The following is a 72089-nucleotide window of genomic DNA, read 5'->3' on the forward strand; positions in this document are numbered from 1 at the left end:
CTAACTTTCCCTTAACTCCAAATAGTTTAACTCCTCGCAGGGGGAACACACGAAGACATGCTCTGTCTCCAATTTCATAAACTACCTCCTTTACACCCAATAATACTCCATACCCTCATATTCTTGGGGTATCCAACATATCGAGATAAAACTCATACTTATTTTGTTCGAAATCCACTTCGTGGAATATCATTACCTTTTTCCAAGGGTCAAGTTTCCTCACGGGGTACTACCACCTTTAAAATGCACAATCTTCCATAGACCATATTTCTCATATCCTCGAAAATGGTCAAAATCTTTCTTCATAAAGTAACAACTCATAAAATCCAAATCAGTATCAATGATGCTAACTTTATTGATTCTCAAATTATTACAATCTCCTGCATTCCATTACATGCCTCAATCCGACACTTCACTAATAAAAGAAATGTCCACACTACTACTACATTTCTCGTTGCACTCAACTATTTATCATAAGTCTTCGTCTCCTTGGGGCATTCTCTGGCAAAGTGCCCTGCTTCATCACAACGGAAACATATTACTTCTGACATATCTCGGGGTTTCCTTGTGATTATATAGCCTCCTGGGGTCCTCATCTTCCCTTTTGGGCAATCATTGTGGTAGTGTCCTGAATTTTTGCACTTGAAACATGTGATATGACTCAGGTCTCTCTTTGTAGAAATTGGGTTGTTCCTGGGATCCAATCTACTTCTCTTCCTGGACTTTTCCGTTCCAATCAGGGCTTCTATTTCCTGTGGGTCATACTCTACTTCCTCTGTCGGGAATTCTACTAAATCCCCATTCAGACAATTTTGGGAGATGTGTCCTTCTTCTCCACATGAATAGCATGACTTGGTGCAGGGTTTAATTGGTTCTTCTTTGGGTGTGTCCTCCACCTCTTCCTTCATCACAGATTCCTCTAAAATTTCCATGTGGGCTCTTTTCATTGCTTCTTTCTTCTGCTGGACGGTACTTTGTACCATGGGGTAGATGTGACACTGAGCAGGGTAGTGGGTAGTCCCTTCACACAAGAAACAAGTGATCTGCCGAGTTGGGCATTCTTCAGCTGGGTGACTTCCTTCACAATTTGGGCATTCATCCTTGTGTTCCTTATGGTTGTGTCGTATTTCTCCACAAGGCTTGTATGCACAAGGTTTCTTCATATCCTTTCCATAAGGCTTCAATTTCTGGGACACAAGACGAGATCTTTGTAGAGTCCACTTAAATTCTTTCCAAGTGATTACTTCTTGCCATCCACTGATGGTTTGGTACATCCTCCACCAAGTAGTAGCACCTCTTTCAAAACATTGAAGAGCATGCCGGGTCATATCCTTTCCGACTATAGGGTTATTCTTCATGTGATCCTCCATGTTCTGAATCCATCGGTCCGTCTCCAATTGACTCATCGGTCCAGAAAATACAAGCTCATCTCCATTCATCCTCTATTGGGTCCAAGGGTTTGGGGTGAGATAAGAGAGGTTGAGAGGGATACACACAATACAAACAATAGTTTTGAAGAGACTGATTTTTATTGTGGCTGTCGGAAAAACAACAAACAAATGACAGCTCACAAACGTCGCATCTAACATAGGTATAACAGGGGTTTGGTCTTCTAAAGGTCAATAAATCTTCAACGTCGCCAAACTCTTCAAGTCTTGTTAATGTCTCCGATGGCTTCTTCCCATCATGCTTGTCCTTCTCAAGTTCTTTTGCCAGATCATCTCGGTTGACGCGAAGTCTCTCATGACGTCCTTTAATATTTCTGGAGTTGCGCTCCAACTTCTGGGTCTCAACATCCTTGACATGAACCATGATCCTACTGTCCTTCAGTTCCTGACGAGTCTCCGTTATCTCGAGGCTTTGCTTTCCCAGGTTGGCTACTTTCAGTTTCTGGGTTCTGAGTTCTTCACGAAACGCTTACTTGTCGAATACAGCTTCCTGCAGGTCCATCCTAAACTTCTTGATGTAATACTCCGGATCCTGGTGATACACCGGTCTAAAGTTAAAACTTCATCTTGCTGATAGGTGCTCCATCAGCCTTCTACCATTCAATCCTTCCATGCATATGCATACTTAACTCAACACGGTGACAATATCATAAGCGGGCGATAACCTCATGGGTATCCGTGTTTCTGCTCTTTTCACTACCATGAGCTATCATGCCATAGTTGATATCTCCTGCCTTAGGGTTTCCTTGACAAAACTTTGAGTTTCTAACTCTCCAGGTTTCGGTCTTTCTCCGATACACCTTGATCTCGGGCATTGACGGCTTCCATAGTCTGCCAAGTTCCCTAAGGGTAACCTTACTAGGTCAAATCTGGGAATTCTTCAGAGCCTTCAAATTCTCCTAGTCTTCGGAGTCTTCAACTGTTGTAGTTTCCATTATTGAGATGCACAGTAGAATCTCCATCATTCCGTAGTGGTCTTGGTTGTTCGATATCTTGTACTTCTTGAAGTGGTCTCATCAGTCGAATCTTCGTGTGGTCAAAAGGGGAAAGGGGTATGGTCTCACTAAAAGGGAATATTTGAATAAGACTCAGAAAAGGAGAGAGGTAAAAGATCTTTTTGAAAAGGAAAGTTTTTAGAGAAAATCCTTCCTATGGGCTTGCCAGTTTCTAGGGTCACGTACTACAGTCAACATGTGCTCTGATACCATCTTGTAGCGACCCGACCCGAATGGATCAAGTCTCTGTGCTTAAGTGTCATCCCTGGATCGGTATGCTGACACACACAGTACTCGAGGATTTATAACAGAGGTAAATCACATGTATAAAGTAACGTAAATACTATTACCTCAATCCAAATAGCGGAAGTAACAAGGTTGTGGATTCCCATCAACACCAACAGCAAAGTTGAGTGTAGAAATCGTAACCCTAACGAATCACTTACTCGTCGTAAGATATCCTGCAACATGAAACGTTGCAGCCCGAAAACGGGTCAGCACATGGAATATGCTGGCAAATTCACACCATAGAGAAATGATGAACAAAGGCTATCACTACATGCATATATGGCTGGTGGAAAAGCTCTATGGTTATAATGTTTTTGCGAAAAGCCAATTTTTTCCTACTGCAAAGGAATAAATTTCATTTAACTACCATTGTGGTTGTGAAACATTGAGATGGTTGACAGCATCTCAATCCCAATTAAGTATCATCATTAACCCAACAATATTAATTAAAGTAACATGATGAGATCAACGGGATAATCCAAGAACTAGATACTCAAGATGTCCATAACCGGGGACACGGCTAATCATGATTAGTTTGTACACTCTGCAGAGGTTTGCGCACTTTTCCCCACAAGACTCGATTGCCTCCGCTTGATTCTCGCACTGCATGATGTTTGAGAAACGGATGACCGAGACACAGTCTTTCAGGAACAACCACTCTTTACTCTGGATGGACCGGTACACCTACTTTCCCCTACATCTGCTAGCCCACCTCTTCAAGAGATCCTGTAACCTACTCAACTATGCTAGAGCCCATAATAGCTTGTGGCTGCACACGGAAGTTTCTAGCATGAATAATTTTATGATCCCTTTGAGCCTGGGTGGCGGTCCTTATACAAACAGGCAACACTGGGTTCTCCAGGTGCCTCAATCCACCCAGATGTGAGTTTTAGTTGCCACCTTAGGTAAACCATTATTAACAATCTCACATCTTGTCATGAATATCTCTCAAAACCCAATCCACGTCTACGAGCATAGCATGGCAATATAATAACAACGTAGAAGTAACTCCCAAGGGTTTGATAAATAAAACAAGTAATAGGTACTACCTCAACTACTTCCCAATACCCTCAATTTAAATTAGATCCTAACCATGCAATGTTTGAGGGTTGAATCTAATGCACAAAAACTGGGTATGAACGGGATATGATCAAAGTGTGAACTTGCCTGCAATGTTGATGAAGATGATTCGCACTCAAAACTCTTGATAGTTCTACTCGTCACACTCCGGTCAATCTATCGTAAGCAAGCAATAGTAACCACACATAAGCAATCACTCAAAAGATCGAGAAGAACGAAGAAAACAATTCGGAAAACATCAAAACCAAGAAAATAACTCTTGCAACATAAAACAATTTCTAACAGTACCAAAATTATATGAATTTGGCCTTATCAGAAAGTTTAGGTCAAGAGCTTCGATTTGCAAAAAGAATCAACTAAATCGGAGCTACGAAACTTAAGTTATGAACAAAAGAAGTTCAAATACAAATCTGTTTGAAATCAAATTTTAAAACTTTCAAAAACATGTTTAAGTTGTTTAACTGGATAGAGGGGATCGTAACGAAAAAGTGGGCGTTGGTTTCATCAAAAACGGAGGTACGGATAAAAAGATATGATCAAAAGAAATTTGACTATGAAACAAATTTTGAAATTTGAAAATTAAAAAAATTGATGTGACAGGTTCACCGGATAGATGAAAACAAGACGAAACTATAGACGCTGGTTTCATCTAATTTGGATGAACGAGTAAAAAGTTATGGCTATTTGAAAAATCAGGGCCAAGCTGTTTTGCAGAAAAAAATAGCTATGAATAAAAAAATCTAGATCTAACATATAAATACAGAGAACGAATAAATATACCTTTATAAGGTATAAAAAAGACGACTTCGGAGTGTGGAGACAACTTCCAAAAGTCCCGCCGGAGAGGAGAAATATATTTTTAGCTAGTCAAACCAAAATATTGATTTAACCCACAATGGATAATTTTTGGAGACTCTATGGGTCTATATTTATAGGTGGAAAAGAGGTTTAGGGGTTAAAGGCTAGGCAATGTGGAAACGTAGACGAACAAATAAAATAAACTGGAACGCATGGGCTAAAAGCACCACGGGCCGCACGCGTACACTGCAGTTTTTTTTTTAACAAAAATCGGCCTAAGTAAAAAATAAAAAGGATGGCTGGGCCCTGGCTCATTTAGGAGAGGGAAAAACAAATGAGGCGCCCGCTGCCACTATGTTACGCGTGTGGGCGGTAAATAACTATGGGCCGCATGTACAGTTTTTTTAAATTGAAACAGAAGGAAAATTGGATAAAAAAAATAAATTAAAATTTTATATAGGCATATTATATATCAAAATTTTCAGAAAAAGATTTTCTACAACATAAACATTTTTGTAAAGTCAAATAAAATCCTCACAAATTCAAATAAAGCAAAAAGTGCTACTGCCTTAATAAAATCCAATAAAAATCATTTTTAAAATACCAAAATGATTTCAAATTTATTTTTCTCCAATTTTCTGATGTAGGGAATCATGTTACCCTATTTTTGTGTATTTTTATTTTGAAGAAAAATAATTTGAATAAAACTCAAATAAGTCCAATATTGGAAAAATAATTTCAATGGGACTTTGAATTTAATCCTTTGAAACTCCCAACTCCTATTTCATATGTTTTGAAGAAGTCATTTTATCTTCTCTCGTGAAAATCGTTGAGTTGCATAAAGTTTCAGAATTGGAAAATATTTTCAAATGAAATTCAAATATTTTTCAACACCCCTTGTCATTTAAATAAATGGAAGAAGTCATGTCATCTTCTCTCCAGGGTTTTGTGATGAAAAAAATTTGAATCCATGGAGATCATAAAAGCAAAAATGAAAGTTTGGGAAAGTCCTTTTATTCCCTCTCATTTAACTTTCAAAAAGTTTCGAATTCACTCACTTTCAGTCAATCAATCAAACAATCAATCCAATCTATCTGTTTATCATAACATTCCAAAATTTAGAATTTTGGGGTGTTACATTGCTGGATCAAGAATGAGGAGACGTCGCTGCTCCGTACGTGTGTTGAACGCGGAGGTGCCGTCCGTTCGGCGCTCGGTCATCGGTGATTTGGATCACGACGAGTACGACTCCATCAACCCCGTTCACTTGAACGCTTCTGCTCGCGATCTACAAGGGTATGTAGATGCACTCCTCTCTCTCATTGCTACTAAACTCCATAGATGGATCTTGGTGATGCGTAGAAAATTTTAAATTTCTGCAACGATCTCCAACATTATCACATTCTGACTTTTCTAGGGAATAGTCTGTAAAGAATGCAAGAAGATTCATACTTCTCTAACTTCAAAAATTCTGAAAAAATACCAAACTGTAGAAAAATTATCATGGCTTATTGTGCAAAAGGTTTCAACATTTTATCACATTCTGACTTTTCTAGAGAATTCACGCACTAGCGTGCAACTTTCTGTTTTCAAACAACAACATATAGACTTGCAAAATAAGCATGGTAAAGGCTATACTTGACATTTTTATTGAAATGAAAGATGCAAAAAATTATTATAAATATCAGAAAGCAAATACAAAAAATAAAATGACGCTCCAAGCAAAACATATATCATGTGACAAAACAAATATAGCTCCAAGTGAGGTTACCCATAATGTTGAAGACGAAAAAGGGGGTGCCTTCCGGGGCATCCCCAAGCTTAGTTGCTTGGGTCTTCTTTGAATATTACCTTGGGGTGCCTTGGGAATATCCAGTCGTAGGGTCTTGTCACTCTTTATTCTCCTCATATCGATATCTCACCCAAAACATGAAAACTTCAATCACACAAAACTTAATGAAACTTCATGAGGTAGGCTAGTATGATAAAGACAAATCATTCACTTGGGTACTATAAAAGACAAGATTCATAATTGTTCTCACACAATACCTACTGTACCTTATCATTTCCACAATTTATATTGACCAATATAATCCATAGAAACTAAAAAAGACAAGCAAACTATGCATTGAAAACAGAATCTGTCAAAAAACAGAACAGTTTGCAGTAATCTGAACTTTAACCATACTTCTGTAACTTCAAAAATACTGAAAAGTTAGAACAACGTAGGTAATTTGTCTATAAATCATATGTAAAAAATTCAGATCAAAAGCACGTTCCAGTGAATTTTCAAAATTCCCGGACTGAGCGCAAAAGTTTCTGTTTTTGCACAGAATCAAGTCAACTATCATCCATACTATCCCAAAGGCTTTACTTGGTACTTTAATGAAACAAAAGCTATAAAACATGATTACTGCAGTAGCTTAATCATGTGAACACACAAAAATAGTAGGGGTAAATGTTGGGTTGTCTCCCAACAAGCGCTTTTCTTTAATGCCTTTTTAGCTAGGCATGATGATTTCAATGATGCTCGCATAAAAGATAAGAATTGAAACATAAGGGGAGCATCATGAATCACATGACAAGAACATTTAATACTAACCCACTTCCTATGCATAGGGATTTTGTGAGCAAACAAGTTATGGGAACAAGAATCAACTAGCATAGGAAGGCAAAACAAGTGCAACTTCAAAACTTTCAACATAAAGAGAGGAAACTTGATATTATTGAAATATGTCGAAGCATATACTCCTCTCTCATAATAATTTCCAGTATAATCGTGAATGAATTAAACAATATAGCTATCACATAAAGCATTATTTTATTGATCCACATGCATAAAAAATTTATTACTCTCCAGATAAGCAAATTTATTCTCGTTCATAGTAGTGGGAGCAAACTCAACAAAATAATTATCATGTGATTGAAAATTAAAATCATGATGACAAGTTTCATGATCATCATTATTCTTTATAGCATACATGTCATCACCATAATCTTCATAGATAGCAACTTCATTGTCAAGATCAATTGAAACATCTTCCAAGATAGCGGAATCATAATTAAATAAAGTCATGACCTCTCCAAATCCACTTTCATCAATATAATCATCATAAATAGGAGGCATGCTTTCATCATAATAAAATTTCTCATCAAAATTTGGGGGACTAAAAATATCATCTTCATCAAACATAGCATACCCAAGCTTATGGCTTCGCATATCGTTAGCATCATGGATATTAAAAGAATTCATACTAGCAACATTGCAATCATGCTCATCATCCAAAGATTTTATGCCAAACATTTTATTGCATTCTTCTTCTATCAATTGTGCACAATTTTCTGATCCATCATTTTCAAGAAAGACATTATAAAGATGAACAATATGAGACCACCTCAATTCCATTTTTTGTAATTTTCTTTTTATAAACCAAACTAGTGATAAACAAGAAACTAAAAGATTCAATTGCAAGACCCAAAGATATACCTTCAAGCACTCACCTCCCCCGCAAACGGCGCCAGAAAAGAGCTTGATGTCTACTACACAACTTGTTCTTGTAGACTCGTGTTGGCCTCCAAGCGCAGAGTTTTGTAGGACAGTAGCAAATTTCCCTCAAGTGGATGACCTAAGGTTTATCAATCTGTGGGAGTTGTAGGATGAAGATGGTCTCTCTCAAACAACCCTGCAACCAAATAACAAAGAGTCTCTCTTGTATCCCCAACACACCAAATACAGTGGTAAATTGTATAGGTGCACTAGTTCGACGAAGAGATGGTGATACACGTGTAGTAATGATAGTAGATATTGATTTTTATAATAGTAAAAATAAAAACCAGCAAGGTAACAAGTAACAAAAGTGAGCACAAACGGTATTGCAATGCTTGAAAATGAGGCATAGGGTCCGTACTTTCGCTAGTGCAATCTCTCAACAATGCTAATATAATTGGATCATATAACCATCCCTCAACGTGCAACGAAGAATCACTCCAAATTTTTTATCTAGCGGAGAACATAAGAAGAAATTGTTGGTAGGGTACGAAACCACCTCGAAGCTATTCTTTCCGATCGATCTATCCAAGAGTTTGTACTAAAATAACACCAAGTTATCCTTTCCGATCGATCTATCCAGTGTTCGTTCTAAAATAACACCAAGTTATCCTTTCTGATCGATCTATCAAGAGTTCGTACTAAGATAGCACCAAATAATTTCAGATTCATAATACTCAATCCAACACAAAGAACCTCAAAGAGTGCCCCAAGATTCCTACCGGAGAAACAAAGACAAGAACGTGCATCAACCCCTATGCATAGATTACCCCAATGTCACCTCGGGAATCCACGAGTTGAGTGCCAAAACATATATCAAGGGAATCAATATGATACCCCATTGTCACCACAGGTATTCATAGCAAGACAGACATAAAGTGTTCTCAAATCCATAAAAGTATTCAATCCGATAAGAACAAAATCTCAAAGGGAAAACTCAATTCACAACAAGATAGAGAGGGGGAAACACCATATGACCCAACTATATTAACAAAGCCCGTGATACATCAAGATCGTGACATCTCAAGAACACGAGAGAGAGAGAGAGATTAAACACATAGCTACTGGTACAAACCGTCGGCCCCGAGGGTGGACTAGTCCCTCCTCATCATGGTGTCCGCCAGGATGATGAAGATGGCCACCGGTGTCGATTTCCCCCTCCGACGGGGTGCCGAAACGGGTTCTAGATTGGTTTTTTGTGGCTACAGAGGCTTGCGGCGGCGAAACTTCTGATCTAGGGTTATTTCTGGGGGGTTTCTGTATTTATAGGATTTTTTGGCGTTGGTTTCACGCGAAGATGGGCCTCGAGGTGAGCATAACCCACCTGTACACGGGTTGGGCTCCAGGCGCGCCCTGGTGGGTTGTGCCCTCCTTGTGGCTCTTCTGGCCCTCCCACGAAGCTTCTAATGCCTCTTTTGTTCCAAAAAAATCATCAAAAAGTTTCAGCTCCTTTGGAGAACTTTCATTTCTACACAAAAAACAACACCACGGTAGTTCTCCTGAAAACAGCGTCAGTCCGGGTTAGTTCCATGCAAATCATACCAAAACCATATAAAATTGTTGTAAACATGGCATGAATATTTCATAAATTATAGATACGTTGGAGACGTATCAAAGAGCCACGATCTCACAGGGCACGCCCTGGGGGGTAGGGCGCGCCCCCTGAGCTCATGGGCCCCATGCAACTCTGTTTGACCTAATTCCACCTCTATAAATTCACATATATTCCCAAACCAACTGGGAGCCACCCAAAACCCGTTTTCCGCCGCCGCAAGCTTCTGTTCTTCTGCAATCCCATGTGGAGACCTTTTCTAGTATTCTGTCGGACGGGGAATCAATTACGGAGGGCTTGTACATCATCCTTATTGCCTTTCGATGATGCATGAGTAGTTCACCACAGACCTATGGGTCCATAGCTAGTAGCTAGATGGCTTCTTCTCTCTCATTGATCTTCAATACAATGTTCTCCTTAATCTTCTTGGAGTTCTATCTGATGTAATCTTCTTTTGCAGTGTGTTTGTTGGGATCCGATGAATTGTGGGTTTATGATCAGATTATTCATTGAAAGTTGAGTCTTTTATGAACTTTATTATGCATGATTGTTATAGCTTTGTATTTTTCTCCGACCTATCTATTTGGTTTGGCCAACTAGATTGATTATTTTTATCTATCTATCCCTATTAGAATTAATCCTTGCAAGTAACGAGTTAAAGGGATTGACAACCCTCTTGCCCCCGTTGGGTGCAAGTATTTTCTTTTTGTGTGTGTAGGTGTTGTCGAAGGGTATTTGCTTGGTTCTTCTATTGGTTTAATAACCTTGGTTCTCACTAAGGGAAATACTTATCTCTACTGTACTGCTTCACCCTCCTCTTCGGGAAAAATCCCAACATAGTATACAAGTAGTAGGAAGAATTTCTAGCGCTGTTACATCATCAAATTCTTGTCAGGTTCCTACATACAAACTATCATCTACTTGCTCTACTTTTTATTTGCCTGTCTTTTTCATCTCCACTTCTCTATAAAAAGAAAAACACAAAAATATTTTACTTTCTTAGTTTGCTTGTTTTGCTTGAAGTTGCTATCATGTCTAAATTTGAGAAAGTTATTGCCGAAAGTGCTAGTGAAGATAGCACTAGTGATTCTCCTGAGGATAAGCCCAATATGTTTGATCCTAATCATGATCCTCCGGGAAATAAAACTCCCACTATTTTTAAAATTAAAACTTATCATGTGGGTAGTGGGAATATTATTGGGAGGAACAGCATTCAAGAATTATGTAATTGCACTGGAGTCATAATTAAAGAATATATTATTGACAAGACCAATTGCTATGTGGATGCTATTGCTTTGCTTGTGGTTAAATTAGAAAGAAAATTCTTGCATATTCATCCCTCTTTACAAAATATATTCTTTGAACTTCCAATATTCATAATCCTAAGGCTAAAAAGATTGCCACTATTATCCTTATGTGTGAATTTGACTATATGATTCGAGAAGCTAGGGATATATTTTCCTTCTATAAAATTGATTTTGAGCGTCCTCCAATAGAAGAGATCCTTCATCATAAAGACACCATACGTAGGTTGGAATCTAATGATTATTTTGCTTATGGTGAAAATATTAGAAAGAAAGTTCCCTATGCTGAATTAATAAAAACCATGTACCACAATACTTGTGATAAATTTGAGTGGATCACTAAGGGAATTGATGAAGGGTTTAGTGAAGAGTGGTTTGAAAGTACGGCTAGTGATCCTATTGATGATGAAATACATGTGGATCATGAAGATAATGTTTTGCATGCTAGTTATATTATTGAGTTTGATTATGATCGTACATGTAATTATAATGAGATAGGAAAATATGGTTGTAGAAATTTTCATGTTACTAAATTACCCCTTGTTATGTTGAGATTGTCAATGTCTTATTCTTCTCCCTTGCATATGCTAGATATCTCTTGTGTAATTTGTTTTCTATAAAATTCCTATGCATAGGAAGAAGGTTAGACTTAAATGTATTTGTCACATGTTATATGATGCTCTCTTTGTGCTTCAATTCTTGTCAATTATGTGAGCATCATTGAAATCTTGAGCCTATCTTAATGGCTATAAAGAAAGAGCTTGTTGGGTGACAACCAAATATTTATCTTTATGATTTATTTCATTTTCTTGATTGACACAATTATTGCTACTTTTATGATTGTGTTTTTTGTTTTAATTAGTGTTTGTACCAAGTAAAGTCTTTGGGATGATTTGGTTGATAGTTGACTTGATTCTGTGAAAAAACAAAAACTTTTGCACCAAGTGCTGGAATTACTATGATTCACTGGAACATGATAAAGTTCTGATTTTTTAAACATGATTGATATACAAATTTCCCATGGTGTCCTATTTTTTCACAATTTCTAGAGTTACAGAAGTATGATTTTAGTTCTGATCATTACACATTGTTCTATTTAGATAGATTCTATTTTCAATTGCATAGTTTGCTTGTTTTAATGATGTTATGGATTATATCGGGGGGTAGAAGTCATGGAGAAGTTAGAATACAGTAGGTATTATTCAAGAATAAAATATGAATGGGTTCATAACAGTACCTAAAGTTTATGATTTGTCTGTTATATTAACGGATCTCACGAGGTTTCTGTTGAGTTTTGTGTGCTAAAGTTTTCAAGTTTTGGGTGAGATCACGATGGACAAAGGAATAAAGAGTGGCAAGACCCTAATCTTGGGGATGCCCAAGTCAAGCCAAGGTAATATTAAATGAAGGCCCAAGCGTCTAAGCTTAGTGATGCCCCAGATGGCATCCCCTCTTTTGTCTATAATCTATCGGTATGTTACTTGGAGCTACATTTTATTCATCACATGATATGAGTTTTGCTTGGAGCATCTTATGCCATAGTTTTGCTTTGTTTGATTTTTATTTTGCCACAATCATCATTTGTTGGACACCCCTTTTGAGAGGGACACACATTTATCGTGATTTATTAGAATACTCTATGTGCTTCACTTATATCTTTTAGAGCACGGCAGTGGTTATATTTTATAGAAATGATTGCACTCTCATGCTTCACTTAAATCTTTTTGAGAGTCAATATAGCAAGTAGTAATGTGCATGTGTTATAAGACTAGTCCGAGAAGGATAGGTATTCAAGGGGGATATAATAAAAACTTTCATGTAGATCAGTAAATATGAAATGCATGGTTTAATGATAATGTCGTAATATAAAGGATATTGGTTCATGATCATTAGTTAGTAGAAATATCGGCATTAAAGCTTTTTATTATCTGCTCATCTAAGTGTTGGTCATGGCATGGTGGAGAGGCTTGAGCATTTGTATTTCTGATTGAAATCCTTGAGTGTTGTTATAATCGGATGCGTGTGATGGTTAACTCCTACCAACCAATTCCCTACGGGCATGCGAGTAGTACTTTGCTTCAAGGGCTAATAGGCTTTCACAATAAGTATATGAGTTCTTTACGACTAATGTGAGTCCATGGATTATATGCACTCCTACCTTTCCGCAACTTGCTAGCCTCTTCGGTACCGTGCATTGCCCTTTCTCACCTCGAGAGTTGGTGCAAACTTCGCCGGTGCATCCAAACCCCGTGATATGCACTCTATCACACATAAGCCTTCTTATATCTTCCTCAAAACAGGCACCATACCTATCTATTATGGCATTTCCATAGCCATTCCGAGATATATTACCATGCAACTTCCATCGTTCCATTTTCATGACATATGTGTTCATTGTCATATTGCTTTCCATGGTCATATGGAGCTGACATGATATTTGTGGCACGACCACCGTTCATCATTATTATACATGTTACGCTAGATCATTGCACATCCTAGTACACTACCAGAGGCATTCATATAGAGTCAAATTGTTCTAGTTGTCGAGTTGTAATTTTGAGTTGCAACTAAATAGAAGTGTGATGATCATCATTATTAGAGCATTGTCCTAGTGAGGAAAGGATGATGGAGACTATGATTTCCCCACAAGTCAGGATGAGACTCTGGATGAAAAATAAAAAAATAAAAAAATAGGCCAAAGAACCCACCAAAAATGAGATAAAAAGAGAAGGGGCAATGTTACTATCCTTATCCACACTTGTGCTTCAGAGTAGCACCATGTTCTTAATATAGAGTCTCCTGAGTTGTCACTTTCATATATACTAGTGGGAATTTTTCATTATAGAACTTGGCTTGTATATTCCAACGATGGGCTTCCTCAAATGCCCGAGGTCTTCATGAGCAAGCAAGTTGGATCTGCACCCACTTAATTTCCGTTGAGCTTTCATACACTTATAGCTCTTAGTGTATTCGTTGCATGGCAATCCCTACTCCTCGCATTGATATCGATTGGTGAGCATCTCCATATCCCATTGATTAGTCGTGTTGATGCGGGACTTTCTTCCTTTTTTGACTTCCCTTATTAATCTCTATCACCGCATTATATTCCACCTATAGTTCCATATTCATGGCTCACGCTCATGTATTGCATGAGGTTGAAAATGCTGAAGCGCGTTAGAAGTACGATCCAATTGTCTGGTTTGACACCGGGGTGCTCATGATTTATATTTATGCGGTGAAGTCAGAGTCATGCCATGCTAACATGATAAAATGAGTGGGATAACATTCATTAAGGATCGTATATTTTGAAAAAGTAACGATTATGTTTCTTATATTCATGGATATCATTATGTTCATATTGTTACTTCATTGTTTCTCAATGATTATACCTTAAAGATATTACATGATACACATGTTAGGTAGCATTTCACATAAAAAAATTATGTTTTTATCATTTACCTACTCGAGGACGAGCAGGAATTAAGCTTGGGGATGCTGATACGTCTCCAACGTGTCTGTATTTTTTTATTGTTTCATGCTATTATATTATCAATCTTGGATGCTTTATATTCATTTTTATGCTATATTAAATCATTTTCTTGGACTAACCTATTAACCCAGTGCCCAGTGCCAGTTGTTGTTTTCTGCTTGTTTTGGCTTTTCAGAAAATCAATACAAATGAAGTCCAAACACGACGAAACTTTACAGTGATTTTTTCTAGAGAAGGGACCCTGCAAGGTTTGGGAGGAGGCCAGAAGAGCTACGAGAGAGCCACGAGCTCGCAGGGCACTCCCTGAGCTCATGGGCCCCACACAACTCCGTTTGACCTAATTCCACCTCTATAAATTAACATATATTCCCAAACCAACATAGAGCCACCTGAAACACTTTTTCCGCCGTCGCAAGCTTCTGTTCTTCCGTGATCCCATCTGGATGCCTTTTCCGTTACTCTGTCAGAGGAGGAATTGATCACGGAGGGCTTCTACATCATCCTTGCTGCCTTTCGATGATGTGTGAGTAGTTCACCATAGACCTACAGGTCAATAGCTAGTAGCTAGATAGCTTCTTCTCTCTCTTTGATCTTCAATACATTATTCTCCTCGATCTTCTTGGAGTTCTATCCGATGTAAAATCTTCTTTTGCGGTGTGTTTGTTGGGATCCGATGAATTGTGAGTTTATGATCAGATTATTCATTGTAAGTAATTGAGTCTTTTCTAAACTTTATTATGCATGATTGTTATAGCTTTGTATTTCTCTCCGATCTATCTGTTTGGTTTGGCCAATTAGATTGATTTATCTTCAATGGGAGAGGTGCTTTGTAATGGGTTCAATCTTGCGGTGTCCTCATACAATGATAGAAGGGGTAGTGAGGCACGTATAGTGTTGTTACCATTAAGGGTAAAACGATGGGGTTTAACCATATTGCTTGAGCTTACTTTGTCTACATCATGTCATCTTGCTTAAGACACTACTCTGTTTGTCATGAACTTAATACCATAGATGCATGCTGGATAGCGGTCGATTGGTGGAGTAATAGTAGTAGATGTAGGCAGGAGTTGGTCTAATTGTCACAGACGTGATGCCTATATACATGATCATTGCCATGAATACGTCATAACTATGCGCTTTTCTATCAATTTCTCAACGGTAATTTGTTTACCAATCGTATGCTATGTGTTCGAGAGAGATGCCTCTAGTGAAAACTATGGCCCCAGGGTCTAATTTTATCATATTGCTAAAACCAAAAATACTTTGCTGAAATTTTACTATTTTTATTTTACTTTTCTTTTTATCTATCTATCTTATCAGAATTAATCCTTGCAAGTAATGAGTACAAGGGGATTGACAACCCTCTTGTCCGCATTGGGTGCAAGTATTTGCTTTTGTGTGTGTAGGTGTTGTCGAATGGAATTTGCTTGGTTCTCATATTGGTTCAGTAACCTTGGTTCTCACTGGGGGAAATACTTATCTCTAATGTACTGCTTCACCCCTCCTCTTCTAGGAAAATCCTAACGCAGCTTACAAGTAGCAGTACCCCTAAAAAACTAGTCAAGAGGTAATGGTCAAAGGCTTTGACCGGACGGCACTGCAACGTTCGGGCTTTTGTGAGCACGTGGTGGATGGGGGTGGCAAAAATGAGAAAAGTTAGTTGGCTTGGGCAACAATGACCACAACTAAGGAACTAGGGGCATGAAGATAGAAATCCCTATAATTATATCCAAGCAATTTAACTAACAGCTTGTGTTGAATGCCCTCAATTCATCTTTTTCTTGTATATATTTCAGTCCTCATAATAACATATGTTGCTGCAAAGTAATGCTTCCATTTTTCTAAAGCCTCCAAATGGTCAGGGCTTCCTTGTCATATATGGACCAAGTATTTACCTTAGGCCGTATAGTTTTGCTCATGAAAGCAATATGTTGTCCTTGTTGCATTAAGAACTACCCTATACCATAACCAGATGCATCGGTTTCTAGGATAAATGGCTTGGAGAAGTCAAGCATTGCGAGTGGCCCTTTATGTCCGTTAACCTTGTCATACAACTATTCATGAAATAATCATCTGGTATAACATGACTATCCCTTGTCATGATATTCATTGGGCCTCAAATTGCTGAATATATTGAGCCACAGAGAAAGTTTGCACTAAGGCATGGAATGTCTTACAATTTTACAACAGAAGATTCAGAGAATCTAACACCTAAAAACATGCACAACCTATGTCATTGCCTAGTGTGTGTAGTATATCAAGTACCTCTCCACCATTGTACTGCATTGCCCGTGAACTACTCCCTCCGTCCTGAAATAAGTGTCTCAGTTTTAGTACAACTTTGTACTGAAGTTAGTACAAAGTTGAGACACTTAATTTAGGACAGAGGGGGTATGTAATATCCACTTCAGTTCTATGGTCTAATGGAATTCTAACACTTTCAAAATATTGTTCCATAGCCTGTATCCAAGAATTAGGGCTAGTTCCATTGAATTCAGGGATATTCAGCTTGACAGGTTTGAAAGGTATGGCTTGGATCTTGTTGTGGTTGTGCTCTTTGTCAACTAGCATGTTTGGCTTGGTCCAAGTCCACTTGATCACTTGCTAGGAACACCCTTGCACGTGAATAGCCTGAACCCCAACTTTCCTGTTGTTCCTGCAAGTTTTGTTGCTTAAGTCTGTTCTCGATTTGTGCTGATTATCATAGTTGGGATGTCTATATGGTATTTTTAGGGTTCCATCCAAGTTCAGTTCTCTACCTTGATTGTCCTGCAACCTAGCATTTCCCAGTGAGGTATGGTACTACCGATCATAGGTTGATAAAGTGCAATCACATGGAAGTTATTCAGAGGAAGTGTTCATGTTAACACTGCTCTGTCCATTGCTAGGGGAAGGTAGACTTTCTCAGTAGGTTTCTCCTTTGCAGATAAACTCTCAACAAGAATAACCATGGAAAACAATTTTGCAAAATTGTCTGCAATGTTTGTGAGATGGGTTTGGATGCTCTGGGAATTTTGTTGTACCTTGGAGCTAAATTCTTGGAATTCTTTCTTGTCTTCCACTCGCTAGTTTTGCAAGGTCTGAACATCCAATTGCAGGAACTGCACCTCCAGATCAGTGTTTTCCAACATCGTCACCAAGGGATTTTAATTTTATCACACACCTGAGATCTGGTGTGAAACCTTAGTGGTTGATCTATTTGTGAAAGAGGGGGAGTGGTACCAGAGACTAGACCCCGACTCTCTTGAAAGATTTCACCGGAGATTCGAACTTCACCCTCTCTTAAGTCTCAAATGTCCACAAGAACTGATTGCTCTCAATGCCAATTATTAGGATTTGCTCACCGAAGAGTGACTAGAACAGCAGATTCAGAAGGAAAATGGAAAGTAGTGCACTTCACTCGATGATTGAGATGAAACTATGGCGAATTTAAGATAGGCCTCTACGACAACTAGACCATGACTACTAGGATTTATACCCAAGAACATGATGGCTAGGATTTATACCCAATTGCAAGATAGATGTCTCTTCCCATTGGGTTCATGAGCTATAGCCTTACATTATGGAAAACGTAAAGCAAAATAGAAGACTGGAAAAAGGAGCTACAATGCCCTTGTCGGAATTCAAATAGGGACAGGTAGATCATCTTCGATCATTGGATGCGCGATGAAGGACTACAATGCTCCGCGGCAGCTCGACGAAGCGGTATGTTGCTCTTAGATGCAGATCGGACGATCAAAACAGAGTCTAAGATGGAGGGAACATGAAGTTTGTTGTGTTTCTTCAGTGAAACAAACACAACAGGTTCGATTTCGACGGAGATCATTAGGAATGGGGCTTGACACCGGCGTCCTATGACGTATAACAACCCCCCCACCCCTTCCTAAAAAGGAGAATCTGAATTTGAAATGAAATTTGAATGTTAGCTTTGAGTGCGAAGATGCTAGGATGTCTCAATATATACATCTGTTTAGGCTTGGAGCGGGAGCGCAACTCTTTCATCTTAAAGGAGCTTACATATTTTCATTCTTTCGTAGTTATTATCCTGATGCATAGGTGAATTCATTTTTCTCCTTTGCAAGCCAGAAATGAAGATATCCTGATGCATAGGTCAATTCATTTTTCTACTTCGCAAGCCATATATGAAGATACTCCCTCCGTTTCTAAATATAAGGCCCTGTTTGGTTACAGAGACAAGATTAGAAAAGGTCTCTTTTAATCCCTATGTAATCAAACAGGAGGGACTTTTACTTTAGGGATTAGAAAAAGACTCTACTCAAGGGTATTTTTTCTTTAGTCCCTGGGACTAAAAAAAGTTCATAGTCCCGTGCAACCGAACACCCCCTAAGTCTATGAAGATACTCCCTCCATTCCTAAATATAAGTCTTTTTAGAGATTCCAATAAGAGACTACATAGAGAGCAAAATCAGTGAATCTACACTCTAAAATATGTCTTTATACATCCATATGTAGTTTGTATTGAAATCTCAAAAAAGATTTATATTTAGAAACGGAGGGAGTAATATTTTTCATATACATATTTGCATAATGTATATGACTGGTTTTCTCAACACTTGTTATGAAGTTTGCAACGGCACTTACGCATTGTCCAGATCAAGAATCCCAACTCTAAATTGCTTGAAACCAACCTACTTGAATTCAAATCTCAGAAGTTAAGCAAGCATGAACCCTCTATTACACAAAATACAGAAAATTATTTAGCATCCATGGTTCAGTCAAAGACTACAGAGACAACAAACACACACCATGTCAGCATGGTACATTTTGAGGCCTACGGCATTGACATAAATCCAACAACTGAGACAACACAATCCCGCTTGATCCATGCATCCACGAAAATGCTCACACCAGAAACCAAATTCAGCAGAAATCTAGACGAAAACTGGAACACCTGTCGATTTACCAAATATGTTAGCAAGCCATTCCTAGCTAAAAATAAAATAAGAGCGCAATATGGTCCACTGCAATCCATGTAAACATAGGAAGCAAATGATTGGTAAAGGTCAGCACTAACAGGAAAAGGGGGCACTCCCAACGAAAATGTCTCGGGTGACAAATCGATGACCATGAAAAGTGGCATGCAATTAGCAGGAGCAACAATCTATCTACACCACGTGAGAAATGTTAAATCGTCGTGCTCAGATTCATCAGACCAATTCGGACCTCTCAGCAATTAACAATGCCTCGAGTTCCTCTCTCCGCTTCTCCAGCTCCTGGAATACCAACAGAAATTAAGGAATGGTTAGCAGATGACATCATGGTAGCGACCAGTACTATTGTTGTAAACTGTAGCCTTGACACATGTTAAGAAGAAACTTCAGCAGTTCACAAAGGCAGTGGATATAGCAGTGTGCAGTAGACAGTTGCTTGACTCAGACCAAAGGATTACAACAATGTGTATCCTCTTCTATAAATGGGTAATAATGATTCTCCTGTGAACAGATATTTTGTTTCAATCTCAAGGTATGGCTCGGAAAACCTTCATACCAAACTTGCCAATCATAGTGGAAGAATTGTATGAAATATGTATGCATTAAATGTACAGTAACCAATGATCAAAACAAGAGAAAAACACTATCAGGCAGGAACCACGGAAAGAATAAATTCTCCAGGGTCAAATAAGAGAAACTACGAGTATACACTCTGTTAAGCTTCATGCACTAGCCAACACAATCAAAAGTCCAAACTGATGGAAAGGGCTAAGCAATCCACATATACACTTCAACACCCCCTCTCACGTGTGACGCGGGAAGTCAACACGTGGATAGACTCAGAGGTATGGCTCAAGAGGCCTATACGTGGACAAAGGGGGCAACAGCAAATTTTTGGATAAATTGCAAAAGCCAAGACTTAAACTCAAGAGCTTAGGCTCCGATATCATGTAAAGCTTCATGCACTAGCCAACGCAACCAAAAGTCCGAACTGAAGGTAGCTAGGCAATCCACATATACACTTCAACACACTCAAGCTTAATTAAAATGCATTCATTACTCTTAAGAAAAATAGGGGCTGAGTACTTGCATGCAGATCTTTGGCTGCTTGCTCTCGTGATGTTGCTTTCTGCTGCCTAGAACGCTTTAGTACACCAAGACATAATACCCCCTACACATTCAAAGTTGTTAGTGCAAGTAAAAACATGGTGGTACAACATAAACGAACTCCAATACTGATCATTTGTTCCACTGCACATTGCAGGATAATGCTTTGCTATAATAGGAATGCCTGGTTGCCAATATCTGATACTAGTGCTTGTGAGAAGCTGAATTCAACTGGTCCATAATGCTATCTATATAGTCATTTAAATAGGCTCAGATAGTTGTCAGGCTAATTTTCTGGAACAGGAAATGATTCAAAAATTACATGGCATCAATTTTTGCTAACAAAATTAATTTTTAGCTTTTGTGTTGACTTTTAACTTTTAGGATAGAAAGGCATCATAGTTTATAACAGAACACAGACTTAACACCCAAAGTTCTCTAGACTCACCGAGATTACATAGATTAGTCCACATGCAAGGAGCAGATAGCTGGCAATGTCCTGAAGCAAAATCAGATCGCTCCTTTCAACGTTTGGGTATGCCTTCGTCATGACAGCAACACTGCCAGGAACGAAAGAAAAAATGAATAACAATAGTAACAGACATGGTTACATTTTAAGACTGGCAAGACATAATCAATAGCACTTCCCATTCCTGTTTCCGTGATCATGACACTGCTCATAGTGTCCCAGGAAACAAATGAAAATTAAGAAGGTTCAGGATCCCAGAATTTTTACAGTGGCTGGTGCATGCAATTGTGATAGTTCTTGTTGCATGTGCTGTGAATGCAAAGAGGTCAATATGGTGAAACCCCCCATGATGATGACTTGATAAGAGCTTTACTCTCAACTCATGCCTAAGTTCACAAGTTTTATCGTCCTAGTAAATTCAAGTATTCACTAAAGTGTGCACACTTAATACTGTACTTGCATTTCTAGTCACCCTGGTTGAAACTATGTCGATGAATTGATAACATGAAACCTAGATAAAGACACAAGAGATATTTCTAGCAGAACTAAGGTGGCCTCCTGTGCTCCATAAGCTACAAAGTATTCCTCTGCCATGATGTATGCTAACATACGCAATCTTGGGCTCATGCATGCAGACGTCTCTGAGCATGTGAGGACCACAATCCACTGAGAGGGGGGGGGGGGGGGGGGGGGATGATTGCATGGGATAAGAAAATATCGATAAAATGAAGTCCAGAGTTGCTCATAGCTGTCCTTTCTGTTGTAATAGTACAGCCAATTTGCTGATGAAGGTTAAGGTTGCTGAATACAAGAAAGGTTTGTGTTTGTCATGCTTCTCTATATGTCATAGCTATGCTTAAGGGTAGTGTTCGTGAAATTAGCAATTTATCGTATCTTATAATATATATCGAGTAACAGCCACTTTATGAAGCCACACCTCCCACAATTTTCAAGAACCATTCAGTTAGAAAATTATGAAGCCACACCTCTCGCAATTTTCTTTTGAGGTTTATTTTGTCCATTACTTCCAAAAATGAAGGAACCAAAACCAATCTACCAATTATATAGGTAAACTCTAGATGAGCACCGACAGTAAGCATATGCATGAAACATTCTGAAAAACTGTAAAAAATATGCACCAATTCCAGTAAAAATAAAAGGGCTGCCCGGTGCATGTAGCTCCCGCTTGCACAGGGTCTGGGGAAGGGGCGGACCAAGAATTGAATTTTGTGAACATAATAGGAGTTGAGAAACATATAGTCATCCTGAATACTTACAATATCTGTAGCATCCCCCTTGCAGGCCAGTATTCCAATATCTATTCATGTCAAAGAGTAGAAAGTTTACAAAACTAGAAAGCCACTAAAATTCTAACTCCATTCATGGACAATAAGATTGCATGAAGCCCAATCCATAAGCTTAAATCTAAAGGGCAGCTGAAATAAGACTTGGTGTTCGCTGACAGGAGCAGTTAGAGAATCTCCAAAGTTCCGTCATCATCATTGGTGATGATGTGGAAGAAAAAAAGAAGAAGGAAAGAGAGCAAGTTTGTATGTTCCTAAACCAACAAGCCAAGCACAATCTGCGAGGTGGGAAAGAGAGCAAGCCTGTATATTCTGTCTCCCCCTAGAGGCAACTTAAGATTACACTCAATGGGAATAAGAGATGGCCTTAAAAGGACAATCTGATCATTCACTATAATAATGACATGGCATCTTCGTTCAAAAAAAATGACATGGCATCTGAAAAAATAAATAATCTCCTAAACTAGAGAAACTAAATGGATTGCTACCTAAACCAATTAAAATTCCGACACCGACATAACACATTCCACTATCAATGAATGTTAGCAAACAATTGATTGGGTGAAGCAAGCAACATGGGCACCATTTGGAGGCTGAAGCACAAAATAAATTACATGTAACCTACGCATTTTTTATCATCCACAAAACAGTTCAAATTGGACAAACCTCAACACCGCCAAAAGATGCATTTTTCTTTATACAAATCCTAAAGATGCACATATTAAGGCAGGGGCGCCTGGCAATTAAGCGAACCTTGCAGAATTTGATGATGAATCCCCACTCGGTCTCGAGGACGGCCACGAACAGCGAGATCACCACCGCATAGCACCGGAATATGCCCCCGAATATCTGAAAGCCCGGCAGGAAGACACCGAATCAGCCCGTGACCGCGGCGCGTCGAGCAGGGTTGAAAGTGGAAGGGGGGACTCACGTAGCCACCGTTGCGGCGGAAGGACTGGACAGCGGAGAGGACGTTGACGGCGACGCAGAGCAAGGCGGTGGCGGCCGTGACGACGCTGAAGCAGCCGCACACGATGAGGAGGGGGTCGCCGCGGGCGCGTCGCCGCGTCACTCGCGGCGTGTCCCCGCCGCTTCCGCTGCCGCTGCCACCAGCCGCCGGCGGCAACTCTGAGGGCCCCGGCGCGGAGGACGACGACGCCTCCCTGGCCATGGCGGACCAGCTAGGGTTAGGTATTTTTCCTTGCCCAGGGTTCGGCTTCGAGGCGTCGATGAGGTGGCGGGGGCGAGGGCGGAGTGAGTGAGAGGTGTGAGGTGTACGAGCGAGTTTATAAAGCGAGCGAGGAAGAAGCGGGTGGTGGCGCCCATGGACCGGGTGCACGGGGTCGGAGGACGCACGCGGCGTGCTCTGCAGCCACGCGCGGAGGGGTGTCGACCTGTGAGTGGGGCCAAGGGCTGATGGCCATGCGGGCCTGTGAGGTGGAAAGAGGAGCCAATGGGAGCCCAGCTCGTAGGTGTCTAGCTGGCATCAAGAGCATTCCATACTTTCTTTTTTGGCCATACTCCATACTGTTAGGCAAGGAAGAGAATATTTTAAAGAAAGAAAAATACTACTTTCCTGATGGAGGATTAGCTAGCCGATTTCTAGTAGCTGCATGATTTGCATTTATCCTAAATTTATTTCAGATTTTCTGTGATACGTGTTTAATGGAAGAAGACGTTTTCGAAGACTACGAGACGCCTACGGTGACTTCATAAAATTTTAAGGTGATATGCCGGCTTAGTCTCTCAGAGATGCTCATAGGGGTACGGTGTTGCATGAGTACGTTCATAAGGGTGAGTGAATGCATGTATCTATGAGCGCTTGCATCTGTATTGTGTTAAAAACACCAACAAGTGCTCGTTGAATTCAGACTTTCAGTCAACTGATGATGGTGTCATTCGCAAAAATTAAAATAAAATGATGCTAGTGTCACTGAACAAAAATCTCTGCTACTCCAGAGAAATATAGATTTTACTACCAACATGAAAAAGAATGCTATAATGTTGCGATACTATATTTGAACAGTAAATTAAAACAAATAGTAAATAAATTTTTAAAATTCTGAATGTTTGTGTACATGTTCATGTTACTATAACAACCGTGCCTGACAATTTTCATGTGAAACGAGATAGTAGTGTTTCTTTGGTAAAAAAACAAAAACAAATGTAACATTTGGGGTTTGACTTGTTTGTTCCGCACATGTCAAATGCTTAAGCTTTCCCTCTAGCATTTGGTTGTGACAATAAAGTCAGCTATTTTTTAAATTTATTTTGACGCGCAAGAGCATATGCTCCCTAGAGCCAAATTGAATTTCCGCTTTATCTATCTATCTATATATTATAGTTTATTAAAATACATCACAGGCTAATAAAAAAAGATAAATATGCTATAAAATTGAGAGAAGTTCATATTACAACCTCAAACTACCACCAAAGTCTAAAACACAACCCTGAACTGCGAAACCGTCTAGTTTACACCCTTGAACTTTGAAAACCGGACAGAAAACAACCCTGGGTGGCATTTGACCGGTTTTGACCAGTCAACACCCCGGTCAGCGCCAACTCATCCGCCACATCCTCCTCTAGTCAAATTTTGGCAAAAATAACAGTGTCCTGAAAATTTTAAAAAAATTCTCAAAAATCTACAAAACCCTCATATTAAATCTGAGAAAGTTTCAACAAATTTTGCCAGGAAAAACCGATTAGAGAAAAAAATTCAAATTCAGAGCCATTTAGGGTCAAATTTTGCCACCAAAAAAGTGTCCACTTTTGAGAAAAAAAAATTGGTAGGAATTTTTGAGAATTCAGAGTCATTTTTTAGATCTTTATCACATTTTTCTGGACACTTTTTTGGGGTAGAAATTTAACCAAAGGAGGACGTGGCAGATGAGTTGGCACTGACTGGGCTGTTGACTGGTCAAAACCGGTCCAAACCAGTCAAATACCACCCTAGGGTTGTTTTCTGTCTCGTTTTGAAAGTTCAGGCTTGAAAACTAGATGGTTTTGTAGTTTAGATTTGTGTTTTACACTTTGGTAGTAGTTTGAGGTTGTAATATGGACTTCTCCATAAAATCCAACAAAAATCATAAACAATTGGTCATAGATTTGATGGACCCTTAACTTAAAGCGCATAACTAACTGATTAGATCTACTAATCTTATAGCATCCTAATTAGGCCTACAACGTTTGTAGGTTAAGATTGTACATCTCCGACCCACTTTCAGCGTCTCCTAATTGTAGATCCTATATGTTGGTATTGGCGATTTGATAATTTCGTCCAGAAAACACTTCCCTCTCAAAACAACATCGCAACAGTTCAAAAAACACTTTCATTGTTATAGAGTCGAAAGATCGCGTGCCTATGTGTCGTACTAACCATATTAATTATTTTGCCCCCATTCCTAGCAGATCAAGTCCCGTCTTAAATCGTGTACATGTATGGCCACGTTGTAAAACTATGGGCCTAGTACGTAGTACATACATATGGCCGTGGTCTCGAACAATAGTGCAAGAGAGGCAATGTCCGATGGCGAGCAACCGGCTGGGGTATACTGTTACGCATGCAACAATGGAGTAAAGGCAATAGACGGCTGCACAAGTCGGTGGGGGTACGCAGCAACGGGAAACCTGTAACAGGACACTGTTCTTCAAGAGGCAACGAATCTGATGTGTCGATACCGCGCAACGGAGTCCTGTTTATCAAGCGCCAATCGGCTGGGGTGGGGATACCACACGACTACCGCAATGGGGTCCTGTGCATCGAGAGGCAACCCAATAAGGCAGGGGTACTGCGCGGCAACAGTAGGGTACTGTACATCGAGAGGGGCTCCTCGATAATCATTTGTCAACTTTCTACATATCACACGCAAGGGACGCAACAAGCATGGGAGCTCCTTGCAATGAAAACACATCAACTACTCTCGCGCATACGAAGGCCTCTTACACTACCACGCACGATCGCAACGCATACGGGTTCTCCAATTATCGTACGCCATGAAGCAGCAGATTAGTTAGCGAGAGAGACTCGCACCGATCAATCGGGGTCTCTGTATGCGAATTCGATCTTGCACATATGCAACAGGGGCCTCCAACGTATGTGTAACTGCTTCCGCGCACAAGCATCGATGGTTTAATCGGGGGCTACAACTACCGTGCATGAGTGTCAATCGATCGCTCGGGTTCGATGATGCGAAAGCTTGCACAACGTGTGAGATCCCGTAAACTACATTGTATCTCGCTCGGGTCCGACCACCCACCATACACGTGCGAGGCAAAACTGATCCAAGAGATCCTGAAAAATTCTCGCCCTCACTTCTACCAAGATTATTTTACGTCATGGAAGACCCAAAGAACGTCATGCAGGTGCACCGTTGGCCCACTCAGGACGAAAAATTTTATTTTCAGTCAGAATTTTTTTATTATAGAAGTAGGTGCCCACCACATCCATGATAATATGCTTTTGGCTCCCAAGCTCTTATGCTTCTCCTATGAACATTAAATTTGACAAAAATAGCAAAAAATCTGAATTTTTGTTGGAGTACAAGATGCTCCTGTGCATGCTGTTTGCGCAAAATTTGTCCTAGTTTGGCCATTCGAGGAGCTTGTGGCAAAAAAGACAAAGTTGCCATGAGCTCCTCGAATGTCCAAACACCCTGAAAATTTGCACGCACATCACGTGCTTAAGCATCTTGCACGCAAAAAAATCAGATATTTTTCATATTTTGTTATTTTTTTGGTTTTACTATTCACTAGGTGCAGATGAGCTCGGATTCAGAATTGAATATTTCAGTATTACACTTCCATGATTTTTTTTTTCATTCGGGCCAAAATGTCATGGATGTATCTTTTTCTTCTAGTGTTGTGATCCATATGTCCCAGCCTAAGAAAGAAGAATTGGGATCTCAAGGAATAAAGGCACATGCAGTAAAGATCCGAATGAGGGAGTCCTGGATTAGGGGGTCCTCGGACAGCCGGACTATATCCTTTGGCCGGACTATTGGACTATGAAGACACAAGATTGAAGACTCCGTCCCGTGTCCGGATGGGACTCTCCTTGGCGTGGAAGGCAAGCTTGGCAATACGGATATGTAGATCTCCTCCCTTGTAACCGACTCTGTGTAACCCTAGCCCCCTCCGGTGTCTATATAACCGGAGGGTTTAGTCCGTAGAACAACAACAATCATACCATAGGCTAGCTTCTAGGGTTTAGCCTCTACGATCTCGTGGTAGATCAACTCTTGTAATACTCATATCGTCAAGATCAATCAAGCAGGAAGTAGGGTATTACCTCCATCGAGAGGGCCTGAACCTGGGTAAACATCGTGTCCCCCGCCTCCTGTTACCATCCGCCTTAGACGCACAGTTCGGGACCCCTACCCAAGATCCACCGGTTTGGACACCGACATTGGTGCTTTCATTGAGAGTTCCACTGTGCCGTCACCATGAGGCTTGATGGCTCCCTCGACCATCGACAACGATGCGATCCGGGGCGAGGTTTTCCTCCCCGGACAGGTCTTCGTGTTCGGCGACCTCGCACTACGGGCCAACTCGCTTGGCCATCTGCAGCAGATCGAGAGCTACGCCCCTGGCCATCAGGTCAGGTTTGGAAACTTGAACTATACTGCCGACATCCGCGGAGACTTGATCTTCGACGGGTTCGAACCCATGTCAGGTGTGCCGCACAGTCACGACGGGCATGACTTAGCTCTGCCGACGGACAGTGTTCGGGAGATCCCACCTGCAGCTACTCCGGCTTTCAATCCGGAGCAGATTGCGCCGTCCGAGGACGGGTGGATGGACCCTGCCACGAAGGCTGCACACTCAGCGGCGATAGAGCCGAATACTGACTTCACCTCTTATGAGACCCGTGTTGCCGGACACTTGGATTCGTCCCCGGCCACGGGCTCCGAACCGCCTGCGTCCATGCCTATCGAATCTGATTGGGCACCGATCATGGAGTTTTCCTCCGCGGACATCTTTCAGCACTCACCACTGGGCGACGTGCTAAACTCATTGAGGTATCTCTCCTTGTCAGGAGACCCTTGGCCGAACTATGTCCGACTAGAATGGGATGCGGACGACGAAGAAATTCGCTGACCACCCACCACCCACTTAGTAACCACTGTCGACGATTTAACCGACATGCTCGATTTCGGCTCCGAAGACATCGACGGTATGGACGACGATGCAGGAGACGAACAGGAACCACCACCCACAGGGCGCTGGACTGCCACCTCATCATATGATATATACATGGTGGACACCCCCAAAGAAGGCGATGGCGATAAGACAACGGAGGATAATCCCTCCAAGAAGCAATCCAAGCACCGACGTCAGCGGCGCCGCTCTAAGTCCCGCTATAGCAAAAGCAGCGATACCAGCACAAGAGACAATAACGCTCCGGATAGTGCCGAAGACGACGACAATCCCCTCCAGCCAGACCTCGAGCGGGAGGACGAACAAGCTAGCCCTTCGGAACAGGTAGCAGACGGAGAATCAGAGGATGACAATTACATGCCTCTCTCCGAAGACGAGGTGAGCCTCGGCGACGAAGAATTTATCATGCCTGAGGATCCCGTCGAGCAGGAGCGCTTCAAGCGCCGGCTTATAGCCACAGCAAATAGCCTGAAGAAAAAGCAACAACAACTTCGAGCTGATCAAGATCTGCTAGCGGATAGATGGACTGAAGTCCTGGCGGCCGAGGAATACGAACTCGAGCGCCCAACCAAGAGTTACCCAAAGCGCAGGTTGCTACCCCAACTCGAGGAGGAAGCATTGAAACCTACATCACCAGCGTATGATGCGGCTGATCGGCCACCTCGTGGCCGAGACAGAGGGGCATATCAGCCCGATGTCCAGCCCGCACCCCGCCACCATTCAAAGAAAAATACCAAGGCTCGAGGCAACACGCGGGACCTGCGAGCGTATTGGAAAACAAAGCAGGACATGCAAGATCGATCTACGGATCACGGGGGCGCGCCCCAACGCGGGACGATGACCGTCACGCCGGATATACTAAAAGAAAATCCCGCTGGGCCGAATACAACAGACAAGACTCGTATGAACTGCGTCCTGATATAGCCCGGCACAGAGGCGCCACACACCCCCTATGCTTCACTGATGAAGTAATGGATCATGAATTCCCAGAGGGTTTTAAACCCGTAAACATTGAATCATATGATGGTACAACAGACCCCGCGGTATGGATCGAGGATTTCCTCTTCCACATCCACATGGCTCGCGGTGATGATCTACATGCCATCAAGTACCTCCCACTAAAACTCAAAGGACCAGCTCGGCATTGGCTGAATAGCTTGCCAGCAAACTCCATTGGCAGTTGGGAGGATTTGGAAGATGCATTCCTTGACAACTTTCAGGGCACTTATGTGCGACCACCGGATGCTGATGACTTGAGCCATATAACTCAGCAGCCATGGGAATCGGCCAGGAAATTCTGGACCCGGTTCCTAACTAAGAAGAACCAAATTGTCGACTGTCCGGATGCAGAGGCCTTAGCGGCATTTAAGCATAACATCCGTGACAAGTGGCTCGCCCGGCACCTCGGCCAGGAGAAGCCGAAGTCTATGGCAGTCCTCACGGCACTCATGACCCGCTTTTGCGCGGGCGAGGATAGCTGGCTGGCTCGCAGCAACAACACATCAAGAAGTCATGGCAATTCAGATGCCAAAGATAGTAACGGCAGACCACGTCGCAACAGACACAAGCGCCGCAACAACGGTGACAACGCCGAAGACACGGCAGTCAATGCCGGATTCAATGGCTCTAAATCCGGTCAGCGGAAGAAGCCGTTCAAATGAAGCAACCCGGGCCCGTCCAGTTTGGACCGCATACTCGATCGCTCGTGTTAATTTCACGGCACCCCCGATAAGCCAGCCAATCACACCAATAGAGAATGCTGGGTGTTCAAGTAGGCCAGCAAGTTGAATACCGAAAACAAGGAAAAGGGGTTGCATAGCGACGATGAGGAGGAGTCCCGGCCGCCGAACACAGGAGGACAGAAGAAATTTCCTCCCCAAGTGAAAACGGTGAACATGATATACGCAACCAATATTCCCAAGAGGGAACGGAAGTGTGCACTAAGGGACGTCTATGCGATGGAGCCAGTCTCCCCAAAGTTCAACCCATGGTCTTCTTGTCCGATCACTTTCGATCGTAGGTACCACCCCACTAGTATCCGTCATGGCGGTTCTGCCGCATTGGTCCTTGATCCCATCATTGACGGATTTCACCTCACCCGAGTCCTTATGGACGGTGGCAGCAGCCTGAACCTGCTTTATCAGGATACAGTGCGCAAAATGGGTATAGACCTCTCGAGGATCAAACCCACTAAAACCACCTTTAAAGGTGTCATCCCAGGTGTAGAGGCCCGTTGCACGGGCTCAATCACACTGGAAGTGGTCTTCGGATCTCCGGACAACTTTCGAAGCGAGGAGTTAATCTTCGATATCGTCCCGTTCCGCAGTGGCTATCACGCACTGCTCGGACGAACCGCATTTGCCAGATTCAATGCGGTACCGCATTATGCATACCTCAAGCTCAAAATGCCAGGACCTCGTGGGGTTATAACAGTCAATGGAAACACAGAACGCTCGCTCCGCATGGAGGAGCACACTGCGGCCCTCGCAGCAGAAGCACAAAGCAGCCTTTTAAGGCAAACCGCCAATTCGGCGATAAAGCCCCCGGACACCTTCAAGCGAGTCCGGAGTAACCTGCAACAGGATCGCCTGGCACGTTCAGAGCTCGCCTAGCAATTCGGCCTCCGTCCTAGTCCCAGTCAAGCGACGAAATCTGTGCCGCGCGTACATAATTACGCACTAAAAATACCATGGGCACAGGCGGAGGCACGGCCAGGACACGTCCCACAATGCGGCTCAGCCGCCCCAGGGGTTGTATACCTTTATCATTTTCTCTTTTTCAGGACCTTACTCTCTGGAAGCCCTTTTCGGCAGTCTGATTGCTGGACGCATTACGGGAAGGAAATACCAAGGAAGCAAGAAGCTCTGACGTACAAGGGAAATCCCAGGTGGTCTCTGATAACGATCGATGTACCTGTTTTTACATACCCATACGCAGCTTGCCCTTGGATAGGACATGTCAAATAGTCCTATTTTTTGCTTATTGCACTACTTGTATACGTACGCTCTGACGTATTATTTAAACAACAATGTATAGCGTTAGCCTATTATTGCATTTCTTTTTTCTCCTTGTCTGCTTATTTACGACAAATTGCACCCGTACATTCTGGTACGACCAGTGCGACAGGGGCTTCAGTATACCCCATAAATACGGCGTGAGAAGTCCGAACATTTTCGACAGTGCGGCACCCCGAACTTATAGCATTATATGCATCAGCTCCGAATTATGTCTTGGGTCAGTAGTTGGGTTTGCCCGGCTCCCATGTTTTGGTACCTTACGCTCCGCAATATCGGCTAAGGTAGCACTGGGAGAACTACTGCGATTGTGTCCCAGTTCTTCCGGACGAGCACCTCAGTAGAGAAAGCCGAAAACTGACTGTCATGATAAGGCGAGAGCTGGTTGCTGTTCGAGAGGTATCAAGTCCTTAAAGACTTTTTCCGCTTCGGGCGAGGAGTCGGCCTTGCCAGACTTAGGCGTATATAGCGCCCCAAATTCGGCCTTCCGAATATTAGGGGCTTCGCCAAAATTTAAAATTGTAGACTTCTATGGCTAAGTGAGAGTGATAAAGCTTTATAGTCCGATTGCCTGGTTCGTTGTGCTGAACACCTCCTTCGAAGGACCCAAAATTGGGATAAAGAGTGCTCAGGTTTATCCCGAACACCTCAGTACTAGTTACATGGGGGCAGAAGCCGACGACTGGCCAACTCTCAGATTTTATAAACGGCTGCACAGAAGGTAATATTTTAAATTAACACGCGTTGCGTAGCGCAAATGAACTCATTTCATATTACAGGATCACATGAGTACATTTATTCAAATATTACATCCTTAGCACATTCCTCCGCCACAAGGCGAGCACCCTTCAGGACACTGTCATAATACTTTTCGGGGTGGCGATGCTCCTTGCCCTCCGGCGGCCCCTCCTTCACCAGCTTTTCGGCGTCCAGCTTCGCCCAGTGCACCTTCGCCCGGGCAAAAGCCCTGCGCGCACCCTCGATGCAGACGGGCTGCTTTATGACTTCAAACCGTGGGCATGCATTCACAAGCCGCCTCACCAGACCGAAGTAGCTACCAGGCAGGGGCTCGCCAGGCCACATCCGGACTATAAGACCCCTCATGGCCTGTTCGGCCGCCTTGTGAAGCTCGACCAGTTGCTTCAACTGGTCGCTCAAGGGCATTGGGTCTTCGGTCCTAGTATACCGAGACCAGAACAACTTCTCCGTCGAGCTCCCCTCCTCGGCCCGGTAGAACTCCGCGGCATCCGACACACTGCGGGGTAGATCTGCGAACGCTCCTGGAGAGCTCCGAACTCGTGTAAGTAAAAAGAAAGTTTCCTTCACATGCTTGCTTTGCATAATGAATGCCTTACCCGCCGCTATCTTCTTAACCGCCTCAATTTTCTGGAGGGCCTTTTGGGCTTCGGCCTTGGCTTGTTGTGCGCTTTCGAGGGCCTTCGCAAGCTCGGACCCTTGCGTCTTAGAGTCAAGCTCCAAGGACTCGTGTTTCTTGACAAGAGCCTGGAGCTCTTGCTGCACCTCGCCTACTCGGGCCTCTTGTTTCTCTCGCCCAATGCGCTCCTTGGCCGCTTTGTCTTCGGCCTCGGATAGCGCCTTCTGCAGGGCCGCCACTTCGATCGTAGCCCCTAGCAAAATTCATGACGATCCTATTATTCCAAAACCAAATTTTTCTTTATCAATATTCAGACGGGGTGTCACTTACCTTTGTTCTCTTCGAGCTGCCTCTTGGTAAGGCCGAGCTCTTCCTTGGACAGCTCAAGGTCCCGCTTCAGTGCAGCGACCTCCGCAGTACGAGCGGCGGCGGCCAGCAGTGAAGCCTGCTTATTCACATAGACACATTTTGATTAGACTCCTGTGATTATTATTTGATCCTCTATTCGGCCTTTCTTCGCGAACGCCAAACAGAGCATCCGGGGCTACTGTCTATGCTGTAACATTTTCTTACAATTTGATTACTTACCTCAAAGCCAGTTAGGAGGCTGGCACAGGATTTAGTCAGTCCGCTCTTAGCGGACTGAACCTTCTTGACTACCGCACTCATAATAGTGCGGTGCTCTTCGTCAATGGAAGCGCCGCGAAGCACTTCCAGCAAGTTGTCCGATGCCTCTGGATGGACAGAGGCCATCGGCACAGACGGCTTGCCCCCCTTAGTGAGGGGTTGCCTGACAGAATCTGGAACCACTGGAGGTTCCGGCGCCGTATTCGGCTTGGGGCTAGACTTGTTGCCCCCGGCGTTAGGGCCCAGAGGAGTCTTGCCCCTCGTGCGCCTAGCGCCTAGAATGTCGCCTTGGGGCGCCTCCGGAACTGTCTCCCCTTGGTTCAGTTCCCTTTGAGACAACACCTCGGCGTCGTCCGTAGGGCGGGGGGAGGAGGCGGTCGGGAGTGAATCGCTGTTCATATCTGACGGGCCCAAAGAATCATCCGACGAAGATACGTCGATATGGGCTCGGGACGGACTGCATAATCATGTTCGGCGTGATAAGAAGCAATACAATAAAATGTACCAAGAATTATTATGGTATCCAGATACTCATGACTTCGCCAGGGGCTTGTCCTTGGGTAACCACCCCTCGTCGCTGAAAGCGACCGTCGTGGAGCAGTCCGGGAGGAGGGTCCTTCCCTTCTTGGACCCTTCGGCCTCCCCTGATGGGGCGGCCTTCCTTTTCCTGTCCTCCCCGGCCGGGGGGGGATAAATTTCCTCTTCCTCCTCCTCGTTTTCGTGGGAGGAGTGCGCCTCGGTGTTTTCGGACGATGAGTCCGATATAACCTTGCGCCGGAGACCCTTCCTGGTCCCCGCGGCCTTCTTCTTGGCCTTCTTCTCCGGCACCTCATAAGGCGCCGGAACCAGCATCTCTGTTAGGAGAGCATCCGCTGGATCCTCGGGCAGGGGGGCTGGACAATCGATCTGCTCCGTTGTCGCTACCCAGTCCTGTTAAATGGCGTGGAGGCTTAGATCCCGCGCGTGGTTATACTGGGGAAAAGAACATCTTATGAGATATAAAAAACTTACCGGATTGGCAGGACGCTTTGCGCTGAGTCTGCGGTCCTCGGTAAGGGGAGGAGGTACCTCGGCGCCCTTGAACAGCACCTTCCAGACGTCCTTGTGCGTCGTGTCGAAGAGCTCTCGCAGCGTCTGGTGCTCGGCCGGGTCGAAGAGCTCTCGCAGCGTCTGGTGCTCGGCCGGGTCGAAGAGCTCTCGCAGCGTCTGGTGCTCGGCCGGGTCGAACTCCCACAAATTGAATGCCCGTCTTTGACACGGGAGGATCCGGCGGAAGAGCATGACTTGGACCACGTTGACAAGCTTAATTTTCTTGCTCATCATGTTTCTGACACAGGTCTGGAGTCCGGTCAGCTCCACCGATGAACCCCAGGATAGGCCCTTCTCTTTCCAGGAAGTGAGCCGCATGGGGATTCCGGATCGAAATTCGGGGGCCGCCACCCAGTTGGTGTCGCGCGGTTCGGTGATGTAGAACCACCCCGATTGCCACCCCTTCACGGTCTCCACATAGGAGCCTTCGAGCCAGGTGACGTTGGGCCTTTTGCCCACCATGGCGCCTCCGCACTCCGCCTGCTGACCGACTACCACCTTTGGCTTCACGTTGAAGGTCTTCAGCCATAGGCCGAAGTGGGGCTTGATGCGAAGGAAGGCCTCGCACACGACGATAAACGCTGAGATGTTGAGGATGAAGTTAGGGGCCAGATCATGGAAGTCCAGCCCATAGTACAACATGAGCCCGCGGACAAATGGGTGGAGGGGAAATCCCAGTCCGCGGAAGAAGTGGGTAAGAAATACCACCCTCTCATGGGGTTCAGGAGTAGGAACGATCTGCCCCGCATCTGGTAGCCGATGCGCGATATCCGCAGCCAGGTATCCGGCTCCCCGTAGCTTTGTAATGTCCTCCTCCGTAACAGAGGAGACCATCCACTTGCCTCCCGCTCCGGACATGCTTGGAGTGGTTTGAGAAGAAAATGCGAACTTGGGTGCTGGAGCTCAAGTACGCAAGAATGGATGAGCAAGGAGGAAGAGGGCGTGGGTGAAAAAGATGAATCCTTGTCTCTTTATAAGGGCGGAAGGAGCTATGCGCCTCCCCACCTGCCTGGTAAACTCGCTTATTCCCCAAGCGCCGTAATTGATGGCGCGGTTAGGTTACCCACACCCGTATTGATGAGAATCCCGTGATAAGGGGACACGATCTCTGCTTCGACAAGACGTGCCAAGAAAACCGCCTCGCGATATGTGCAGTGGCTGGTTGAGAAAAACGGTTCGAATAATGACCGGGCCATGGTGTGACGTCACGTTTAGAAAAGTTGTCAGCAGATTAGATTTGTGGAAATATTATTCTCTCTACGGTGGTATGTGGAATTTGTTTTGCAGAGCCGGACACTATCCTTGTGTTCAAAATCTTCTATGGAATATTCGGAGGAGGAACCCGCCTTGCAATGCCGAAGACAATCTGCGCGCCGGACTCATCATCATTGAAGTCTGGTTCAGGGGCTACTGAGGGAGTCCTGGATTAGGGGGTCCTCGGACAGCCGGACTATATCCTTTGGCCGGACTGTTGGACTATGAAGACACAAGATTGAAGACTCCGTCCCGTGTCCGGATGGGACTCTCCTTGGCGTGGAAGGCAAGCTTGGCAATACGGATATGTAGATCTCCTCCCTTGTAACCGACTCTGTGTAACCCTAGCCCCCTCCGGTGTCTATATAAACCGGAGGGTTTAGTCCGTAGAACAACAACAATCATACCATAGGCTAGCTTCTAGGGTTTAGCCTCTACGATCTCGTGGTAGATCAACTCTTGTAATACTCATATCATCAAGATCAATCAAGCAGGAAGTAGGGTATTACCTCCATCGAGAGGGCCCGAACCTGGGTAAACATCGTGTCCCCCGCCTCCTGTTACCATCCGCCTTAGACGCACAGTTTGGGACCCCCTACCCGATATCCGCCGGTTTTGACACCGACACTGAATACATGGTATTAGTGATATTACGGTTTATGAAACCGGTGTATTTATTTATGCCAAGCATAACCAAAAAATATAAAATTGTGGTTTAAACAAAACCACAATATTCTAGCAAAACTCTAAAAGGCTGAGATGACCAATGTATCATGTGGCACCATTTCAGCAGAAATCTTCTTTCCTGTCGTAGAAGGGCATTCCTTAGCAAGTTTGTCAGGCTCATCGCCATGGGAGGCAAATTAGAACATGGTCGCGCCCTTCAAGGCCAGCCAACTTCCAAACAACAACGTCGTCTTTGATATGTTGGAAGGAGGCATATGTGATCTTTGCTTCGTCGCCGAAGATTCAACCATTCCTTTCATTCCAGATTAATTGTCCACCGGACGGGACTGTGATGGCATTCCGTTTCTCTTTCCTTATTTCACAACGGATTTGACTCGTTAGAGAAATGAGTTTCCACGACTATAAGCACAACCATTCTCCCACCAAGACTGCAGCTGCACCCTCTGCATCGCTAGGTGCTAATGATAGAGGTAAGTTGAAGTGGCTGCGAGACATGTGCAGATAAGTTTCAGGGTGGCCGTGGCAGCGGCATTGGGGATGCAGATTGGGTTGTAGAGCATCTCTAGTAGACCCCGTATAATGCCAACCCGCAAAATGCATTTATAGTTCAAGGAAAAATGGCTTTGCGAGGTCTGCTCGGCTGCTGCCCGCGTCGGCCCGTAAATCAGTAATTTGCATTTCAATTTCGGGCATGAAAACACATTTCTTTGCTTCTTTATTTTCTTCAAGGGCATTGGATACATAATAATTCACCAAATCTTTGCTAGAATAGTAAGACCAAAGAAAACAAGAACCACAATTAGGCATTTTAGAAGATATCCAACTTTCATAACTGCTCCCACTAGTTGGACCAACATCTTCTTCATGCCTTCATTGTTGATCTACAGATTCTTAATCTTGCATTATTCATTCTTCTTTTTTGATTCTAAAGAAGTAGACGTTGCTTCCCCTATAGTTTCTTCTCTAATTGCACATGCAGCCGCATCATTAGCCTCAGTTCTACCAACGAGTGCACAAACATCTATTAAGTTTCTTCCTATCAATAAATCGATGTATTCTTCTTCCCAATACCAAAATGAGCGTCCACCTTCCTACACACATGACCATCTCAATAAGCTACCAAAATTGAACCGAATAGGTTGACAAAGCCGAATGAAAACAAGAACATACCCCGTCGTTTTCGCATTTGAAGAATACCCATCTGGGGTGTTGCGGCGTGCTAGATGTTAGCTGCAGCACTGTCTGTGTGCAGTCGTCGCATTGTATGAGCGGCATGGCGAGCCGGCGAGCCGCTGCGCAAGCGCTGAGCCCGGGCGACGGCCGGCCGAGTCCTTGCCGGCAAACCGACGACGGCGGCTAGAGGACGAACCAGTACCAGCATGGGGCGTTGGGGCTTTGCCGGGGCTGTGCGGGGTGCTCCCCGACCAATCCACGGCTTGGCGCAGCCGCCGGTGGCAGAAAACGCCAAATCCGGCGGCCGCGATAAACAGCCGCCGATCTGCAACTTTCCGGCCGTCCGAGGCAGGAGGAAGTTGTGGAGGACAATCTCGGGCGTGTGGCGGCCCGCCGGCGTGATCCTGACGACTGGTATGGCCAGAATCATAGGCGGCGGTGGGTGGGGAAAAGCGCGGGCTGAAATGCCCCCCCCCCCCCCCCCGCCGGCCAACCGCTCCCGCTATATACAGGGCATCGACGGGTGCGATCCCTGACTCGGGGTCGATCGACCAGATCGAGGGTCGGGAACGACCTAGGGTCGAGTTGGGTCGCTGGATGGGTCGCGACCCTGATCGATGGGTGCCGATCCAGATTGGTATGGAAGAAGCGAAGAATATGTATGAAGATTTGTGAGAAAATTGAGCCTTACCAGCCTGCCTGCCGTCGGCCGGCCATGGAGCTGTTGCCGTATTCATCCTCTCCCTTCACGCTCGCGCCATACGTCGACGAGACCAGTGACCCGCTTAAGAATCCGAGGCTGGAGGGTGGAGGGTGCTGGACGGGTGGAGGATTGGAGATGGATCCATGGCGGACTAGTTCGCTAGAGCTTTGCCAATGAAGCGAAGAAGGCGATAGAGGGACTGGAGATGGATAGTTCTTGTGCAGAAGTGCAGAACGCTTTGTGTGAAAGTCTGAGAGAAATAGATAGTTGAGAAAATCACGCCCAAGCAGCCGTGAGCTGATTTATGAGCCTGATGACAATTTAATGGAAACATTTATTAGACGAGAAAATTCTGGGGGATTTAGGAATGTATCACCGCATATCCTAATATTTCCCTGAGGGAACGACAAGATCGACCCGGATTTTTCGACCCAGTTTTAGCGGGGTCGCATACCGCGATCCAAAATACCGTCCCGAAGATGAGTAGCCCTCTTCGACCCTCGATTTCAGACGTCGCGATCCCCGTCCCGCGACCCCGTTCCTCGACCCGATCGACCCAAATTTCTGGCAACTATGGTCTGACAGTCGTTTGATTTTGGATATCCAACTGTTATTGCTGATAGCTTCCCATACTGAGCATCTTTTCCTAACTTTTAACAACGCTTGCCATAGCTTCTCCAAAATTGTCGTCTTCGGCGTTGAGTGTGCATGTCGGCTGTTGATTATGATATATGTTGATCTGAGTGGCCAGTTCCACCTGCAATTCAAGCGAACGCTTCTCCATAAGTACTTGGACAGAAAACTAGTTTTTTTTCTCTAGTGTTAGCAACGAAGATGACTACTCTGCTGCGTGAATTGAAACAACTGAGAAATACTACTATCTACAGTATTATAGCTCAAATGTTTATCCGTGTCATGCATCTATCATTCTATAATAAACACCCAGATGGATTTTTTTATGTAAATAAGTACATGAACAGACAGGTGAAGATATACAAAAATACTAACTCATAATGGCGCAAATTAACAAGTCTAGTACAATAATCCAGAGAGACCTTTTTTTTCCTTCTTCTACCTGCTGTGTTTAGCTGCTGGACCAGATATGGTGTCAGTGTCACTAACCACCTTGATAATGACCGGAATTACCTGTAGGATATCATCAATAGTCACTTGGCCGACATGGCTGGCTAACATGGAGTTTTTTTTTTTTTGAGTGGAACCTGGAGCATTATTGATGTACATATAGGCATATAGCCAATGCCTCTCTTTGGGCCCAATCATCACAAGTTGCATAACAAGTGGATAAGCGAGAGGCGAGAGCGATTGATGTCCCCCTGTAGTTTGTCCCTGATGCCAAGCTAGAACCCATGGTCAAATACAACTAGATCGGGTACGCGCCTTGACGTAAGGGTGCCGGTCCGAACGTTTTGGTCAAGCGTGTAATGTTAAGTTAGTAGTAACCCAGGCTGCTATTCCGACGATAAGAAGAAAGCATGATATTATCACCATGTGTTCAAATGGGACTAACGTATGAAGTAACTGAAGCTGTAAATAGATGGCCGATAAAATGCACCTAAAAATACTGGTATTCGCTTAATATCACCTATTCATAATGCAGCCTCAGAAACCTCCAAACACCCATCCATGAAGTTGTTGTATATATAAATAAAGATAAATATTATATCTTGAGTGCGTGAGGTAAAAGGGTGCATGTCAAGTTGTTCTAAACAAAACAAACTACGAAATAGTGACGTCAGGAGTTGATTATAAAGTTATTAATTGTAAGTACGCTAAAACAGAATGAAACAAAACCATATCAATAAGTTAAATGGAGATGAAGATACAGCAGGAAGTCAAATGGAAATAAAGATCTAATCAGAATCAAAATGATCGAAGCAAGTACTGCCCCTTACCTAACACAAGAGCGTAGAAAGCATCATAGGAGAGTAAGCATACACGGTGCAATGCATTTTCAGCTATGATAAAAAACGAACTACTGAAGAACCAGTCGGAAGCAAAGCTTGATCATATGCAGATCCGAGCAGGTAATCTGCCAGTGACCCCAGCCCTTGGTAAGCCCGTTGACCCGCCTTAGCCTTCAGATCTCTGATCTTCCTGTCTTTCTCGTCGACACTGCCCGACAGGTACTTCATCTCGGTCTTAATTTTCTGCATTTGAGGGCAGTCAAATTCAATATCCATGGTGGCCTGAAGATGCTCCAAGCACCGAGGAGCAGCATTTTGCATGGCCCATTGGCATCCACAGCTGGGTCGCCATTGATCCTCATATGCTCTGCCGCTGCAGATGAACGCGACTGTGATGGAGTAGCCGCCACACGGCCACGGTAGGATGCGCAGGTCTTGTACTTCACCTCGGGTAAACCATCTTCAGCAAGAACGGCGCTAAGCATAGCCTTCGGCCTAACCGTGACAGAATGCTTCATCTATTAAAATATGTAGAGTGGTAAGTCATTTACACATAGTACAGACCACAACAGGAATACGCGGAAATATCATGCTACTAAAGCAATAGAAACATGGAAATGCATTAGCCTTTATCGGTGACGGGTTCAGGACAAGCAAAGCAAACGTGCAACAGAAGCCCGAAAAACAAACCAGAGATCTGCAGCAACACAACGACTATGTAAACATGCTTTTAAGTAAGGCAGGGCACATTCTTTAAAGGCAGTTCACAAACATCAATCGTGTTGTGTGTTGACCACGATTGGCAAACGCAAGCAGGTAAACTACAGAAGCCAAACGGCATGATACACGGGAGACCACAGATCAAGCATGAACCCGGTAAAAAAATGGCTATTCACGGGATCTAAAGAATCTGATACACAGTGGACTGCACAGCAAGCATCGACAGAGTTAATACGACCATTCTACTACAAATCACATATAAAAAATATGCTCTGCGTGTCGTTGATCAACGACATGCCCAATTGCATAAATCTCGAACAAGTCTAGCACATGCATGTTTTAGAGTTGACCAAGCAAACGGGGTCTACCTTGCTAGCTGGTGACGGTGTGGAACGGAGATCACGGTCATTGTTCATCGCACCGATGGAGAAGAGCTCCCTCCGTGTGCCTGATGCCATCGCGCGAAGAAAAGCTTGGGTGCCTGGATGCCCAGATCAACGGTACTGTAAGAACATCTCCACATTATGGACTAAATTCGCGGAAGCTAGGGATTCGGAGAGATAAAAAAAGGAGCAAGGATCTCGCCTTCTACAGAAGAGGAGGGGAGAGCGCCGCCGTATATATGAACTTGAAATACACATCTAAACAACCTAGAAAAAACACCGAAGAGGGCAGGCGAGAGGAAAGAATCACCTGCAAGGAAACCAGTGAAGCAACTTCGAGCAGCACAGCCCAGGAGCCAAGAGAACAAGCAGACCCCAGCCAGGACAAATCAACCAGCAAACCTTAGACAGATCCCTAAAAAACAACAAATCCCTGGATGAGCACATGTACAGCACAAACGAGAAGACAATCAGAGGAGCGAAGAACCACCTCAGCCATCTCAGAAGCCTCTCCGGTGTACTCCCACTCCGGTCAACTCGCAAGACAGCCCTTCCGGCACGCCACCGTCCCAACTGCGACACATCCAGAAAGATGAGGAACACGGGAAGAAACAAGCAGAATAAAAGACAGGACCCATCCACGTCCGAATCAAATCATACTGGCAAGGCAAATATTCATGCACACCTAGTATCAATTGGCTAACAGTACTACTGCAAATAACTATTAGAGCATGTCCCTATTTTTAGTGCAGCCAACAAATCAGAAAATATGGTAGTTCATGTAGCTTTGAAGCTTAGATTAAAGAAGATTTTATTACACGGATAATCTGATTAGCAGTTCATGTGGTCTTACTTAGAAGTACAATTTGCAACCCAGCATATAATTCACCTACTTATTGCCATCTGACACAGTACAGTAAGTAAATAACCAAGGGGAAATGTCAATTTGGTACTTTGTACTTAGTCCAGACCAAACCGTTGTTTTTAACATAATTAAAATCAAATGTATCTTTGCAGTATTTTTGAAAAATGTGGGCACAAAAGTGGGTGGTTACGACCACTCAACACTGTAATTGTTGATACCTGCACCCGTGCCTTCTGATCAATAAAAATGGAAATCCAGAGAAATAATCTCTGAAAAACAAATAATTCAAACATGTGGTGGTCCATCGGTGCTTGAAGTAGGCAATATAAAATCAAACTTACGCCAATGCAGGTTGTAGGAACAAAAGAAAGTGAATGGTTAGTGGCCACAAAAGAGAGAGCTGGGTGCATAGTGTTTGTTATTCTTGGAAGCATGAAACCATACATATGAATATTCCAACTGTAATGCAGATATACAGATCGTTTTATTAGAAAATCGACACTTGATACATGCATTTTGAAGTACAAAGGCAATTCATACCACACAACACAAACAACCCTACAGCCGGAGTCTAAATTCAGACATCCAATGAGAGATGACATATATAGAGAACCACGACATTTCAATAGTAAGTAATTTGACTAACAATGAATATTAGAGCACTTAGTCTGAAACTCACGTAAGCATATTGTTACAATCAGCAGCTCAACTACTAATAATAATGAATAGATCTAGTTTGAACTTCCAAAACTATATATCCCTGATAACACTATCTAATTAAAATAGAAGGGACATAAATATAGATCATCTCATTATTTTGGCAGGAGATAAAATAAATGGTTCATCTGTTTATTCAGAATATCTCATAAAGGGATAACCTTAATTTATATGGTTAATAGTTAGTTAAAAATACAAGGATTTTTTTTTCAGAATATCTTTGAAAAAATGAATGGCTCAGAGTATGATCATCCATCAACTTACAGTGTTCCCTGGCGCATATCTGGTTCATCTGTTTCTATTGAATCAACAAGTCTTGACAAACCAAGATCTGCAATCTTGGGGGTCATACTTTTATCCAGCAAAATATTACCAGGCTTTAAGTTCAGATGGTAAATATGCCTTTCCTGGGAGTTGTGAAGGTAATTTATTCCCTCACAAGTCCCTTTAATAATCTTGTAACATGTGGGCCACTCAAGCCCGCAAGCTTCATCTGCGATTAGTAGCAAAAGACGTATAAAATAAGCTGTTGAATCACTCATCTTGATAGGCAAACTAAAATATGTAGGCAATTGTCAACCATATATATTTGAAGATAAGGGAAACTTCCATTGATTATTTGAGCAGTATCAAGATGAAACAACTGCAGAAGAGTTGAACTCCCACTACATATAAGATACTTAAATCCACACTGATAGTCCTACCTTCAATGTGTTTATCAAGGCTTCCGCCATGCATATATTCGAAGCAGAGCACCCGCTCCATAATTGTCGCGAAGACAAACTCCCCATTATGCTTCCTGTATTTGCCTATTTCCCACCCCAGATTCTAGTTGCTAACTTTGCCTATTTCAGTTGCTGATTCTAGAATGCTTCTGCAGGAACTGGGATAAACTCCCCGTAAGCATATTCAGACAAAATTACTCATTTTGGTACAAATAAATCAGATAAACTCATAAGAACGGGAACTGGGAGAGAGAGAGAGAGAGAGACCTGGACGGAGTGGATAGATGGGGGCGGGGAGGCGCCAGCTCCGTCCGTTGCGGGGTCGTCGTCGTCGCCGGGGAGCACGGCGGCGAGCACCCCGAGCGCCAGCACGACCTGCTCGGCGGGGATCTGTAGCGCCTCCGCGAGCACCGCGCCACCCACGTGCCCGGCCCCAACGCCACGAGCTTCGCCTTGAGCTGCGCTAGGGTTTGCGTGGAGGTCGGCCTCCGACGCGTCGTCCGTTGCGGGGTCGTCGTCGTCGCCGGGGAGCACGGCGGCGAGCGCCCCGAGCGCCAGCGCGGCCTGGTCGGCGGGGATCTGCAGCACCTCCGCGAACGTGGCGTTGGGAGAGGAAGGGGAGGAGATGCGGGAGCGCCGCGGCGGCTGCACGAGAACGAGGGAAGGGGAGGAGGCGGAGCACGCGGGAGCGGCGGCGACGAGTGCGGGGAAGATGGCGGCGCGGCGGGGGAGGACAGGAGCGAAGGAGAGGGGCGCGAGTGGGGGTGGAGGTTAGGGTTCTGAACCAATCGGGCACTCTCCTCGCCCATACGTGAGACCCAGCCATCCACACCACACGACCACACAGGTGAAAAGACGGAAATGCCCTCGGCAGGGCATGGGAATAACAGCGGTGGCACGAGATCTTTACAGCAGGGGGTGAAACTGTTCATTGCAGCAGTGTCGCGGGCTTGATCCGACGGCTGAAGCAATCCGAGGGCAACATACAACGGTCCAGATCGCATCAAGAAAACGATCCGACGGCCGAGAGTCGCTGAGCTCTGAGAACGCTCATGTTCTCCCAACTAACATAGTAGTCTGATGAGAAAAATAAGAGTGTGTACTGCTCCTGCTGCAGTTCTTGAAGTAGGAGCTGCTACATCTAATTTGATGGGTAAAAGGTAAAGAAATAAGAGGAAAATGGAAAGTATTTTTTTGGTTGTTGTACAGACTACCAAACCAAGAGCTAGGTAGCTAGAAAATAGGACTATACAAGGCTATACAAAGCCATTGTTCTGTGTTGCTTCTAGCATTTTTTTTTTCTGAAACGAGGCAAACGATTTGCCATTTTCATTGATTAAGAAAAAGAGAATTGTCCGGTTAATTGGCGGAAAACCGGGCTAAAACCAATACAACTCAACCCATATGACATGGGCACCACCGGCCAACCTGGCCACCGACATGGGACACAAAGCTGCAAAGAAGAAAGACATTCGCCGAGGAGTCGCAAGCGTCATCGTCATCACCGGTTGCCTCGAACGAGCGACTCCGACTTCACCATAGAGCTCCAACCTCGAAGCCAACCCGCAAACAGCTGCATAGAAGCCACGACGGCACATGCCACCGGATGCCCACACGCGCAAGCAACCGACAGCTCCAACTTTGACGACGAGCCTCATCAGGAAAATATGCAGGACTTGCGCCGACCGTGCCCCAAGAGCACCTCGGACACGCCGGGAAGAACCGACTACCGAAGTCCACGCCGCGACCCGAGCTCCTCTCGACGCCATCATCGTTGCCAAACAGAAACCAGCGCCCCGCCTCAGCAAACCACACGGCGAAGATGCCGCCATCCACCAGTCTCCCAGTCGTAGCCGGCTCCGAGACGATGCCCCCAAGGAGGAGAAAGACGCGAAGACGCCTCCATCGCCCAATCCAGCGGATCTGAGGTTTCCCTCCGAAGCCCAAGCCGTGGGGAGGAGGAGCACACCTCCACGACGACGCTTTCAAGAAAGATCACGGCACCCGCGGGCGCCGCCGTCGCCGGCTCCGAAGAAGGCTAGAGCAAAGATTTCTTTCGGAGATGCGCCGACCACCTGCCACCACCGACTGCCGCCCACCCGCCACCACCTGCTGAGGCCGACCTCATTCTGGCCGCGGGATCCCACGATCCACCGCGACCAGACACGCACCACCCCCTGGCCGAAGCCGCCGTCCACCACCGCAGCACCACCGTGGCCGCCACCACCGCAGCGACCAAAGCCACATCGCGAAGCGCAGCATCCAGATCGATGCACCTCGCATCAGATCCAATCGGAGCTACACAGGCGAAGCAGCAGAGCAGCGAGCAGGTAGTCCCTCCACAGCACACCTCGCACCCTAGAGCAGCCCACCCGCCACGCTCAGCCGGTCACCGCGCCCGCCGCGCGCCTGCCGCCGTCGCGCCCGGCCGGTCACTGCGCCCCACGCGCACTAGCCAGATCTGAGCCGCCGCCGGGCGCACGCACGCCGTCCACGCCCAAGCCACACTGGAGCCCGGGCCGAGGCCGCTGCCCCGGCTTCCCTTCCGCCGTCCGCAGCCGACGCCAGATGTGCGCTGCGCCGCCAAGCCATCACCCACGGCGCCAGAGCCACCGCTGCAGGCCGGCCACGTCTGCACACCACCAGATCCGGGCGCGAGGGCCCCGGATCCGTCGCCCCCGCTGGAGGAGAGGAGCTCCAGCCCGCCGGCGAAAAGCTCGCGACGACCATGCGCTGGCGCCGCACGAGCCAGCCACGGGCCACCCGCGCCCTAGAGAAGAAGCCCCGCCGCCGCCGCTGCCACACGGGCTTTGCCCGGTGGCGCATCCCGGCGGCGGCGAGGGGGGAAGACGACGGCGGAAGCGGCTGTCGGTGGTGGTTTGGGTCGCCGCCCGTGTTGCTCGTGCGGAGCGACGCGGGGGCCATGTCTTCGCCTCACGTGCCCTTCCTTCTAGCATTTTTCACAAGCCTCATATATCATCCTGTCAAGTGTTCCTGTCAAGTGTTTGAACTTATCAGTGCAGCAATTGGGCTCTGACGCTATCCTTATCACATCACATGGCACAGGTAGCTATTCCTATCCAAGATTTAATTGACTGATAATACAATAATAGCAAGGATGATACCAGTATTTCCCCCTCTTAGCTGCAAGTTGGAGGGGCTATTTTCTGCTGCTTTAGGCAAACTTGCTATATCCTTTTTGATCAAAAAAAAAAATACTCCACAGCGCCATCATTGTCCAATGTGAAGATTCTAGAAAGACTAGACCGGATGTTGCTCCGGTTTCTCATTGTAGACTATGAATATTTTGCAATGCACAATATGATTGATGATGCCGTAGGCGCGCGCACACATATATATAGTCTCAGGATTAGAATAGTTATTTGGATCACGATCACCCATATATATATGCCTGATTCGTTGTTCCCGAACTCCCGAACCCGCTGGAACAAAGAAAAAAAAACAATGATCCCCACCGTCCCCCACTTCCCTCGATCCCCACCTTCCGCACACCGACCCGTCGGCACCAGCCCTCAGAACCGCCGCCGCCGGCGCATGTAACCCCGTGCGCCACTCTGCCAGATCCCGCCGTCGCTCGACCTCCTGGCGCCGCCTCCCCCGCCTCCTCCTGGCACCAGCGCCGCCGACCTGCCTCCGCCCGGCGCACCGCCGCCCCCAAGCCTCCTTTAGGCGCGCGGCAGTTGGCGCCCCTGCCTGCTTCCGGCGGCGCGAGGCCGCCGCTGCCGCCCCTCCCCACCCCACCTCCTCCTGGCCCGCCGGCGATCCTGCCTCTTCCTGTGCGAGGCCGGCACGCCGGGCCCTTGCCTACTTCCGCTGCGAGGCCGCCTCCTCCTCCTGGCACGTCGGCGATCCAAACTATTTCCAGGTCGAGGCCGCCGGCCCTACCTTCCTTCGCCATGAGGCCGCAGCTCTCCTTCTTCCCAGCGCACGACCCTCCCTGTCCGGTGCGAGGTCGCCCCCGTCCTTCAGGGCCCGGTGGGTTTGGACTTCAGTGGCGGTGCCTTAACAAACAACTCGGGAGCACGGGAAGATCTTAGAAAAACTCGCCGGCCCTCGCTCCGGCGAGCTCATCTGGTCACGTCGATCCCGCTGCACGTCACCGACCACGACGCCGCGATGAGGCCGAGATGCGCGTGCACTAAGAGAGAGACCTTCTTTCCCAGGAACGGCACAACTTTGCCCCCAGGTCCAAAAAGTGACCTTCTCCCCTCGTGCATACTGACCTTCCTCTCGCAGATCACATAGGGAGCGGGATACAGAGCACCGATCTCTCTCTTGTGTATCTAGATGAGTAGCAAAACACTTGGGCAGGATCCCTCATCCGACCAAAGTTCTTTCTTTTTCTTGTGTATCTGGAATTGATGTTCAGAAAGAACATGCAATTTTTGCCTAAAAAATGACAAAATGTTGTTCATAAAGTGGTTGACTTCTTAATACAACGTATATGTAGCACCGACACAACGAACCTTTGTGTTCATACTCCGTTTCTCTTCTTATTACTTTGTGCTGAGATTTGGTTTTGAAGAAAAAGATGCATGCTGACAATCTATACAAAGAAGTTCAAAAAATATATCTACGTACTTCTAGAAAACCAAGAGAAGGAAGGGGTTCATGCTACGACTACAAAACTAAAAACTAAGAAGTTCAAATTGAAAAAGGGAAGGGGTTCGACTTTTATAAAAATATATATATCATATTTTCTACATACTTATAGAAAACCAAGAAATTCCACATTAAAAAAATCAAGAAGTTCACTACATATAATAAAACGTATTTTCCCCGTTTCCACAAAAAAACCTTGAAGTTCAAAATTAAAAAATGGAGTGGTTCGATTTCCGGTTTGAATTATTTTCCCTTATAAATAACGAATTCAAAAAAACTTTCTCTAAGAAAACAAAAACAAAAACATAGAAGGTCAAACTAAAAAAAAAGGGAAGTACAAGTTTAAAAAAACATTTTTCTGTTTTAAAAAAACAAGTAGTTCAAAATAAAAAATGAACTTTTAAAATGGATATTTTTCCTTTCCAAATAAAAAACCAAGAAGTTCAAATTGGAATAATAGAGCGGTTCGATGTTTATAAAAAATGAAAATCTTCTCATTTCTAAACAATAAAACCAAGAATAAAAAATTACTAGTATTTTTTCATTTCTACAAATGAAATCAAGAAGTTCAAATTAAAAAAACGAAGAGATTCAAGTATAATAACAAAAAAGTTCAAATAAAAAAGTAGTTAAAAAACAGGAAATAAAAAAGTGAAGTTTCGCTGTTTCTAGAAAAAACTAGAAGTTCATTTTCAAATAATGAAGAGGTTCAAAATATTTGTGACAAAATTCATTTCGGTGGTATATTATTTACCACAAGCACCAACACACACAGTTAAAGAAAAACAACACACATAGTTAAAAATTCTGTGTGTGTGTGTGTGTGTGTGTAAATTTGCACAAAAATAAACCCTAGAAATTCACAAAACCCCGAAAAGCCTACAAGTTAAAAGGCAAAACAGTAGTCAATTTTCTCCGTCTCTGAAACTAAACCAAGAAGTTTAAATTTAAGATACATAGCAGGTCAATGTTTATAAGAAAATCTGGAAAAAAAATATCTAAAGAAAAGCAAGAAATTCAAATTAACATAACACATGAGTTTGATGCTTATTTTTTATAAAAAGAACATTGTTTTACGGTTCAAAAAATGGAAAAAGAAAGTATTTCAAATAAACCAAGAAGTCCAAATTATATAAAAAAAGAAGTTCAATACTTATATAAAAAAACAGGTTTTCTTCGTTACTAAAGAATAAAATTAAAGAAGTTCAAATTAAAATAAAAGGAGTAGTTTGATGTTTACGGAAAACTCAAATTCTTTCCATTTCTAGGAAAAATAAAAGTATGAGGTTCAATTTTGAAAAAAAAATGTTTGATGCTTATTTGAAAACATGTTTTTTTTCTAAGAATAAGACTAAGAAGTTCAATTCAAAATAACAGAGAAGTTTGAAGTATATAAAAAACTCAGATTTGTTGCCGGAAGTACACGTGCACCACCGTGCATGGTTTAGAATTTATATTGCGGGACGTTCGACCTACAATTACATGTTTTAAAAAATGGCAATAAATGACGTTCGACCTTCAATTGTGCGTAATTCGACGTATACACAAAAATGTGACAAAAGTTCATAATGAAAACAACGAGAAGTTCAAGTACTGCAAGGAATGCATTTCAGGTGAGAATAAAAAGTATAGAAAAATAAAAGCTTAAAAAGTTTCTTGAAAGAAGTTCAAGTGCTCTGTCCGGAGAAGTTCAAAAATTCTTGCGAGAGAGGTTCACCTTGTATTTCCATGTTCGATTTTTTCCGTATAAAAATTGAATACAATTCTTTACTCAAAAATATAAAAAGGCGAAGTTCATATTGAAATAATAAAGAAGTTTGGAGTTTATTAAAACCTAGGATTTACCTGTTCAAAAAATAAAAAACACAACGCCATTTTTTGTACTTTTAAAAACAACTCATAAACGAAAAAAATGGTTGCTAGAAGTTCAAGTGCTCGGTGAGGAAAAGTTCAAAAAATTCTTGTGAGAGAGGTTCACCGTGTATTTAGATGTCCAAAATACGTAAAAAAAAATATGTTGTTTTTTGGGTTTTAAAATAATTCTCTCAAACCAGAGAGAAGTTCAAAGTGGTAATAACCAGAAGTTCACGTAATACATGGTGTGTATTTCATACAAGAAAAAAACAATACAGTGAAACAGAGTGAAGTTCAAACAGACATGCCCCAGAAGTTCAACTATTTTACGCAGTGCAAAAAACAGCACGTCAGAAACAAAGTGATGTTCAAACAGACATACCCGAGAAGTTCAACTACTTCACGCAGTGCGTTTCCATTCGCAATGAAGGCAGAAATCATGATCTCGTCATTTCTCTAATTTACTTCAAAATGACAGGAATATCATCTGTGTAAGTTCAAGTCCTCGATCGAAGAAAGTTAAAAAAATATTGTCAGAGAGGTTTGTACAAAAAGAGTATCATTTGTGTAACACTGACAAAATGGATGAGAAAATTACAAAGGAAAATACGTCATAGAAGTTCAACGTGAAAACAGCAGGAAGTTCGACTACTATAGTGAATGAATTTGAGATGAAAAACATTTAAAATCGTCGCGAGTATGAAAAAATGATCAACACGGGAAAGTTGCGTGTTTACAATAGCTTTCCATCGGTATATCACTTGCTCAATTCCAGTGAGTGGATTGAGAGCTACGAGCAGTGGATGAAGAGCTACGAGCAAGAAAAGCACGTGAAAAAATAGAGTGAAGTTCAAGTACACGTGCCGAGAAGTTCAGGTTCTTCACGCGGTGCATTTTCGAAGAATCAGTTTCGCGATAAAGGTAGAACGAATGATCTCGCCATTTTCGCAATTACTTGAAAATGGCTAGGAATCAGAGAAAACCATCAACATGAAAAAGTTTCGCATTTTTCGTAGCTTTTCAACGGTATATTATTTGCGCCTTTCCATTAAAGTTTGTAGAAAATACGGTGAAAATACGTTTTTTGCCATTTTTGAAACTGACTTAAAACCGTAAAGAATTGGGAGAAACAATACATGCCAAAAGGTTTCGCATTTGTTCAAGCTTTCCAACGCCATATCATTTGCTGCATTCGGACACACGGTTAAAAAATTAGCTCGAAAATACGAACTCGGTAGGACTTGGACCGTTTTCTAAATTACTCTTAAACCATTCAAAATTAGAAACAACTTTCAAAATGAAAAATTAGCGCATTTTCATAAGCTTTCCAACGCCATATCATATGCCTCAATTGGATTAGCCGTTTAAAAATGACAATGAAAATACGAACTCAGCTGTTCGGTTTATGAAATTTTACGTTTTTTTAAATTACTCTTTAACCATAGGGAATTAGAGAAAACTTTCAACATGTGGAAGGAGCGGTTTTGCAGCAGCTTTCCAACGCCATATTATATGCCTCATGCCGATCAACGGTTTAGAAATGCGATCAAAAATACGATTCACTTTTTTGTGCGAAGAAAAGACGGTTTTCAAAACTGCTCTTAAACCGCTTATATTTTGCCAAAAATTTAAGTTGGGTCATGATATTGGTGTCCATAGCTTTCCAATGGTATATCGCAAGCCCCATTTGGGCAATGTTGGCGGAAGTTCAACCTAGTTCACAGGGAAGTTCAACGTACTACTAGCGGGGCAGGTCAGGTTGTGATCAGAATATTATTCTGATCCCGTGATCAGAATAGTGTTTATGTGTGTGTGTGTGTGTGTGTGTATATATGTAGATACAGAGGTGCCCTGGCTTGTTAGGCAAGACTAAAACACAATCCTAACATACCAAATCTACAACCCCCCGGCAGTCGATACGTCATTGGTGACGCATAGACTGGACCAAAAATCCTCGAAGGTGGATGTCGGCAGCCCCTTGGTCATGACATCGGCAAATTGCTGAGCGGTGGGTACATGCAAGACGCAAATTCGCCCAAGAGCCACCTGCTCACGCACAAAGTGAATGTCCAACTCAATATGCTTCATGCGACGATGATGAACGGGGTTTGCGGAGAGGTTGTCACAATACACCACTATAACCTTGGACACGTCATGACACAACTCCTGAAGAAGTTGTCATAACCAAGAGCACTCAACAATAGCGTTGGCCACTGCACAGTATTCCGCTTCAGCACTAGAGCGTGATATCGTGGGTTGACGCTTGGACGACCATGATATGAGAGAGGGCCCGAGGTAGACACAATAGCCGGACATGGACCGTCGAGTGTTGGGGCAGCCAGCCCAATCTGCATCGGAGTATGCGACCATCTCAGTGGAGCAGGATGCCGTCAAAGTGAGACCAAATGCCATGGTACCACGGATGCAGCGGAGAATCCGCTTCACCAAGTTCCAATGCGAGTCTAGCGGGGAGTGCATGTGAAGGCACACCTGCTGAATAGCATATGTCAAGTCCGGACGAGTGAGCGTCAAGTACCAAAGAGCACCAACAAAAGAGCGATAGAATGAAGCATCCGATGCAGGTGATCCATCAAGGGCAGAAAGCTTGGCCTTCGTGTCAACTGGCGTGGCGACGAGCTTGCAGTTAAGCATGCCGGCGCGCTCGAGCAACTCATGAGCGTACTTTTGTTGGTGTAGAAAGAACCCATCAGCACGGCGCACCACCTCAATCCCGAGGAAGTAGTGCAAGGGGCCCAAGTCCTTGATGGCAAACTCAGACTGAAGTTGAGCGGTGAGCTGTCGAAGAAGCTCACCGGATGATGCCGTCAAGATGATGTCGCCGATGTAGAGCAACAGGTATGCAGTGACATCGCCATGGAAATACACAAACAGCGACGCGTCGGAGCGAGTTACTCGGAACCCAAGCTGCTAAACGTATGCGGCGATGCGCTGGTACCATGCACGGGGAGCCTGCTTGAGTCCATAGAGTGAGCGCGAGAGCAGGCACACATGATCCAGATGGGTAGCATCCACAAACCCAATGGGCTGCTGACAGAAGACATGCTCGTCTAGATGGCCATGGAGAAAGGCGTTGGAGACGTCCCTGTGATGCAGGGCCAAAGCACGGGAGACCGCAAGCTGCAAGATAGTGCGGATCGGGCCTGACTTAATGACCGAAGCAAAGGTGTTGGTGAAGTCGATGTCGGCTCGTTGATGAAAGCCAGGAACCACCCAACACGCTTTGTAGCGCTCGAGAGTTCCGTTGGGACGAGTCTTGTGATGAACCCATTTCCCGCTAATGACATTGGCATGCCGAGGGTGGGGAACGAGTTGCCAAGTATAGTTACGTTGCAAGGCATCGAACTCCTCTTGCATCGCAGTAAGCCAGTGCGGGTCACGAAGGACCACACGAGCTGATGACGGAAGGGGCGATGGAGAGGACGTCGAAGCTACACACAAAATACTCGTCGGCAGGGTAATGGTTGCTCGGACAGTGCACCCCAGCGCGTGCACGGGTAACCATGCGGTGCAGTGGTAATGGAGGGCAAACTGGTGGCGATGGCGTGGGTGGTGCCTTGTTAAATGAAGCAACGGGCGATGCAGGTGAGGATGACGATGTCGCGGAAGAGCTCCCAGCAGCCGGACTGGAGCCGACTGTGGCCTGGCTGAGGTTGGACATGGACGAGCGGGAGCTAGCCGTGGCCGATATGGAGGCATGCGGGGACGCGTCTCCTACTAAAGCGGTTGTCGTGGCAGCAGCAACGGAAGAGCCCGTCGGTGCAGCTGTCGTTGGCGGCCAAAATGGCCGAAGAATCTGCTGCCGTGACAGCCATGTCGTGACTGAGCGCCGGTGTGTGATGGGGTGGAGCTGGGGCAAACCGTGGGCGTGTATCACGACTCACGAGGGCGCCGAGGCACAGCATGGAGAGCCGGCGGTGGGCCATCGTTAGGTGACGATGATAGTGGTGATGAAGCAGTGACGACCGACGATACCTATTGAAATGGAAAGACTTTCTCATCAAAATAAATGTGTCTCGATGTGATCACTCGGTGTGAGACCGGATCATAACGGCGGTAGCCCTTGGTGTTCGAGGGGTAGCCAAGGAAGATTCATGTTAGGGAGCGTGGGCGAGTTTATGAGGGGGCGGTGGAAGCGATGCTAGGATAGGAAAGGAACCCGAAAACTCGTCGCTCATCGTAGGAGGGTGGTGTGCCGAAAAGCAAGTGGTGAGGTGCATAGTTCCAACGAGGATGACATGGTCGGAGATTGATGAGGAGAGATGCAATAGCTAGTGCATGAGGCCAGAAACGAGGCGGCACATTGGCATGGAAAAGAAGTGTACGAGCGCAATCATTAAGACTACGAAGAACACGTTCAACACGACCATTTTGTTGCAAGGTGTATGGGCAAGTGAGACGAAATATCATGCTGTGTGAAGTGAGTAGGTTGTGAAGTGCAAGATTATCAAACTCTTTCCCGTCATCTGTTTGAAAAGCATGAATGGGATGACCGAACTGTGTGGTGACATATGAGTAGAATGCGGTGAGGGTGGGTAGAACATCAGATTTCCGACGCAATGGAAAAGTCCACACATAGTGAGACAAGTCGTCTAAAATGTCAAGGTAGTAAAGATAACTCGTATTACTCGCAACTAGAGAAGTCCATACATCACTATGAATTAATTGAAAAGGATAGGGTGCAATGGTGGTAGATGCACTAAAGGGAAGACGAACGTGCTTTCCGACACGACAAGCATGACAAGTATGACCGTCGATCTTATTACACATGAATGAAAACAAATTAGAATATGATGAAGGGCGGCGGGGTTGGGATGACCCAGACGAGCATGCCAAACATCCACATCGCTGGACATGGCGAGGGGGGCAGTACTGGATGATTATGAGTGGACTGGGTAGAGTTCATCGGGGCTGTCACATCGGTGGAGCACCATTCGGGTACGGGCGTCCTGATGACCCAAGTATAGGGGATCAATCGTAGCCTTTCGATAAGTAAGAGTGTTGAACCCAATGAGGAGCAGAAGGAAATGACAAGCGGTTTTCAGCAAGGTATTCTCTACAAGCTCTGAAATTATCAGTAACGGATAGTTTGAAGGCAAGGTAATTTGTAACGAGCAACAAGTGGAAATTGTAACAAAAGGTGGAGCAAGCTGGCCCAATCCTTTTTATAGCAAAGGAGAAGCCGAAACGGTCTCTTATAGCAAGCAAAGCGTTCTCAAGGACACATGGTAATTTATCTAGTCACTTTCATCATGTTTATTCGATTCGCGTTCCCTAATTTGATAATTTGATATGTGGGTGGACCGATGCTTGGGTGTTGTTCTTACTTGACCAATCCTCCCACTTATGATTACCCTCTCTCGCGAGTATCCGCAACTACGAAAGAAGAATTAAGATAAATCTAACCATAGCATGAAACATATGGATCCAAATCAGCCCCTTATGAAATAATGCATAAACTAGGGTTTAAGCTTCTGTCACTCTAGCAACCCATAATCTACTTATTACTCCACAATGCCTTCCCTTAGGCCCAAGTATGGTGAAGTGTCATGTAGTCGACGTTCACATGACACCACTAAAGGAAGCAACAACATACATATCATCAAAATATCGAACGAATGCCAAATTCACATGATTAATTATGACAAGACTTCTCCCATGTCCCCAAGAACAAAAGTAACTACTCACAAATCATGCTCATATTCAAGATCAGAGGGGTGTTGAATATCATTAAGGATCTAAACATATAATCTTCCATCAAATAAACCAACTAGCATCAACTACAAGATGTAATCAACAATACTAGCAACCCACAGGTACCAATCTGACGTTTTGAGACAGAGATTGAATCAATAGATGAATTAGGTTTTGAGATGATATGGTGATGGTGAAGATGTTGATGAAGATTTGTCCTCCCACGACGAGAGGGTTGTTGGTGATGTTGGTGGCTTCGGTTTCCGCCTCCCGGATTGGTGGCTTCGGCTTCGGTTCCGCCTCGAGACGGTGGTGCTTCATCCCAAAAGTCTTGTTCTAATTTTTTTCTGGGGCAAATGCTATCATATAGGAGAATACGGGCCTCGGAGGCCTTCCAGGGGCCCCATAAGCTCTGGGGGCGCGTCCTGGGGGGTAGGGCGCGCCCCTAGGCTTGTAGCTTCCTAGTGGGTCCCCTTCTGGTACTTCTTTCGCCAATATTCTTATATATTCCAAAATAATTCTCTATAAATTTTCAGGTCATTTGGAATTGTGCAGAATAGCTATCTCTGTTGCACCCCTTTCCGGTCCAGAATTCCAGCTTGTAAGGGCAGATTTATCCCTAAGGTGTTTTGGTGATTGATGACAATGCTTTTGCGGACTAATCGTGTGCCTTGAGTTTCTCAGACGTTTCATCGCTAGGCACAAGACGGTTTGGTGCCCTCGAAGACTATTGAAGACGGCGTTCTTTTTACGTTTCTTTTCGGTGGAATTGAGTCGTAGGAAAGCCGTACTATCAAGAGGGGGTCCGCTTCAGAAAGGTTTGGGTGGAATCGTCACGTACACGTTTTCTTTCTTGTCTCCACCTTTCCCCCTGCGCTTTGGAGCATCCTCCGTTTATCCTCTATGCATTTTGTCTTGCTTGCTGATATTGGGCTTGCGGTAGTACTGCTCCCTGGAGCGGTAGTACCGCACGCACATGCGGTAGTACCGGACCTCGGCACGGTAGTACCGCTCCTCTGGAGCTGTAGTATCATGGCCCCCAGGCCAAGTGCCGCTGCGCTGCGGTGGTAGGGGCGGATGTAATTTTTTACGTCCGCGCCCTCCGCGGTAGTACCACACCCAGGTGCGGTAGTACCTCAGCCTAGTGCCGCTGCGATGCGGTAGTAGGGGCGGATGTAATTTTTTACATCCGCGCCCCCGCGGTAGTACCGCACCCTGTGCGCGGTAGTACCGCGTGCCCTGGCCTGGCTCAGCTGCCACGCGGTAGTACCGCTCATCCAGTTGTACTACCGTGTCGGATTTTTGCATCGACTCCAACTCAGCGGAAGTTGCTACGGATGTAATTTTTTATGTCCGTGCCTCCCCGTTCTCTGGACCTTCCCTGCCTTGCGGTAGTACCGCAAGGTGATGCGGTAGTACCGCTCTCCGATTCAGTGCAGTTGGGATGGCCAGGGTTGTGCTGTTCAGGCGGTAGTACCATAGGGCCCCGCGGTAGTACCGCGTCTGCGTGCGGTAGTACCGCTGCCCCGGCGCGGTAGTACCGTGCTGCGCAGAATGGGTTGGTGGGTAACGGTCGGATTTGTCTCTCCACTATATAAGGGGTGTCTTATTCCCCGTGTTGACCACCTCTTCCAACCCTAAACTCCATTGTTGCTCCAAGCTCCATTTTCGCCCGATCTCACTCCCTGGCTAATCAAACTTGTTGATTTGCTCGGGAGTGGTTGAGAAGGCCCTGATCTACACTTCCACCAAGAGAAATTTGATTCCCCCCACTAATCCCTTGCGGATCTTGTTACTCTTGGGTGTTTGAGCACCCTAGATGGTTGAGGTCACCGCGGAGCCATAGTCCATTGTGGTGAAGCTTCGTGGTGTCGTTGGGAGCCTCCAATTAAGTTGTGGAGATTGCCCCAACCTTGTTTGTAAAGGTTCGGTCGCCGCCTCCAAGGGCACCAATAGTGGAATCACGGCATCTCGCATTGTGTGAGGGCGTGAGGAGAATACGGTGGCCCTAGTGGCTTCTTGGGGAGCATTGTGCCTCCACACCGCTCCAACGGAGACGTACTTCCCTTCAAAGGGAAGGAACTTCGGTAACACATCCTCGTCTCCACCGGCTCCACTCTTGGTTATCTCATGCCTTTACTTGTGCAAGCTTTTTGTGTTATATCTCTTGCTTGCTTGTGTGCTTATTGTTGTTGTATCATATAGGTTGCTCACATAGTTGCATATCTAGACAACCTACTTTGATGCAAAGTTTAAATTGGTAAAGAAAAGCTAAAAATTGTTAGTTGCCTATTCACCCCCCCTCTAGTCAACTATATCGATCCTTTCAATTGGTACCAGAGCCTCGTCTCTTCATTAAGGACTTTACCATCCGAAGAGTATGGTTGACGTCGTAGACGAGGTGGAGGAGCACTCCGGTGCGAATCCGGTCTCGTCTACGGGAGATGGAGGAACCGCTGTCTCCCGTGAGGAATTGAATGTGGCGTTGGACACATTGAAGACCTCCATGAAGACCGAGGTCGAAAGCATGTTTAATAAATTCTTAGAAGGGCTTAAACTTTCCACCGCACCGTTGAAAGTGGGTGATCCCACTAACAAGGTGGCGGATGCTACCTCCGACAAGGGGGAAGCTACTAGCGAGAAAGCTCCTTCTTCTAGTGGTAAAAATGGCACCGACATCTTTGCCCATGTGGAACCTCCACTTGTCTATGGTGGACCGCTTCCTTCCACTCATTTGAATCATGCCGGCCCGGCCCCTAAGATTGAGAAGAATGTAGAATTTGATTCTTGGGTCTATCGTTTTAAGCGTCATTTAAATCATGTGAACACTAACCTTTGGAGAATCATTGAAGAAGGTTTCTATCCGCATGATTGAAGCAACTTCACTCCTAGAGAAGCCGTGGATAATCAATTCAATGAGAATGCTCTCTTCATCATCCAAGAAGCAATCCCACCCGAAGATCTTCCTCATCTCCGGCCCTACTCCTTGGCCAAAGATGCTTGGCACCAAGTGGTTTCCCTCTATCGGGGAAGCGCAAGCATCCAACGCTCCAACTATGAAGTGGTGCAAGATGAAGCCGATGAGTTTGTAATGAAAGAAGATGAAGAACCTCGTGAGCTTTATCGGAGGGTAACCAAACTCGCGGTCTCTCTCCGAGATCATGGAAGTAAGGACACAGATGACAATTGAATCAAGCGCAAATTCCTCAAGGAAATGATGCCCTACCACAAAGCCATGTCCTCCGTCATTCGTCAAAGGCCGGACTTCCACACCTTGTCCTCAAGTGATGTGTTGGATGAGTTCGTTGCTATGAGCATCTTGGACAAGACCGCCGACAATGCGTTACTTCACTCTCAAAGAGTAAAGAAGCCCAACCTTGCTCTAAAGGCCAAGGTTAGTTTGGAGGAAGAGGATGAAGAGGAAGAAGAGGAGAGCAACCTCGAAGATACGAAGTATGCCTATCATGAACACATGGCCCTTGCTTCAAGGCAATTTTGGAGCAAGAAGAACTCAAGGCCCAACTTCAACAAGAACAATTCAAGTGGCGCAAAGGGCAAGCAACGAGTGAGGACGTGCTTCAATTGTGGCAATGTGAGCCACTTTGTTGCGGAGTTCCCTTACAAGAAGAGGGAAGACAATGGTGGCAAGCTCATCCGAAAGGACAAGGCCAAGTCGTTCCCCAACAAGAGCAACTTCACCAAGAAGACTCCTCCCAATGCTTTGGTGGTACAAGAAGAGTACAATGAGAATGATGACGATGATGAAGATGGTGAGTCGGTTGCCATGGCCTCCGTTGCCATTGCGACGACTCCACGGGTGTCACTTTTTGACTCACCCAATGAGAGCATCACCGCCAAGTGCCTCATGGCTAAAGCCACCAACAAGGTAACCCCCAACATCAAAACTACCATCATTAATCATCCTTCTTCGACGGATAGCATTGATGAACATGAGGGAACAAATGTGGAGGAGAATGAGTTTGAGACCTTTATGGGTAAACTCAAGGGTAAATCCAAGAAGCACTTCGTTGCTCTCTTGGAACAACTTGGTGAAGCCAATGACATGATCGAGGCTCACGAAGATACCATCTCTAAGATTGAGGGGCATAGTCATGACTATGCCGATGAGATTTCGGATCTTTCCAATGCTCTTGAGGAAAAGCGTGGTCTTCGTTTGGCTCTTGAGGAGTCACACAACGATGATCATGCTAAGTTAAAGAAAGATCTTGATCATGCTCTTGTTGTTTCTCGTGTGCTAAACTCCGAGAAGGCAAAGCTTGGGTTGATCTAGCTAGACTCAAAGAGGAGTTTGACATTCTCGACAAGGCTCACAAAGTCTTGAAGGGTGTTCATGCTAGCCTCAAAGAGTCTCATGATCAACTCCAAGTGAAGCTAACCAAGGAGAAAGCCACCTTTCCTCACATGGTGTTAATTGATAATGCAAATGCTACTAACCCTTGTTGTGAGCACGTGCATCTTGTTGAGGAGAATGCTAAGTTGAAGGAGCAACTTGAGAAAGGCCTTGTGTCATGCATACAAGGTGAGAAGAACCTCAACGACCTTTTGAGCAATCAAAAGGAAGTTGTGGCCAAGGAGGGGATTGGGTTCGCACCCAAGTCCAAGAACAAGAAGAAGAATGATAAGACCAAACGACCTCCTCCTCTCAAGCAAACTTTTGTGAAGGAGGGAGAGGGTGGTTCCAAGGAGAAGAAGAACAATGCGAAGGGTGGCGGTGTCAAGAAGGGCAATGCCACCCCTCCCAACAAAGTCGGCGACTTTAATCCTTCTTATGTGTTATGCCGTGCTAGTGATGGGCATGTTTATGCCAAATTTGTTGGTTCTCCTCATGAATATATTGAATGGTCTATTTGGGTTCCTAAGACCCTTGTTACTAACATCAAAGGACCCATTACAAAATGGGTACCTAAAACCAAGCATTGATCTCTTGTAGGTGTTTGCTTCCGGTGGGGGATCATGGTTGCTCGATAGTGGAGCTACAAATCATATGACCGGAAGTAAGGACTTGGTGGTGGACGTGCACAAGATTCCATCTATGCCCACCAATGTCGAGTGGGGTGATGCCTCGTCTTCTAAGGTATTGGGACTCGGCAAGGTTGTCATTTCTCATGATCTCACGATCGAGAAGGTCATGCTTGTTGAGTCCCTTGCATACAATTTACTGTCCGTTCGTCAACTTGCAATCATGGGCTTTGCCACTTTCTTTGATATTGATACTGTGGCCCTCTTGTGGAGCAAGACTCTTAAAGTAGCCTTTGTTGGGCATGTCGAGAACGGTCTATATGTGATTAAATTTTTGGAGCGACCCACTAAGACCGTGACATGCCTAATGGTTAAAGTTGACGTGAGATGGCTTTGGCATCACCGTTTAGCCCATGTCAATATGAGATCTTTGCAGAGTCTTCTCAAGGGGGACCATGTCCGTGGACTAACGAATGTTAGTTTTGCTAAAGATCGTGCTTGCAGTGCTTGTATCGAAGGAAAGCTACATGAGAAGGCTCACCCTCCCACGACTATCATTTACTCGAAGAGGCCTTTGGAGCTCCTTCATTTGGATCTCTTTGGGCCTCCATCCTTTGATAGTCTTGGGGGTAGGAAGTATTGCTTGGTGATTGTGGATGACTATTCAAGATACACTTGGGTATATTTCTTCAAGAGGAAGAGCGAGACCCAACAAACGGTCATTGACTTTGCAAATGAAGCCCAACGTCAACACAATGCAAAGATTTTGACAATAAGAAGTGACAACGGCACCGAGTTCAAGAACTACACCTTGGATGAGTTTCTTAGTGATGAGGGGATCAAGCATCAATATTCCGCACCTTACACCCCTCAACAAAACGGTGTTGCGAAAAGGAAGAACCGGACGTTGATGGACGCGGCAAGGACCATGATGGCGGAGTTCAAGTCTCCATACAACTTTTGGGCCGAAGCCATCAACACCGCGTGTCATGCATCCAATCGGCTCTACCTCCGCAAGGGCTTGAACAAGACTCCATATGAGATACTCACCGGTAACAAGCCCAACCTCAAGTACTTTCGGGTGTTCGGGTCTAAGTGTTTCATTCTCAAGAAAGGTTGTCTAAATTTGAGGCTAGAGCTTATGAGGGCATTTTTGTTGGTTATGCTACAAACTCTCATGCTTACCGTGTCCTCAATAAATCCACGGGACTTATTGAGGAGATGTGTAACGTGGAGTTTGATGAGAATAACGGCTCCCAAGTGGAGCAAAGTGGCACTTGTGATGTAGGTGATGAAATTCCTCCTCAAGCCATAAGAAGAATGGGTGTTGGTTTTATCCTACCCATTGAGGAACCCCTTGTGGCTGAAGGAGAAGGACAATGCTCCACTCAAGTGGAGCCATCACCAACCCAAGGCCCACACGCTTCCGAAGAACAAAGTGAAGGCCCTCAACCTCATGAACAAGACCAAGGGCAAGATCGTGCTCAAGACGGTGTTGACACACCAAGTGATGCCCAAGGTCAAGTTCTCTCCTCCGAGCAAGTTCAAGATCAAAAACTAGCTCAAGACGACGCTCAAGAGGATCAAGTGACCGCTCCTCAACTCACCACCGAGGAGGAATTGGAGCGTCGTGCCGCTAAGATTGCATCCAAGCTCTCCACCAAGGGTCATCTCATGAAAAATGTGCTTGGAAGCATTCAAAAGGGGGTAAGCACTCGTAGACAATTGGCAAACTATTGTGAACATCACGCGTTTGTCTCTTGTGTTGAACCCCAAAAGGCATATGAAGCCCTCGATGATCCGGATTGGCTTAATGCCATGCATGAAGAACTCAACAACTTCGAGTACAACAAGGTGTGGAGATTGGTGCCAAGGCCGGCGGGGAACCACAATGTCATTGGAACCAAGTGGATATTCAAGAACAAGCAAGACGCTCATGGGACCATCATTCGCAACAAGGCAAGATTGGTGGCACAAGGCTACTCCCAAGTCGAGGGTATCGACTACGGTGAAACCTTTGCTCCCGTTACTTGCCTTGAATCCATTCGTTTGTTGATTGCATATGCTTCTCATCACAACTTTAAGTTGCAACAAATGGACGTGAAGAGTGCTTTTCTTAATGGTCCTATTAATGAGTTGGTATATGTCAAGCAACCCCCCGGGTTCGAGGATCCCTACTTTCCTGATCATCTGTATCAACTCGATAAGGCACTCTATGGCCTTAAACAAGCCCCACGTGCGTGGTATGACCACCTTACCGAGTTGTTACAACATCGTGGGTTTGAAGTTGGGCTAATCGACCCCACTCTTTTTACTAAGAAGGTCAAAGGGGAGTTGTTTGTGTGCCAACTATATGTTGATGACATTACCTTTGGTTCCCCTAACAAAGCTTTCAATGAGGAATTTGCCGCACTCATGACCTCAAAGTTCAAGATGTCTTCCATGGGAGAGTTGAAGTTCTTTCTCGGTTTCGAAGTGAAGCAAAGAAGAGAAGGAACCTTCATCAACCAAGCCAAATACACTCAAGACATGCTCAAGAGATTCAAGCTAAGTGATGTCAAGCCGGCGTCCACTCCAATGCCCACCAAGTGCCAACTTGACATCGATCCCAATGGTAAAGCGGTGGATCAAAAGGTATATCCCTCCATGATTGGATCCTTGCTTTACCTTTGTGCATCTAGACCGGATATCATGTTGAGTGTGGGAATTTGTGCACGGTTTCAAGCCGCACCTAAGGAAAGTCACTTTGTGGCGGTCAAGCGAATCTTTCGATATTTGGCTCATACCCCGAACTTTGGCTTATGGTACCCAAGAGGAGCAAACTTCAAGCTTGTAGGGTATTCGGACGCCGATTGGGCAGGAGACAAAGTGGATAGGAAGTCTACTTCCGGAGGGTGCCAATTCCTTGGTTGCTCTTTGGTAAGTTGGTCTTCTAAAAAGCAAAGTTGTGTGTCTCCCTCGTCCACCGAAGCGGAGTATGTGGCAGCCGGTAGTTGTTGTGCACAACTCCTATGGATGAGGCAAACTTTAAAGGATTACGGTGTCATCTGTGACAAAGTGCCTCTTTGGTGTGACAATGAAAGTGCCATCAAGATTTCTCTCAACCCGGTGCAACACTTCAAGACGAAGCATATTGAGATTCGGTATCACTTTATCCGGGATCACATTAGGCGAGGGGAGATCGAGCTCAACTACGTCTACACTCATGATAACCTTGCAGATATTTTCACGAAGCCGTTGGATGAAGCAAGATTTCACGAGTTAAGGCATGAGCTAAATATCATTGATTCGAGCAATGTTGCTTGAACCCTTGCACACCCCACCATACTCAACTTGTTGTCTTGTTTAGATGTAGGCATGGACATAGGGGGAGTGTTGTTCCCTCAATGAACTCTCCCTCCCCCCATTATGCATAAATTGATCAACTCTTTCACATTAGCCATTTTTATGGTACTTGTGCTTCAAAGACGAGTTTTGGTCATGGGCCCAAGGATAATTCTTCGCGGTGCCATACCAATTGACTCAAACATAGGTGGCTCCGGCCACCGCCCTCTCTTTCGAGGGGTTGTGTCTCGCGGTCGTCTCTTGTTGTTTTTTGCCTTTCTTTCTTCGTGTTGAGCGTGTTTTTGTGGTGTCTTGTTGGCTTGAAGATTCTGTGCGAAGACCTCTTTTTCTTGTGTTTGAAACGTGCATCTTCTTGAGCTCGCGGTTCTACCGCGGCCAGCCACGGTACTACCGCGTGTGGAGTGCACGGTATACTGCACCTAGCGCGGTAGTAATTTTTTACTGCCGCCTGGGCGAGCGGTACTACCGTGATGAGGCGCGGTACTACCGTGCTGACGAGGGCGCGTGGGGTTAAGAACCAGGCAGGGGGAGTTCCAACTCCCCCATACCCATTCGTTCGTCTCTCTCCCCGCCGCCTCTCTCTCTCCTGCTCAAGAACGGCGCCGGAGAACCTCCCCGGATCTCCATCTCCGGCCACTCTCCTCGGATTCCGACCGATGGGATCATTCCCCACCACTTCCTCTTGCCATGGAACAAGGTTTCTCCCCAAATCCCTCTCTCTTTTGGTTGTTCTTTTGCTTCTAGGTTTTTGGGGAGATGCATGTGTTCTTGAGATTGTAGGCCAAATGTATGCAAGAGTAGGATGTAGGAGAGTTGTGTTGCATAGAAATTATACTTGATATGTTGTCCCGTGGTAGATTTGATCAACCGTAGTACCGCCACGTTTTCGCGGTTCTTCTCAGATTCAAAGTGGTTCGCATCTGACGCCGCGCGGTACTATCGCCCCTCCGGTGCGGTACTACCGCCCGTCAGGTGCGGTACTACCGCCCGTCAGGTGCGGTACTACCGCACGTGCTATGATACTAAGATCCTACTACCGCTCCTTGCCCCGGTACTACCGTGTCTTCACGCGGTACTACCGCGGCTAGGAGCGGTACTAAAATTTTAGTACCGTGCGATCTGGCAGTACTACCGTTGTTGTCCAATCTTCTTCTTGGCAATTACCACGTATGCTTCCTACATGTTTCCCTTGTTTTGTTGCGGTCTTTTCATTGATTCTTCTCGTTGGTCGTGTGTGTTTTGTGTTTGGTGTCTTAGGTGGTGGCTCCGGTGCTCCTGCTCGCCGTTCCAATCCCAGTAGTGCCACAAGCTACAAGCGTCTGCGCAATCAAGACGAAGCTCCAGAGGGCTCCAATGCCCCCCAACGCAGGACCAAGACCACCGCCACCAAGCAGAAGGAGCCCACCATGGGCATGGATGAGATTCCACAGGCAAAGTTTCTCGCTCGAAGGAGGATCAACCCTTATGTGAATCCTCGTGCCATCATCAGAGGCAATGATCTGTTCTGGACCAAGCGGCAGAACCTCATCTACCTGGATGTGATCAAGGGCAAGCAGAACATCTATGTGGACGTGCACTGGATTGATATGCATCACATGAGGGAGGAGAAGCACCGTGCCTACTTTGGTGAGGCCTTGGATCTCATGGAGCAGTTTGCCATTGAGGATGTGATCTCCTTTCACATGGACTATGATCCCGAGCTTGTGGCCCAGTTCTTTGCTTCAGTTCACTTTCACACTGAGGAGGATCGGAGGATGACCTGGATGACCAATGGACGTCAGCTGACTGCTACGTGGCAAGAATTCATGGCGTTGCTCAGTGTTCCTGATGAGGGGCTCAACATGCCCGTTGGGGTCCACCCTCATGCCAACCCCGAGTCTGCCAACAAGAACAGGCTCATGCCATACTATGTTGAGAAGGTCCTCCCAAGTGGTAAGAAGACATGGGTGCTGAACTCTTTCCTTGACATCATGCACCGGATCTTTCGCAACTCTCTCTTCCCACGCATTGGGGACAAGGACAAGGTGCATGCTTATCTTGTGGACATGTTGCTTATCTGTGAGGAGGCGCGGATCTCTCAAACTCAACCCTTGGATGTTTCCCACATCATGTGGTGCGAGCTTCGCTTTGCGGTGTTCAACCGTAAGGTTCCCATCTATGGACCTTACCCGTTTCTACTGATCTCGAAGACTTGGGAGCAGCGCTTCCCTCAGGATGAGTTTCTGGCCCCAAACTGGATCCGTCATGATCCCATCAAACTTCGCATCAAGCCCCAGTGGGCTAACACCACCACTCGTGCTGAGGCAGCGGCTGCTAAGATGGCTGTGGATGGAGAGGAATCTGAGGAGGAGATTGCAGCTGAGGACCATCCTACTGGACATGCCTCTTCCTCCATTGAGCCCTCGTGGGCCAAGAAGCTGAAGGACAAGATGAAGACTCTGTTCTGCATGCAGACAAAGGGGCAATACAGGACTCATGTTGCTTCCAAGGAGAGTCGCCGCCGCGACAAGAAGATCATGAAGGTCTTTGGTGAGGCAGAATCTAGTGGGTCAGAGAGGCACATCACCCCAGAGGTAGAATGGATGGCAAAGTACAGGTGGACTGATTCTGAGGAGGACATCGAGGAGACCGTCCCCGCCGCCGAGTCTGACGAGGAGCATTGGAGCGATTTCTCTGCCTGAGCCACCCCTTGTGTGTAGGTGTCCTCTCTGCCTTTTCGGCGTCTCGATGCCAAAGGGGGAGAGAGTGTAGGGATTTGCTATTTGCTTGCGAGTCGTGTGTCTGTTTGTTTGCCTTCTCGTTTGAACCTCGTTTGCTTTGGTTTGCGCTTGTGAGACTTATCCTTCATATGGTGTAAGACATATGCACTCTATCTTATCTTAGTGAGCTTATGATATATGGTGCTACTTATGTTATGCTCTCGTTTGCTATCCTACTTAGTGTTAGCCTTCTATTGCAAGATATGCCTTGTCTATAAAATATAGGGGGAGTGTTGATCCTAGTATGTGTGCCGTGCAGTCCAAAGCACCCATCTAGATTGCACACATCTAGGGGGAGCCCGTCTATATTTTAGAGAGGAGGGGTTTGCGTTCGCTCTTTATTATTTTCCTTGTGCAAATCCCATATTGCCATCAATCCACCAAAAAGGGGGAGATTGTAAGGGCAGATTTATCCCTAAGGTATTTTGGTGATTGATGACAATGCTTTTGTGGACTAATCGTGTGCCTTGAGTTTCTTAGACGTTTCATCGCTAGGCACAAGACGGTTTGGTGCCCCTCGAAGACTATTGAAGACGGCGTTCTTTTTACGTTTCTTTTCGGTGGAATTGAGTCATAGGAAAGCCGTACTATCAAGAGGGGGTCCGCTTCGGAAAGGTTTGGGTGGAATCGTCACGTACACGTTTTCTTTCTTGTCTCCACCTTTCCCCCTGCGCTTTGGAGCATCCTCCGTTTATCCTCTATGCATTTTGCCTTGGTTGCTGATATTGGGCTTGCGGTAGTACTGCTCCTTGGAGCGGTAGTACCGCAGGCACATGCGGTAGTATCGGACCTCGGCACGGTAGTACCGCAGGAGCCCACGGTAGTACCGCTCCTCTGGAGCTGTAGTACCGTGGCCCCCAGGCCAAGTGCCGCTGCGCTGCGGTAGTAGGGGCGGATGTAATTTTTTACATCCGCGCCCTCCGCGGTAGTACCGCACCCAGGTGCGGTAGTACCGCAGCCTAGTGCTGCTGCGATGCAGTAGTAGGGGCGGATGTAATTTTTTACATCCGCGCCCCCGCGGTAGTACCGCACCCTGTGCGCGGTAGTACCGCGTGCCCTGGCCTGGCTCAGCTGCCACGCGGTAGTACCGCTCATCTAGCTATACTACCGTGTCGGATTTTTGCATCGACTCCAACTCAGCGGAAGTTGCTACGGATGTAATTTTTTATGTCCGCGCCTCCCCGTTCTCTAGACCTTCCCTGCCTTGCGGTAGTACCGCTTGTGTGGTTCTACCGCTCTCCGCTTCAGTGCGGTTGGGATGGCCAGGGCTGTGCTATTCAGGCGGTAGTACCGTAGGGCCCCGCGGTAGTACCGCGTCTGCCTGCGGTAGTACCCCTGCCCCGGCGCGGTAGTACCGTGCTGCGCAGAATGGGTTGGTGGGTAACGGTTGGATTTGTCTCTCCACTATATAAGGGGTGTCTTCTTCCCCGTGTTGACCACCTCTTCCAACCCTAAACTCCATTGTTGCTCCAAGCTCCATTTTTGCCCGATCTCACTCCCTAGCCAATCAAACTTGTTGATTTGCTCGGGAGTGGTTGAGAAGGCCCCGATCTACACTTCCACCAAGAGAAATTTGATTCCCCCCACTAATCCCTTGCGGATCTTGTTACTCTTGGGTTTTTGAGCACCCTAGACGGTTGAGGTCACCGCGGAGCCATAGTCCATTGTGGTGAAGCTTCGTGGTGTCGTTGGGAGCCTCCAATTAAGTTGTGGAGATTGCCCCAACCTTGTTTGTAAAGGTTCGGTCGCCGCCTCCAAGGGCACCAATAGTGGAATCACGGCATCTCGCATTGTGTGAGGGCGTGAGGAGAATACGGTGGCCCTAGTGGCTTCTTGGGGAGCATTGTGCCTCCATACCGCTCCAACAGAGACGTACTTCCCTTCAAAGGGAAGGAACTTCGGTAACACATCCTCGTCTCCACTGGCTCCACTCTTGGTTATCTCATGCCTTTACTTGTGCAGGATTTTTGTGTTATATCTCTTGCTTGCTTGTGTGCTTATTGTTGTTGCATCATATAGGTTGCTCACCTAGTTGCATATCTAGACAACCTACTTTGATGAAAAGTTTAAATTGGTAAAGAAAAGCTAAAAATTGTTAGTTGCCTATTCACCCCTCCTCTAGTCAACTATATCGATCCTTTCACAGCTGCCAACAATCTCCCTCTTCATGTGAAACTTGCAAAATAAGAGAGAAAATGCATAAGAACAATATCATAAAGTGAAATAACAGTCGAAAATGCAATAAATATCAGTAAGAAATCATGATGCAAAATGGACGTATCACGTCCTTGACAGAAAAACCAAACTCGTCAAATTCAACGGTAACGGGATTTCAGGAGTAAAAGATCGAACCGAAACAAGATTTTTAATGAGTTACCGTGAGACAAGTATGTTAGACAGTGAAAGTGGCATAGATGATGATGGAAAAGAAGCATGCCCAACATGCGTAATAGGGAGAGTAGAGCCATCTCTGACAACAATACGTGTAGAGTGTTGGTGGGATAGGAAGTATGAAGATTACCGGGATGAGAGGACATATGAGCAGTAGCTCCAATGTCCATATACCAGTCACTGCCGCCATTGTAGTTGCTGGGTGAGGGCGCAGAGTGAAGCGCTGCCAGGAGAGCAGGATCCCAAGGCACGGGTGGCAGCGGGGGCGCGGAGTTAGTGAGGAATGGGGCACCGTGCTGCTGCTGTGGAGGTGGCGAGAGCATCGGGTACGGGCCGAACTGCTGAGGAGCAGCGAGATAGGCCTGATGTGAGGCCGAGTGAGGACCGAGAAGGCCAAGGATGGGCGCGCGAGGCACCAGCATCGAGTAGGCATGGACTACCCCAGTCCAGGGGTTATACCTGGCTGACCATGGTGGCATAGGCTACTGCTGGTGGTGCTGGGACGTCCGGGGCATCCCCCGGAGTTAGGTGCCTACTGCTGGAATAGCGCCGACGGCTGCTGTGGTGCAGGGGGCGGCTGTGGTGGTCCGCGGCAAGAAGTCCCAGCGGTAAAATAAGTGTGGGTCGCCCGAACCTTCACGTGCTTCATCCGACACTCCTCCAAGAGTAGGTACGCCACAACCTAGTGTAAAGGTGGCGAGGGCAGCAAGGTGAGGTTTGAGGCGGCGTTGCCGAAGTCCTCGTTGGGGCCGACAGTAAGTGTACTGAGAAGAAGCTCGTTGGAGATCACCTCGCCAATGTGCCGCAACTCATGGGAGAGCATCTTCAACCGCATGCAATAATCATCAATGGATGAGTCATTTTGATGACACCCAAAGAATTCCTATTTAAGGAAAATGAGGCGCTAAAGCCGTTTGTTGGTGAAGAGGCCATTGAGCGTCCTCCACACGGAGTAGGAGCTATCATCGTCACACACAACCGTGTGGAAGAGGTCCTTCGAGATGGTGATGTAGAGCCAGTGAATAAGTGTGGCATTGATGGCCATCCACCAGGCATCGCCCTTCATGATACTTGGGTCGACGGAGCCATCGATGTGGTCATGGAGGTAATACTCGCGGAAGACCAAGGAGAAGTAAGTTTTCCAGGCATAGTATGTGGAGGTGGACTGATCATGACGGGCAGGAACACGGTCGAAGATGTTGATGTCACGAATATCTTGGGCAGAGGGTGGGTCGGGTCCGGCGAATGGTTGGAGGCACCGGAGACAGAGGAGTTGGTAGGAGAAGACATGGTGATGGTGGCAGAAGGGAGATGGGGTGGCTACAGTAGCCCGGTGTGGAGAAGAAGAAGAGCAGAGGCTGGGGTTGGAGGAGAAGGAGGGCAGCGCCTTGGGTTGGAGGAGGAGTAGGGAAGCAGTAGAAAAGAGAAGAAGAGCAGCGGCAGTAGAGGGATGCGGCAGTAGAGGGATGCGGCAGCTGGGATGGAAGGGAGGGGTGGCGTGGCGGCAGCAAGGAGGATGGTGTGGCAGCAGCTGGGTGGAGCAACGGTGACGCAGGCGTTGCAGCGGAAGGTTTAGGGTAGGATTGGTACAATATCTGATTCCATGTAGACAAGGAATGTTTTGCAATGCATAATATGATTGATGATGCCATAGGCATATATGTAGATACGGAGGTGGCTTGGCTTGTTAGGCAAGACTAAAACACAATCCTAACATACCAAATCTACATTGATACAATCATATTCAACACTCATCATGGTGGAAGAGCCCGAGGCGAGGCACATCACGGACCAGGCCATGCTTCAGCAACTGAACATGCTCCCTTGTCTCCGGCGTTTCCCACCTCCATCGTGCTACGGTGGCGGCTCCAGCATGGTCGTGATTGAGGCTACGATAGTTGATTCTTCGGCGGCACCTACCTTTGGCAGTGTGCTAGCCTGGAGATGCGGTGTTTGTGTGATGCCGCACAGTGGAGCATTGCTGGCGCTACATTGGCCCGGAGGCCACTAGGCCTGTGTTCTCTAGTGTTTGTGGCTTGTCGACGTCCTCTGCCGGTGCAACTCCGGTCCCAGAAATTCAGTAGTTGCGTCCCTTCCGGCTCTCCGGGCTCATTGGTGTCACGACGGCTACGACCCCGGTAATTCGGATCTGCGCTCTCTCTAGTCCTAGCTTTCCGACGTTGCTCTTCACCGTCGCTTCCCCCTGCGTTGGTTTTCTCTGCCTCACCAACCCTGACCCTGTACGCCTCCACGCCTCACCTGGTGCCAGATCCTATGTCGTGTGTCTGGTGGTCCCATGTTCCATCTTCAGACGGCCAACCCACCTACATACTTGGTTGCTTCGACCAACAGTGGCTTCCTCAGCTCAATGTCGTATCCGACGGCTATTGGATTGCTCAGTATCAGGCTAGAGAGAAAGCTCTGCTCGGCTTGCCGATGCTGGCAGCGACGACACTCGTGGATGTCGTTTTCCTTCTTGGAGGCGCTCTCATGGCCTTCGCCTGCACCCATGTTTGAGCTCAGGTGAGGGAGTCCTAGATTACCGGGTCCTCGGGCGTCCGGGCTATGCGACATGGGCTGGACTCATGGGCCGTGAAGATACAAGATGGAAGGCTTTCCCCCGTGTTCGGATGGGACTCTCCTTGGCGTGGAAGGCAAGCTTGGCGTGCGGATATGAA

General features: G+C 45.6%; 1 protein-coding gene and 1 long non-coding RNA gene across 4 annotated transcripts; both read right to left on the bottom strand.

The window, feature by feature from the left end:
* Positions 1–19175: 19175 nt before the first annotated feature.
* On the bottom strand, positions 19176–23600 carry LOC109761285 (uncharacterized). Of its 3 annotated transcripts, none has more exons than XR_002232467.4 (7): positions 23266–23600; positions 23088–23183; positions 22308–22348; positions 21010–21121; positions 20545–20625; positions 19538–19736; positions 19176–19414 (listed from the first exon to the last, which is right to left on the bottom strand). XR_002232467.4 is itself a non-coding variant. In XM_020320080.4 (7 exons), exons 1-7 carry the CDS (start codon positions 23503–23505, stop codon positions 19384–19386), a joined length of 651 nt encoding a protein of 216 aa, XP_020175669.1. In that variant the 5' UTR covers positions 23506–23600; the 3' UTR covers positions 19176–19383. The 3 variants fall into 3 exon arrangements, 2 of the variants coding, with proteins under 2 accessions (XP_020175669.1, XP_020175670.1); XM_020320080.4 differs by having other exon boundaries at positions 19687–19736; XM_020320081.4 differs by having other exon boundaries at positions 19396–19736.
* Positions 23601–39086: 15486 nt separating this feature from the next.
* On the bottom strand, positions 39087–39732 carry LOC109761284 (uncharacterized). Its single transcript, XR_012202594.1, has 3 exons — positions 39633–39732; positions 39488–39558; positions 39087–39169 (listed from the first exon to the last, which is right to left on the bottom strand). It is a non-coding gene; the product is annotated as an uncharacterized lncRNA (long non-coding RNA).
* Positions 39733–72089: the final 32357 nt, after the last annotated feature.

The sequence above is a fragment of the Aegilops tauschii genome, chromosome 2, assembly GCF_002575655.3.
Source record: "Aegilops tauschii subsp. strangulata cultivar AL8/78 chromosome 2, Aet v6.0, whole genome shotgun sequence".
Taxonomy (NCBI): Eukaryota; Viridiplantae; Streptophyta; class Magnoliopsida; order Poales; family Poaceae; genus Aegilops; species Aegilops tauschii.

What these genes read in the sequence shown, in the direction of transcription:
- LOC109761285 (XM_020320080.4), bottom strand. Translation starts at nt 23,505, where the DNA reads ATGGCCAGGGAGGCGTCGTCGTCCTCCGCGCCGGGGCCCTCAGAGTTG. An exon ending in TCCGCCGCAACGGTGGCTAC is followed by an intron (nt 23,184 to 23,265) that starts GTGAGTCCCCCC and finishes CCGGGCTTTCAG; the next exon opens with ATATTCGGGGGCATATTCCG. An exon ending in GACTAATCTATGTAATCTCG is followed by an intron (nt 20,626 to 21,009) that starts GTGAGTCTAGAG and finishes TTGAATGTGTAG; the next exon opens with GGGGTATTATGTCTTGGTGT.